Below are 60948 nucleotides of genomic sequence, written 5' to 3'. Positions count from 1 at the left end.
CCACCACAATGGCAAGTGCCACAATGCCAAAGGCATGCCTGGCCTGGGAGGGTCCTGCAGCTGCTCTGAGATCCTGGCCAGGACTACAAGCAGAGGATCCTCTCAAGGGTGGCTTTTTTTTCTTGCACAGAATAATCAGGTTGGAATTTAGGCCACAACTTGGTACAATCCCATGGATTTTTTTTTTTCTTGTGCCAGGGATGAATTTGGCTTTGTGCTGTTGTGAAGGAAGGAGCAAAAGTCATATGGTGAACAAAAAAGGAAAGAAGATTGTTTTTTCAGATAAAAGAGAGTTGCAGAAAGGCCTTTCACATGTGATGCCACAAAGCTGTATAACCACTCTTAAAGCCAGAGGCACTCCAGAGATAAGGAGGGATGAAGGACCAAAAACCGTGTGGGTGCCTCCTTCTCCATTACCTTCCAGGGCCATCATCTCCTGCTGGGGAGAAGCAGGTGGAGAGCTGGGCTGAAGGCTAAGCCGGGAGCAGGAGACGTATGGGATGAGCAGCACAAACCATTTCTCAGTGCTTCCCCACTCTGCATCCCACTCCCTTCCTTTTGCCCCTCTCCCTGTGCCACAAGGACCCAGTTCATCACATCCAGAAGGTGGTCTCTTCAGGCAACCTGGTGTCTCATGCATCCTCCAGCAGCTGCAAGCACATGTGCTTCCAAGTAACAGCTCCTCCTTGAGCTTCTTGGGAAAACTTCTTACCATGGGCAAATTGAGCCTGGCCCTTTGGGCTGTTACGTGTTTCTTTGAAGACAGTACATGTCATCCCGGGGAACAGTCTTTGTTACGGTGGTGACTAATGGCTGCTTAGCAAGAGCGTGCTGGTGGATTCAGCCTTGAGATCACTAAGAGAAAGAGAGACTGGGGGCTTCCACTAGTGCTTCAGAGGGCTCAAGGCTCATTCATTTAAAGGGCTCTCAAGATGAAAGCATGTACATCGCTTTCTTGAGTTCTAATGGGCATTGCGAGAGGAAGGTGACAATCCCTGTGTGCAAATGACATGCTTGTGGAAACAAAAGCTGCCAGCTTTTTTGGCCTTGCTCCTCCTAATGAATCCCTGATGATTAGTTCTATGATTGCCTCTTATCTACTAAATGAGCTTCTGCTCATAGCACAGTTCCTCCAGTTATTGTTTTTTCCACAAGTTTGGAAAAAGGTGTTGTAAAGTCATGAGCTCACTCACTGAGGAAATGATCCCCAGGATTTTATGCCTTGCTCGGGATGCCACAGTTTTATTATTCTGATTTTCTTTAATTTCAGTTGTCGTATTTGCCGTGATGAACATCAGCAGAAAGCACTCTGACATGTGCATGTGAAAGTGAGAGAAGCTCCTGGGTCTTGTTCTTGCTGCTGGCACTGTGGGCTCCTTGTTGTATGTTGGCATCTGAATGTAAACCAGTCCCTGAGACTGGTTATGGCCCCACAGTCCCTCAAACCGCTGCAGCCCTGGAGACCCTCAACATCAGTGTCACCAATGCACTCTGTCTCCCATGCCTGTGTGGTCACACAACACTGCTGAAGGGGACTCCCCATCACAGAGCAGGACCAGCCATGCTGGCACATCCCTCCAGGTATCTGCCTGGCCTGCTGCTAAAGACCACTGAGGTATGGACACCAGAGTGTCCTCAGTGCTTTGGCCCCCTCAGCACTAGCAGCAGTTCTGCTGCATCTAACTTGCATCTACCTGCTGTAGCAGAAGCTTGTTTTTCTGTGTCCGACCCCCGCAGAAGATGGAGAGGAGCTTATTCCTTGGCCCTTGTGCAGCAATTTTTTAACTGACTGCAAGATGATTATCGTGTCTGTGCTTTGTGCCCTCCCTGGAAGTATTTTTTTAGTGCATAGACAGCTAAGAGTTGAAGGCCACTGCTCTGCACTGACAAATGCTAATGAAGCAAACCTCTTCCTCTGTGGATGCAATTTGCAAGATCATTCCTGTTTTATGGGCTTCTGATTATCAGCATCTTTCTCCCAGCTGCAGTTTGCCAGCCGCTTTCCTGGGGCTGAGTATAACTAGGGATGACTTGATAAGCTGTACGACCACCCCTTGCATTCTGGCTTGGTTTTTCTTTTTCCTGTACTTGCATAACACTGTTCACAAAACAGCAGCTCTGTCTCTCCTGATGCCAGCCCCCCCTGAGTTCTGGGAACCAAGGCATAATCCTGCCTCCCATAACAAAGCCCATGGCAGCTCCCCAGCACTGTGCTCATTACAGAGCTCAGGCTATGGACCTGCTGGTACTGCCAGGCACAATTTCATGCATGGCCAAACATGAACTATGCCTGGTCAGACATCTTGGGGCTTAGGTGCTCATCTTGGATCTGCCATTCAATTTTTCTGCCTCATTTAGCAAGAGCTGTAATCTCTGTGCAGCTAACAGCGAAGGCCTTACACAAGCATTTTGAGACCCTTGCTTAGGTAGCATCAAGATGGCAAAAATACTACAACAGAGTTTTCCTAGGGATTTCTGTGCTTTACCCTTTGCTCATTTTCTGGGATAATACATTTGAATGACTTGACACGAATTTCCAAATGTAAATGGAGAGTGCTACATTGGAAGAGTATTACAGACTATTTGCAGCGCTTTGTGTGACAGGGATGAATACAGGGAGGTGAGTTCATGTTGGCTCAGTGTCCTCAGACAAATAGTTTTGTGGCCACTAGAAGAAGTTCTTGTAGTTCTTTAAAAGTTAATATTAATCCACTTTTGCCACACATTAATTTACATCAGTCAACCTTTTCCCAGTACTGTCCTATTATGGTAATAGTAAATAGTTAAAATATTCTATGTCCAATAAACATTCCAGCAATCTGACTGGTCTCTTTCATGGGTGTTATGGTGGGTGAATCCCAGTGCTAATGTTATGTCATCATGAGCAGTATTACACAAAAATGTCCTTAAGGAATGGAAGTGCACAGTGATGTTGAGCAGCACTCCTGTATCTGCCTGATGTCTGGAGAACTGAAATTACTGGCCAACCATGACGAGATTTCATGGACAAATATGCAAAATACAGGTGATAAATGCTTACTAAACACTGCCACTTTGGGGAACTGTGATATATTGTTGCCAAAGTAGTTATGCCTAAAATGAATGCAGCTTTACTTTTCAGCCACATCTGGGATAATAAGGTTCTGGCACTTCTTTTCTTCCCAGTCGTGTTCACTGGTGGTGTCAGGCCTTGTTGCCCAGGTTGCAAAGTGGTTGTAATGTTGCAATTCACTTATCACTGAACACCCTAATATTTTAATCCAATTGAGAGCTCTTTGCTGAAAGATACCACACAACAGGGAGCTAAACATTATAGTGCTGCTGGACTAAAAGGCTTTTTCGGGAATATTTTGACTGATGGATTAGGGTCTTTAGTTCAAGGACAGCCTTCTGTGTTTTCACTGTAATGCCTTGGATTTGTTCTTTTCTTGCTTGGAGTGAGACTGTTTTCCATATTTTCCTTCCAGGAAAGGACAATTTCACTGAGTGAAATTGCTGAAATGATGAGCCCCAAAGGCCAATCTCAGATGGCAACCCCTGGGTCAGCCTGACTGCAGGCACTGTTCTCTTGGATAAGGAGTACTGGAGACACTGCTTTTCACCCCAAATCAGAAACAAATGGTATTGTGAAACTGCAAAGACCTCTGAAACAGAAAAAAAATGTTCACCTCCCACACAGTGCTGTGAGCTGTGCCAGATCCCTCCCTAAAATGCAGCATTTGTCCCTGAGAAGCTAAATCTGGAGAGAGTTTAGCTCTTCCATTTAGTTGGATACTTTCTCAAAAGCCTTATCCACCAGAGGATGTATCTGCACTTATGTGGTAGCTTGTGCCCTCCAGGGTAAAAGTGAGCTGTGTCTCCTGCTGGGGAATGTAACTGTGTGCTGGTGCAGGAATAGGGCTGGTTGTGGAAACCACAAGGAAACAACAAACTGAGGGAGTTAACAGGGTAATAAGTGAGCTCCTTGACACTTCCCTATGAGTGCAACATATTCCACAATAAAAGCCCTGGGAAGCCTTCTTTTTTATTGGCATGTCAAATATGGTCCTAATGAATACGAGGCGTTTCACAGAAGATGGCTGGACAGCAGCACCTCTTTTTGGAGAGGACAGCCCCTTCTCCTTGCTCACTGTCTTTGGGATCTGCTGTTGCAGCCCAGACTGAGCATCCTCCTGCCTGGGGAGGATCCCTGCTCCCTACCCACCCTGCAGCTTCCTCTTTGCTTGAACGGCAGCTGGGGCAGGGACTGAATTGTAGTCTTACCCTAACAGGGTTAACCCAAAACTGGTTTGCTCAAGCACAGGAGAGCAGCAGCTCCCACAGGAAACAGGCTGTGCTCCTGCCACTGGCTCACAGGATGCCAGGCTGCAGGATTCAAGTGTCCCAGGAGAGGCTGTGACAAAAGGCAGGTCATTGTGCCCAGCTTTCCTCCATGACTTCAGGGTAGCAACTTGCTTTTATTAGAAAACGGAAGGCCAGAGCCTTATCTAATCCCAGGGCCAGACAGCTGGAGCCTGAGGAAAAGCAGCTGCTTTGCATGGACACTGCCAGTTAAATAAGATTGAAAACCCAGTACAGAATCATAGAATCATGGAATGGTTTGTGTTGGAAGGGACCTTTAAAGGTCACCTAGTCCAATATCCCTGCAGTGAGCATATAATGCACTAGGGAAAATCTCTGTGCTGCAGATGCCGTGCGTGAGCTGCTGGGATCAGGGATGCACACAGGGCAGAGGGAAATTTCTGATGCACAAAAGTTCTCACTGAAGCTCAAATCCTCAAATCCTGCGCTTCTCTGAAAATCGATTCTTAGATGTCTCAGACTGAAGATGCAAATGTTGAAGTCCCCTTTTTATCTCTCCCAGTTAGTCAGTGCTTTTGGCATTAAATGTAAATGTAAAATAGGTGGAGGGTGTAGCTCACACACCCAAAGGGGGTGTAATCCAGTGGTCCCTGCTTGCACCTTGTCCCCAGAACAGAGAAGGGGAGCTCCAAAGTGTTCCTGAGCTCTGCACACCTAATGGGAGATGTAGAAGGTATTTTACTTCTTCTCCATAGCAAATACAGAGAGTCACTAAGCTGAATGTTTGCAGGAATTGTCATGAGCTGTAGAGAAGAAAGATGCAAGGCAGAAGATTCCTCCCAGAATTTCCTGCCTCAAGCTTTCAATTTATAGCTGATATTTCAAAGCCATGTTTAGAAAAGCACCTCATCTTGACTGTGAAGGTAGCAAGTCTACCTTAGACAAATGTTCTCATGATGAATGTGGATTAAAGATGCCCTCTGTATTTCTTATCCATCACATCCCTTGGCCTCTCACCAGTGCGTGCTGCTCACTGGGGCTGAAATTTATACTGGTGCAAACTGGAGCAAAGGAAATGAAAGGGTCTCACTACTGATGCTCTAGGCTCTTGTTGCAGTTTGGACAGTTGCTCCATCACCGAACCCCACCCGGGGGTGGGGGACTGGGAAAAGGAAAGGAGACCCATGGTTTGAAATGAAACCAGATTTAACAGAATAATAACAATGAACTAACATTAACCCCACTGCTAACCTAAAATACAAAGATTCAGCTCCAGACAGTACTTGTGAGCTGTGTCCTTCTAGCAGTGCAGGATGAATGTTCAACAGTGCCAGCATGACAGCTTGGTGAGAATGTGGTGGTCACAGCAAGTAGAGGAGGAGGCCTCTGGTGTGGGATAAGTTACAAGACAGACAGGACCCTCTCTGGAAGCAGCCATGCCAGAAGCCCCAAACATCTCTGCAAACTTCCCATTTTATAGTGAGGGTGATATTAATGGTATGGAATACTTGGGTTGGCCAGCTCAGGTCAGCTGCCCAGGGCTTCACCCCTCCTGGCCCACTGCACCTGCATAGTTCAGAACTACCCTCAAGCTTGGTCCCTGTGGAAACCAGCGTCCCAGAGCATTGTACCCATTTTGTTCTCACAGAATTGGACTCTGCAGTCTCTCAAAACTACAGTTTCTCTAAACAGGAAAAATTATTTTAGAATTCTGTCCCAGCAAAACCAGGACAGCTCTGCAGCAGGCAAATTAGTGTTCAAGGTTATTCCATGTCCACATTTATCACATTAATTGATAGATCATAAACATGGCTCTTTACACAGTCCTGGATTAATTCCTGCAGAGGGAAATTGAAAGGCTAAATTGGATTAAGTAAAATCAGACTTGTATGGCTGTAGGCTGCTGGATGTCTCTTTTAGTCTTCCATGCAGATGCTGGATGTAACAGTCTGGACCCCTCATGGAGTTAATCCAGTGATGCTCCATGCCCATGACTAGAGAGATGCTGGTGTACACCAGATGAGGATCCAATCTGTAGCACAACGCCTGTCCACCTCACATTAGGTTTCATACTGCAGACATCGGATTGTACCAGATCTGTTAAAATACATCTGAACGTACAAGAATATGGACTGGAAGCATGGTGGCCCCTTTCTCTGGGGCAAGTAGGACTTGGAGCTTCCCTCCACATTGCATGGCTGATCCAGAAAGGTCTGCCCACAGAGAGAGGCTGTGATGGCACGAATCGGTCTCTGGTCCAACACGAGTTTTGCAAGGCAGCCCAAAAATGAGGAAAATCTGCTGAAACCCCGGAATGGCCATGAGGACTATCCTGGAGTGCAGAGTCATTCATGCACTCTGTGTCCCCCAGTTGTGGGGTTTGATTGTCCTCCAAGGTTTTCCTCCTCAGGCAGGTAGTGGTTTGTGGCATTGGGTCACAACGTCACCAGCCTTGTGTCACGCCAGCTTGGCCAGCTGGCTCATGGGGAAGGAAATGATACTTTGGTGCTACCACATCCCTGAGCAAGCTTTGCCCCTCAGTTGCTCAGGGACACCAATTATGAAGGAGGCTCTTGCTCTGTTGCTGTATAATTATGGAACACACAGTCCAAGCCTCAATATAGTTCTAAGTGAACTCCTTTTGGCTTCCTCCTACTCTCTGAAAAAAGACTCAGTCCTGGACCGATCAAACAAGCAGCCTCCTGGCAAGAAAATCTGAATTGAACGCAGGGTGGGCACAGTGCCTGGCCTGGAGTTGCTGCCCAGGAGCTCTCACACTAGGTCAGTTGTCTTGGCACGTCTGTTGCCTTTGGTTTCTCAACTTGGAGTAGCAAGTTCAGAAAACTGTTCCTTTCCTCATGGCAGTCAAAAAGTTGTGTTTGCAGAGGAGCAAGGCAGGGTAGCAGGTTTTGGGTCACGCTGCAGAGGCAGTGTAGGAAGAGGGAGGGTGCTGACTGCTGTTTTGGTTCTGTTTTAGAAGCAGCTGATGATCATTGGGGCATCAATTTCAGCGAAGAGTGTCCTGCCCTCCCCACCATCAGGGCTCTCCAGTACCAGACAGGCTTGCCTAAAAATTGCTGCTCTCCTGCTGCGCCTCAGCCCCCGGAGTGCGAGGACAGCCAGGACATGCTCCTTCCTGCAGAAACCAAACAAGATCTCACTCAGCCCTGGGGAGAAAAAACAGCTCAGAGGTCACCAATGAAAAATCATGCTGGAGATGGAGCAAAGCCACGGCAAAGCTCCAGAGAAGGTCCCCTCACTGTGCTGGGGAGCCACCAGCACGGGGGTCTGCAGCCTCTGGGGGAACGGAGGCAGTGAGCATCAGCTCCTACCACCCTGCACTGATGGGACACCCTCCTGCTGCTGCTGCTTCGGGGAATTTTCTCCTCTATTTCTACACACGTGATGTCTTTGCAAGTTTTCCTGAGAGGCTTCAGACTTTTTTTTAATTATTATTTTGAGTTGCGTAATGGAAAAGCTAGTATTTTGGAAGATGACAGGCACTAATTAGATTAGAGCTGGGAAAGCCAACTTGGAAACATACCCTGTTCCAGTAATGCCTGTATATACAAAGGCAACACCATCTCCAAGAGCTCAGGGGAAGAATTAACAGAGACCTGAACAGGAAGCCATACAGGTCCAGCAGGTTTCACCTTGTTTTCCAAACTTAATTGTTAAAAATAGTATTACTCAATAATGGAAAGCCAGGAAATAGATCAATAAAGAGGATGAGCCTTAAAACCTGACTTGGGTCTCAGGCTAGTGATGAAAAAGTACCACAAATCACAGCCTTGTAAATGTATTTTCTGCCTGGAAAACTGCCTGACTCGCCCTCACTGACTTCCCCATCCTTCCCAGAACAGGCACTGCCTCCTTCACCTCCTCAGTCTTGCTACTACAATTAAGGCTTTTTTGTGTGTGTGTGTGCAGGATAGGTGTGTTCACCTAGGAAATTACTCAGGAGCAATTATTCTTTTTCAAGTCCATATCTTGAATTTCCACACACAGATAAACCTGAAGCATATTTGACCCACTGAAGTTAAATATACTTACAAAAAACGTTGAGCCTCAGTTTGGGGGAGAGGAAAATAGATTGTCTCTTCTTTTTTTTTTTTTTTTCCTTTTGAATATTTGAGGATCCACTTCAGTGTCCTGAGCTATTTGTTAGATTTATAGTTTATTTTGTGTGTATAAATGTTATCCAGTAGGAACTGTGTAACCCAGTGCAAAAGCCTTTGGTCTTTTTTGAAATGACTCTGATGAAAGGGAATTTTTTGCAACCTGTGCCATTGATAGTCCTTTTCAATGGTTGGTAGAAGAGCTGTAGAAGACGAGGTAACTTCTGATTGGCAGCTGCTTAGCTATGCACAGAGCTAGTAACTTTGTTTACTTTTCCAGTAGCCTTATATTTTGCAGATGCTGCTTTGGAACAGCAAATGGAAAGTGCAAAAGAAAGAATTTGTTATTTATTCCAAAATGTACTGGTTGTGTTGAGGCCCTTTCAGAAACTGCAGCTGAACTGTGTCAATGTTTGCTGCACTTTGAGATCTGAGCCTGGGAACTCAAGACAAACTATTTGCTCCAAAACTGGACCTTGCAAGTTGACAAGCTGTTGGTGCCCTGGAAAACAACCTGGAGCTTTACAGTGAAACAAGGTTTGTTTGGAGCAGTAAAATGGTACCCAGTGATAGGACACAGGAATGGAATAAAGCTATATCAAGGGAGCTTTAGAATTGACATGAGGAAGCATTTCTGTATTGAGAGGGTGGACAAACACTGAAGCAGGCTTCCTGGAGAGGTGAATAGTACCCCAAGTCTGTCAGTGCTTAAGAGGCATTTGGACAATGCCTTTAATAACATACTTGGACTTTTGGTTAGCCCTGAAGTGGTCAGGCCATTGAACTAGATCATCATTGTAGGCCTATTCCAATGGAAATTATTCTATTCTATTCTATTCTATTCTATTCTATTCTATTCTATTCTATTCTATTCTATTCTATTCTATTCTATTATGTTCTGTTCTGTTCTGTCCTATCCCATCCCAGCCTGTCCTGTCCTATAATGAAAAATTTTTGAAGTCGCTTGTGTGCATTATAAGATCTAGCAGACAGGGGCAAGAAGAGAAAGGATACAACCATAAAGAAAGAAAAATAAAGTTAGATTCCCCTTGTTGCTGGCACCTGGAACTCTATCTAACGTGTGGCTACCAGCAGAGAAGAGCCTGGCCAAGGCACAGGGCGAGCTTGTGCTGGTTGGGATGGAGGGCAGCAGATCTGGTATCTGCCATTTAATGTACCTGATATCTGGATAATCCTGGCACAGGTCTGTGACATAGTCCTTGATCTTGTCTTTTTTTGTCTCCCCAATGATACTGGTAATGTGCTGTATGGCAGGAAGGAGCCAGTAGGAGTCAGAGCCCTGCAAATGAGGAGACACATGGGGACATCAGGGGGAAGCACATAACCTGCAAAATGCCCTTTCCCCTGCACTGCAGGGCACAGCCATGGGTTGCTTTTATTGGTGCAAGGTTCACGGGCTGCTCTGGGTGGGCAGGGTGCTGCTGGGGGGTAACAGGGTGCTGGCTGACACAGTACTGAGGGCAAAGGCAAAGCACCCCCAGGAGCTCTACTGGGGCTTGACTGCACTCCCTGGTGCTCCATGGTGAGCCAGACCTTGAGCAGGGTGCTGTGGTCATGGCCCAGCATGGCAGCAGGTGCCAGGGACTTCACCTCCTAATAGTTTTGAGAGCCTCATCTCTGAGAGTGATCTGCCTCTGTGGGATTTAATGCCCCAGACAACAATCTTCTGTGAAAACCAATTAATTCAACTTCAGCTTCCTTGAAAATCCCAGACTGATGTTGTCTAGTCACAAAACATGCAAATAGCCACAATTTACTCCCTATCATCCTCCTGCTTGCAGTGTGAGCCTGGATGGACCTTCTTGGCAGACTCATCTCCATGAGCTGCTCCCAGGGCACACATGCTTCAGAGGCAAGGTGCATCCTGTCGCCCGAGGCAACAGGAACAGAAAGAAGTTGCCACAGGATGAGTGTGATCCTACAGCACATGAACCACCCTACATGAAGTGCCCATGCCCTGGGACTCTGTTAGAGCACCAGGTGCTGCAATGGGAGCATCAGGTGAGCAGGCACGAGCCACTGCTGCACCAGTAGCCGACAGGATGGAAGTCCACACAATGAACCAGAGGAATCACCTCCCTTTTAAGCTCTCTTTTAAGCACTTTCAGATTTCTTGCGGCTCGCCCTCCTCAAGGGCCTGCCTCCTCCATCCCTGGAAAGCCAAGCAGGGACATTGCAACTCCAGGAATGGGGCAGCCAGGGGATGGCAGGAGGGAATGCACATACCTGATCAATGAGCCTGTTATTAAGGATTTTGGCTTCCTGCTTCATCTTTTCACTCACTTGTTCCCGTGTCTCCCTGTTCAATTTCCGTCTGGGTCTGATGACCTGTGTGATGTATTCCCTCACCACATACTTATGAACATCACGTAGAAGCTCCTGGTTAAAAAAAAGCACAAATCTCCTGGGTTTTCTGTGGTTACCATGCAAGGCCACGGCAGTGAGAGAAGGCAGGGGAAGCCCTCATGTCTTTAGCAGTAGCTGAGGGTGTAGAGCAGATGATTCCCAAGGGCAGCACATGCTGCCCAGGCCAGCCCTACTGAAGGAGCTGGCAGCTCAGAGTGATCGCAGTGCCCAAGGGAATCCCATGGAAATACTCCTCACCCTGAAATAGCTCATTATTTTGTGTTAGTAGTTTAGATTCCTCAAAAGCAAAGGAGGGTGATTTAGGATTGTTTCAAAAGTAGGTTTTGATGCTGGCTGCAGATTTTAAATATAGAGCTGTTGTCACCTACCAATGTATTTTACTACTGCAATGGATGTGAAAGGAGAGTATAGGCCAGCAACTAATGGAATTATGATGTTCACCAAAGCTTTTTGTTCCCCTTTAAGAAATCAGTTCTTGTATTCAAACTACAGAAAGGAGAGATACTGCTTATTCTTATGTAGAAGTACAGTTAATAGCTGAACTTCCCCCATGAGCAGCCCCTATGGCTATGAACAGCACCCACTGCTGGAGAGGAGTCTGCAGGTCAGACCACACCCTGCAAAATGACTGTGACAACCCCCCAGCATCACTACACCCAGGCATGGGACCATCTGGTTACCTGCCCCATGGGGTCCCTCATGTGCTGCAGGTGCTCAGAGAACTGTGAGACTGCTGACGCCAGTGAGTCCGGCCTTTCCGTCTCAAAAATCCAGTCCTTGGTCAGGATTTTCTTAAAGAGTGGCTGAAAAAAAAGACCAATATACTGATGGCACCAGTGGTGTTCAGATAAGCTGATGTGCTAGTTGAAGGCACCCAGCTGGATGCCTACTCAGGGATCTCAAACCAAAAAGCACAGAGCACTGATGTTGCACCCACTGTGTGGAGGCACACCAGGAGTTAGGCACCAGGAGCACAGAGCAGGCTGGGTTTCTCTCTCCACCTGTGGAATTCAGACTCATGTCTCCCTTTTCTGGGTAGGCACCCCAATGCAGACAGGAGAAGCATCACTCCCCTAGCAGATGTTTTAGCATTAAAGACTTATTTGGGACACCTCATTTTCTTGCTTTGTGCCTTTTAATTGAACAGCTATTTCCATAGATAAATATGTTTGTATCCCTACTGTATGGATGAAGAATGAGGAGTGAATGTTAATCAGAGGAAACTCAAGCATGGTTAGAACAGACTGTGGTGTATAACCAAGTACACCAGCATTACATGGGTTTGTACCAGCTAGGGACATGACACATCACTTGGTAGTGAATCTGCTGGAAATCAGCCTGGTAATCCATCACCCCTCCAGCCTCCTCCACAAGAAAGTGACACTTGTCTTGCTTACAGCACTTGCAGGGGCCTGTCTGTACTGCCTGCAGACCTGTGCCTGCACAAAGCGTCACTGGGATTTTCCTTCTGCTTATTGCTCTGATGCAGTGTGAGGAGAATAGCATCTGGGAGCATCCCCAATTTGATGCCTCATGGTCGGTGATGACATGGGAGCGATGGCACCATTTCCAATCTGCCTTTGGTGCAAGGTGCTCTGACTATGTGTCTCCAGTGGGCTGTTTCCTTGGCCTGGCAATATATTCTAAAGGCTTCTGGTGGCACCTGGAAAATACTCCTTTAAGGGCCAAATTCAAAATATCCCTTCTCTGGCACATCCCCTTTGTACTTTTCTCCACACTAAGGATCTCTGTCTTTGGACTCCTGGCAATGTCCTTCCCAGCTATTTCCCCCACTCCTGCCCTCCTGCTGTGCTCCCAGCCAGCTGGAAGGCTGTTTAGAAATGCCTTGCCTCAGTCACTCTGAGTTCTCACAGCATTTCAACTCTCTTGCTCAATGCCTTGGCTTGACTCCCTCTTTGCCTGCCCCTTAGGCTCTGTGACAAGCTCTGCAGTTACTGGAAAGTCCCCTCCAGTTCCAGTCAGGCTTGGAACTGGAGCAGTTGTGTGACCATCTTGGTTTCTGAAAATTATGCCTGGTGATTTAGAAAGTGAATTAGGATGAGTGAAAAGGAGTGTGACCAAAAGCTTGTTTTCTCCAATCTCACATGTTAGACCAGCTAGGGTTAGTGAACCTCAAGCTGGCTGAGAGCAGAAAGTCCCATCTATAGCACCTGGGGACCACAAACTTCAAAATGCTTTTAAGTGTCTCAACACAAGTTAGGCTGATATTGGAGCTTTATCAGCTGATATCAGAGCTTTAGCATCCTCACACTGAAAGAATCATTCTTTCTTCACCATGGAAACTGTCTGGAAAAGCCACTTCTATCAGAATGAATTCTGTGCTGTCTGAAGAGGTTGATAACAGGCTGCGATGGCAGATCAAGTAAGAATAAATTGAAGTCCTTAAAAATCAAAATGTTTTGACACAAGAAAAAAATGTCTCATTGGGAGTGTCCAGTTGGCTTTCCCAGTGCTTCACTACAGGCAAGGTTTTCCTCCACTGTTTTGCCTGAGATGCTAGAAGCCACTATACACCCTTTTGTTTTGGTTGCTGTTGTACTAAAGTAAATGGCTTGACAAATGTCCCATTGCTCGTAGTGAAAAGCTCCCAGGATGTGTCACTTTGGATTAAGGAGGATTCCTATGAATGTTAGACATGATGCATTCTGGAGGGACGATAACATTATGGACTGGAAAATGAGATCTGTTGGTGAGACCAGGGAAGGGCAATGGCCCTCAGCTGCTGCAGTGGTCCTGCATATAGCCCTTATATTAAGGAAATAATGTGGCAAATAATCCTCTTACCTGTGTTTTTGTTCTTAATTTATTTAAATAAATATTCGTGAAGTTCCTTGTCAGAGCTGCCAGAATCTTCTGCAGTTCCTCAGTGTTGACTTTAAACACTGTTTCCAACCCTGACCTAGAGAGAGAGAGAGACATGACTCACGGGTTAATGTTTAAATGTAAACTATTACACTGCCCTAAGCATTTTATCCAGATTGCCATCTTGGGTATGGTTTTTAAATAAATTTTTGTATCTAGTACTTCCTCTTGGAAACACTTAATGGGTCAAAGTAATGATTCTTTTGCACAAGCCTATACACTGAAAATTAATCACAACTGAGTAACTGTGCTTAAAAAACCACCTATTTCCTCATCAGGTGGGACAGTTCAACCATGCAGAGCAGTTGCGTAGGCTGGTTACTTTTTCACTTGAGCAACACTTCTGCTAAATGATCTCCAGGTACCTGAGAGAGCATCGATGGACTTACGGGATAAAAGAGAAGTAAATCATACAGCCAGAGATGGGAAAGCTGCTGACCCTGCATCCCCCAGAGCCAGCTGACTCACTCCACCCAGCATCTATCAGCAGGGGCCAGGACAGTGGAAACCTGTGGAACTTCCCAGGGACAGTGAGTACTTCTGCAAGGTGTCACACTAACGAGGAAGAAAACACAACTTCCAAGAGGTTAATGAAATTCCCAGCTCTCCAGGTGGGCTCTGGGGACATTGCAAGCTCCTGGCCTGCTTCTCACTTCCCATCCCTGCCCTGCTGTAACACACCCCAGGGGAACTAAGGCAGCACCATCAAAATGCCAGTGGTCCCCAAGCTTCCCTGGATGTGGCATGTCCACTGCTGTGACCACAGAGCAAGGCGGGTTCCTGCCACTCCCAGTAGTTAATTTATATGTCTGAGGCTGCCCAGACTGGACTACAAAACACCTAATAGCAACCCTCTTGTCCCAGGCTGGGGGCTCAGGTCCATAACTCCTGATGAACACTTGAAGTCTGGGTCCAACATCTGTAAAATCTTGCTGTTAGGTCACCTACCTCTGCCCAGCAAGTCATCACCCCAGGCTGATGAATTATGGATTGGTTTGGTTTGGAGGGACCCTGAAACATCATCTAGTTTCAACCCCCCAGCATGGGCAGGGACACCTTCCACTAGACCAGGTTGCTCAAAGCCCCATCCAACCCAGCCTTACATAGGACCCACAATTTCTTTGAGCAACCTGTTCCAGTGTCTCACCACCCTTTCCGTGAAGATTTGCTTCCCAACGTCATATTTAACTCGACTCAGAAATAACCCCACTGGAGCCAGTCCACCACCCAAACACCTGCCAGCTCCCTGCCCGGGGCTGGCTTCTCCCTTCACCACCGCTCCAGTTCCCAGCAGGAAAGGGGAGCACAATCCTCCCCAGGGACGGGAGGAGAGCGGAGGAAGCCGGCTCCTCGGCGAGGTTAGCATTGCTGGGGAGACCGTGCCATCTACAGACTTCCCGAGGGTAGTGCTCACCGCGGAGGAGCCGCCGGCTCCTGGGAAATAGCGCCACGACAAATCCTCTGCATCCCCCGAGCAATGTTTGACAGACAGTGAAGAATACTTGGCAGACGGGATCCCTGCCGGAGCCGTGCAGCGCTGCAGCAGCGCGGGCTGGGGGTACCGGCCCAAGCTCCCTGCTGCCCAGACCCCAGGCATTAGCCCTGTGTCAGTGCACGGCGGGGATGGCCCCAGATGATGAAGAGTACCCGGGCCTGGGTGGGCCGTGTCCCCGCCTGGCTGCAGAACGTCCCCCGGGGGCAGGTGCTGCTTGAGCAGCCCTGGTTCCCCCGGGAACCAGCACCAGAGGGCTGCAGCAGCTCTGTGGGCAGCTGTGGGGCGGGAAGAGAAGGGACACCATGTGCCACATCACTGGGCTGACTGACCAGACCCTGGGACACACACTGACTGGCACTGCCCTACTTCCTCTCCTGGAAGCACTCTTTGATAGCCAGAGCTGGTGAGCAACCTGTTCATCAGAGGTCTTTTCAATGCATGGCTTTAAATAACTAATCCTTAACTCGTGCAAAGTCCTAGAAGTTCCTCTTGGCAGCAGGGGTTTATTTTCAGGTTATTTCAGTTTCCTCCAGCCCCGTGCCAAAAGCAGCCATCAGCCTGTGTTGTCGGGTTTATACTGCTAACCTCCAGAATAAAAAGTGAGAAAAACCCTCCTCCGAGGCGGAAAAAGATGGGCTGAAAATGAGTTTAAGGCCTTCACACGAACACCGAATCCATCCCTGCTTCTGTCTCTTCACCCTGTGACTTTTACCTGCACCTCTTGGGGATCATCGCCCTGTGAGGTGGGAAAGTGCTGGAGGCTGAGCAGCCCAAGGGGTACCCCAAGGAGATCTTGGTCTTCCTTTTTGGGACACTGCCACCCTCCCAGCCCCCAGCAATGCAGCAGCTTGGCTCAGGGGGAGCAGACTTACGTCAGGTCACAGAAGCTGTTGATGTAGGCAACGAAATAGGGCACAAAGATGGGGCTGTCCTGGGCAGTGCTCCACGCTATGAACTCCTCCCCAAACCTGCAGGAGAAGACACACAGGTAATGCTAATGGTGAAGGGACTGAGAACAGCTCATTTCTGTGTACACAGCAAAGTCAGGAGACACGGTGGCTGGCCAAACATGTCCCCTCTGTATGCAGACACTTTTTCCAGCTGTTGTAACATGTGTGTGCACTGGAGGGGAATAGATGGCAGATAATTATTGGTTAGGGTGCTCTCGCCTGAATGGGTAAGCAGCACTTTTGGAGAGATGCCAGGGATCTCAGCATGCCAAATCTCTGACTTTTCCTCACACTGATGTATTAATTGTGGCACTGGTACTCAGGCTCGTAACTCTAGACCTTAATTTCTCTGACTTTTGGGGAAATACGTATATGTGCCCTCTTAAGCACACAAGGCTTGATTTACCTCAAGGCTGATTTGACAACAGAAAGTGAACAGAATAGGTCAGCACACCTACATTTCCCCCCCATAACCTCAGCGTGGTGTGTTCAGTAGCTGTTTTCTGAGGAGCACAGCTTTTATGTCAGGTTTGGGCAGCTGTTTTACAGCCAGGTCTGCACTGCAGGCAGGAGGCTGTGTGCTCAAGAAGGCTTTGCCTGGTGGTCCCGTTCCTTGTCAGGGTAAAGGAACCTGCTTGGGCTGGCCTCAGCCACTTGCATCTCAGGTTTGTTTAAGAAAAAACCTAAGTTTCAGTGACCCTTTGATCTGGGAGCCCTTGCTGGCCAGGCTTGCGTTTTACATCAATTTTGTTTAAAAAAAAAGAAAACAAGGGCGGGGAAGGGGGGGAATTATAAGTAATTTTAGAAAGAACAGAAGGAAAAAATAAGAAAAATGGGGAAAATAGGGGGTAAAAAAAAAAAAAGAATGAAACATCAGCACTGTGTTTCTCTTGAAAAGCCCAGGCAGGTTTCAAAGCCAAATAGCTGGTTTGAACTACCCTGCTTGCTCAGAGTATGGGAGACAAGTGTAGATTGCTGGGCTACTAGAGAAGAAGGTTTAGAAGGGAAAGTGTTGCCTTTAGTACACTTTGGACCCCTGCCATGCCCTGGGTTCACCATCTGAGAAAGCTGCACCTGGGCTCCCCACCCTCACTCCTGCAAAACGCCTCTTAGCAAACGCCACTCAGCGCCTGCTGGAGGTAGGAAACTTCAAAGGTTAATGAAAAACTATTTTTAGTCTTGCTCAGAGTTGATTCATGCTGAACAGCCTTCCTTCCTCTGCAGATCACTGCTCCAGCAAGTGGCTGCAAACCTCTGGAAAGACAGCCCCCCAGAAGGGTGGGACAGTGTGTTGCTGTGCTGGGGCCCTCTGAGAGCCAAAAAACCTTCCCTGCAGCATCCCCAAAGCACAATGCAAGGGAGAAGGTCTGAGGCCATAACTCAGGGACTGCCAAGGACAAACACATTTCAGCCAAAGTGCAGGATGGTGTGTCCCTTGGACACTGGGTAAATTTTAAAAAGATTCTGAAGGCAGCCCCCCTATATGTTTTGCCTGGGTGTAATAGAGAGGGTCCTATCAGCCATTTCTATGCCCATAGCCACAGGATGCAGGAGAAAACCCTCTTGGCAGGTCTGAATCACCCAGATGATGCTTTGGGAAAGCATGCTTGGGGGCTAGGGCTCTATAAATCCTGCTTCCTTGTGGCTGCAGCTGAAAGAGACCAGCATCCAATGCCACAAAGGTCTTGGATGGATGGGACCACAGTAGTCCCATCCCTCGTCAGCCAGCAGCTCCTTCCTGGAGCTCTGACTTCAGAGTCTGGGACTCACAAGAGTTCCAGCTGGGTCTGTCTATGACTCCCTCCAAGTTGTTTTGCAGCTTTCTCATTACTGGGCTTATTGTGATCTCCAATTCTCCCAGGAGCAGGCCCGTGCCTGCTTGGTGCCAGTGTCTGGCCCAGTGCATGGACCTTTTCCCTGCTTTTTTACCAATCTGGGACTCATTTGGAAGGAATGTGCTGCCCGGAGTGGTGATGACCTTGGTATGAATTCATGCAGCTCTGCTAGACACAGCTCAAGCATTTTCATTTCCAGGCTTCTGCTGATCACTCCAGAAATCTTCATGTGCTCCCCAATGATCTAGAAAAGGGCATGAAAAATCTCCAATGAATGGGACAAGCATGGGGGAAATATCCTTCACAAAGATCTCATGCAGCTGTGGTTAATAAAAATTGTTCACTTAACAAAGGGGGAAGCAAGTTGTTGCCAGGTGGTTCTCATTATTCTCTGGGAGTTTTAAAAATAATAATCCAGAACGGTCCAAGAAGCACAGAATTATCTGTGGCACAATCATTCATCCATAATGGCCCCATGTCCTTCTCCTGTGTCAGATAGTCATAGTGGTGACTAGAGCCCTGAGCTGCCCTGGTGCTGTCCTCCTCTTTTGCGGGAATTTGCGGGGTGGATCAATTCCTAACCCAGTCCCCGGGTCCCCATGCTGAGGGTGGCTATAAGCACCATTGCTGGGGACTGTCTCTCCAGAAGAGGCAGCCTGCAGTCCCACTCCAGCGCTTCCCGAGGCATCCTACCCATTTGCAAATCCAATTCACACCTGCTTTCCCAGTGACCACACAACATGTAATATTCCTCTGTGGAAAATTAGTCACGGCAGCAGGCAAAACTCTTTGATTTTATTTCTTTCTCTCTCTCTCTCTTTTTTTTTTAATTCTTATTTAATTGAAATGACTCAACCCTTTGAGTAAGGAGAATGAATCCAAACCCCTCCTGGATTTATTACCCTGTAGTCCCTAAAGCTAGTAGGAGCTTTTGGGTTTTTTTGTTCAGTTTAGATTGGAGTGGCTGTCACTGCCTTTGGCCTTTCCATATCTGCCACAGCCCCAGGACAAAGTCACTCTCTCAGCCAAGGGGTTTTTCTAACAAACCTTTTCGCTGTATTTTCCTTTCTCTTTCTATTTTCTAATCAAAGAGATTTAAGGACTTTAAAATCAGTTGCTTATTATGTTGCTGACACAATTGACAGCAGGTTTAATTTGCAGCTAGAAGGCAAGCGGGAGAGCAAAAGTTGTAATAAACGGCATTTTCTGCTCTAATGTATTCTGCCAGTGCGTGACTAACACATTATCACAGGAGGTGGTACCTCACCCCAGAAGGTAACAATCTAGTTTCCCTGGAGCCACAGAACCCCCCACATTTTGCCCCAGCTAATTAAATACCGTTTGAATATCAAAGGAGAGTGAGGAATGGTAGAGGTTTTCCTTCACTTCTGGATGAACTTCCTTCTCCCACTTCTCCGTGACCTCCAGTCTCAGGATGTTTCCAAAATAGCTTTTGATTTTCTCCTAAATGTTAAATGTAGGAAGGAAAGATGCAGCTCAGGATAACAAAGAAAGCACGAGGAAAATGGCTTGCAGCATTTAGCTCCATTGGCACATGAGTGGCACAAAAAGGTAAAGCAGAGTCAGAGCTCTTGCTCCAGAGCCTGTCAGTCTACATGGGATCGCAGGAAAAACCAGGAGCTGTGCTGAGTGGGGGCAAGGTACTCCCAAATCGAGGGAAAATCATTCTCCTGGCAGGGAAATATTGTGTCAGCTGTTTGACTGCATGATTGCAAAGTCTTCCAGGATGTGTAATGCACAAGGACAGGTTTAAAGATCAAACTGGTCCTTTTTGGTGGTACAGAAACTCAAGTTAGTGACAGCAATCTTCAGTCCTGGCTGATAAATCAGTCTTGTTGCAGGTGAAACAAAATGAGTCTCTGCCAGCACTATGGAGCAATACAGATTTTATTCAGCTGGGTCCCTTGAGCTCACCTTCAGCAATGCTCCATTTCAGAAATGGTTTGTGAGAAAATGAGCCCAGGAAAGAGCCAGGAAAGCATGTAGTCTTATACAGATTCCCAGCCAGGGACAGAAGATAGACAACTGCAGAAGGGGCTTCCTAGGAGCAGCTGAACCATGGAGTGGTCCTCTGTTGGGGACAAGCCCCGAGTTGTTTGACTATATCAAAACTCTAATGTGAAAGTACATCATGAAAGTAGCAGTTTAAAAGCCTTCACATCTAGCTTTGCAGTCCATTCTATCTGATGAAGCCCAGCTATGATCTTTCAGTATGCCTCTGCCATACTGTATGGGCCTGGTACAGTCCCTTTGGCTCTGTGATCATCCAGGCTCAAGCTCATGGCCTGCTTCGGTCTCAGAATTGATGTTCAGGATTTTTTGCTTTTGATTAAAAGCCATTCTGCATGGTGCTGGCAGGACTTAGCACCTGGGGGGGCTAGGAACTATGGTGCAGCCATCCAAGAAATTGTGCTGGTAGGCTAGGGCTCCCTGGGGGCTATATGGAGGCAAGGTTAAAGCTCTCACCTTTGCAGTAGTGATGTAGTCATTCTTCAGTTTATCCCAATCACCTGGTGTTAACAGCAGGGACAGGTTTTCTGTCTTAACTTCTGGTTTGAGATCAGGGTGGCCCAGAAGGAGTTCACTGGAAAGATTCAAAGGAACAAATTACGTTGCCTCAGAGCATGAGTAAACTGATGGAATATTCATGTGGCATAAGCTACATAATTATTAAGCCGTGAGAAATATACTTAAAGCTCAAATTGCGATGCTTGTTTTCAAGCTTTAACAAGAAAATCTTTCCTTACTATTCAAAATCCTAATTATTCAAAATCAAAATGATCTAAGGTTCCAGCCCACCTTAGAAATCATGAGACTTCAGAGTTGTTTGGACATGAAAAGTGCTATGAGAATTTACTTTTTAAAATAAACAACCTGAGGCTGATTCATCTGACTACAAGCCTGTGAAATGCCTTTCAGAGTCATTCCTGTAGCAGCGTGCTGCTTTGGAGGGAGCTGACCTCCCTGGCTCCTTGCTGGTGTCACATCACAGCTTATGTCAGCCTGTTATTTTTCTCTGTGCTTTATCCCTAGCAAGGGGAGGTGGCAGAGCAGGTCCTGCTCTGAGCAAGGCAGCCTCTGGAAAGCACTCCCCTGCCTGGGACACAGGCCATGGCCGCACAGCCTTTCCTCCGCAGGTGGAGGCGGTGGGTGGACGTGCAGCTTCAGAGCCTGGCTCCAAAGTGTGCTCAGCTGACACGTGACTTTACCACTCACTTTCCTCTGGATTGCCATGTAATCAGGCCAGCTGATTAGTGGAGAGGCAGGGAAAGGGAGGGAGCTCTTGTGTTTCTCCCTCTGGAGTGAAAAAACCCATTATCAGCCTGTACAATTGAATGCATGACCCCTGCAATCTGCCATGGACTGTGGAGGCATTGCACCGTTCAGGGTGTTGAAGGTGGAGAGGAGAAAGAAGAAAAAATATTTATGCACTTGAATAAGCTCCAAGCAGTCACCTGGTTAGCAAGGAAAGCAGCTGCAATGTCCTACACACAGCCTGCTCAACCACTGAAAAGGGATCCCATCACCAAACCAGTGCTGTGACCACGGCTGGGTTTGAATTCAAATGAGGATTGTACTGGAAAAGGTGAGGCTGGTGCAGAGTGACTGCTCAGCAGAAAAAAAAAAAAGCTTAGCTTGCTGATAATGTCCTGGAGTCAGTATTCCTGCAGTGATGGTTCAGATTCCTCAGTGGGGTACATCTGCACATGTGGAGTATTACATGGCCCAGTCTGCTGCTCATTTAAAAGGACATCACAGATTTAAATACAAACTCTCCACCATGACTTGAAAGATTGGCTCAAATGTATATACTCTAAGAGCTTATTCCCCTGCCTTTTTTTCCTTTTCTTTTTTTTTTCCCCTATTTTTTTAAATTGTAACATTCTTTTTTTCGGGGATGCGTCCCAAGAGGGCATGAAATTCTTTTAGAATGGGAATATCAAATGGAAACAGCCCAGCCCAGCAAGGTGATTGCAAGCAGTGGCCACAGCAGCTGCAAGTTCTCAATAAGCTCTTTCATGGCATGTTAGAGAAATACGATGGGGGCACTTTGCTTGGTGCAGAACCTGGCTGCTGAAACTCAATTATTCCTCCCTTTCCTGCAAGATGAAGTGCAGTGCAGTTCCCAGGGGCTGGGGACATGCACAAATTTCCATCCAGATGAGACTGGCAAGGACTCGTGAGGAAGAGGAGCAATGGGTGGGAGTGTCATTCCCATAGTAGTCCTGCCCTAATGCTAGTCGGCCTATGCTGTGGTGGTGAGGGGGTTACAACCATGTAATCACAGCCACCAAACCCTAAGTGGGGTTTTAGGAGCAACTGGGCAAGTTCACAAAATTAATCTGTTGAGGGCTATAGCCCCCAAAACAAAGCCCATCTACAGTGCCAATGTCTCTGAATCAAAAGCTACACCATGGTAACAGCGCTCTGAGTAAGTGTCACTGCTGCCTGCCCTCCTCCATCCCTGCCCTGCTCCACCACTGTTTGATTTGGTGTTCATACTGCCTTCATCTCATGCTTTTGCTTGTTTGAGGGGTACCAACTGGTTTGCACTTGTCCCATCCCTGGGCATCTGGTTCAAACCATTCCTGGAGACTAACTACTGGGACAGACATGATTTTGCTTTGACATGGTTGTTTTACATGCTCATTAGCAGACCATCTTCTGTGGATGCTGCCTCTCTCCTCCTTCCCACCCCACTGTGTATTTGTGTTGGATTTTAGTATGGGACCTCTTTGGGGCTGGCATGATGGGCTGTGGTCTAGGCCAGTGAACACCTGAGGACACTGACACTCAATGCTGGCACCTTCTAGAGGTGCCTATCTTAGATGTCTCCTTTTGGTGTAAAAGAAGGCAATGTCCAGCAGTACCGATTTCACTCCTGTTGCAAAGAATTCCTGTCTTCACTCCCACATGCCCTGAAGTTGATGTCTGATGTGTCTATGCAGCTCTTAGAACATTTTAGTCATGCCTGAATTGCCAGGAGCTTTAAGAGGTCCTGAAAACCATGGATCTCCCAGTGGACACATCTAAGCCAGAGTTTTGGATTTAATGTGGCTAATTCCAGTAGGTGATGTCTTGGTGTATCCTCAAGACAACTTTGACCTCTGAGCACGGAGGGTAACACAGCCTGTTTCCAAATGCATTGCAGTTTTAATTAAACAGGAAAAAGGCAGGGCTCCTCCACAGATCCCTCCCTGTGCCTGGAAAAGTCACCAAGAAGCTGCTGGACCATGCAAAATATTTGCAGAGAGGGAGCAGGTTTATCAGAGCTGCAAGGAGGAGCTTCCTGGCACGTGAGAACATCAAGTGGGAGAGGGAGGGGGAAATGGGGTAATTTAGATCTGTGAAAAGCAGCAAGTGCTGCTTCATTCAGAAACCTTTGTCCCCACCTATTAATAGATTAGCTCTCTGCTCTACTGCACAGAAGTGACTGTGTCTCTCTTTCTTGCTGAGAAAGCTGACCACAGCCAGGTGCTTTCGCAGCTCCCCACAGCCCTGCTGCTCTCTGGAGGAGGCTGAGGCCGCGTGGCCAGCACAGCAGCTTACCCGTGGTAGGTGTTGGCCACCCAGTTGAGCAAGGTGTAGAGCTCATTGAATTCCAGTGGTCTCCGGGAGAGATGTTGCAAGTGTGAGGCAATGGCCTCGTGAAAAGCCTCCACATACATGTCACACACCTGGTACTCCTCTGGATAGCACTTTTTTACTGATATCTTGATTTTCAGTAAGTCTTCACTCAGACGTTTCTGGAGGAAACTTAAGTGGTGATCAAGCCAAGAACTTTCTTCTTCCTTAGATGCCAGGGGTACCCCCAGGACTCTTTTTCTAGCACTTTCCTTGACAGCTTCCCTCCACTCCTCCCTCCACTTTCTGGGTGTGCCGAGCAAGTCCGATCCAGGACCAGCAGTGTGGCCTGTATTAGGATGAGCTGCTTCTTCACGGGCAATTAAAGTCACCAGGCAGGTCAGCATGGTGTCCTCTACAGTGGGATGCTCCAGTGTTCCCACCACAATGGACTGGATTGTGTTCATGATAGAGTTATAAAGCAAATCCACATCCTTGGATTTCCGTACAAATTCCTGGGGGTTATCTTTGTATCTCTCAGCATCCCGTTCAGTGATAGTCTCATCTTCCAAGTACTTGATGCTTGCAAATGCTTCCAAAAGTTGCCTTTTCTGAATAAGTTCATTGATTTCCATTACTGCCAAAAGAAGAGGGGAAAGGATTGGGACAAAGCAGGAGTTAGGTGACTGACAGGTTGGTAACAGGACAAGGTTCCCCACAGGGAGGCTTGCAGGGCTGCTCTGAGTAGCCAGGTCCCATCAGTACCCTGGAGATTAACCTCCTCAATCTCTCCACTCCTGTTTGACACCGAAGAGGAAAGCAGTGGAAATTGAGCCACATCTCTAAACTGTGGGTTTCAGAGCTCAGAAATATCTAAAAAAACCCCTGATTATAGCCCTGCAGGAAAACCTCAAGCACTGGCTAATGAGGCTGTACAGAGGGACACTGGGGTCTCAGGCTGCACAAAACCACCCCTGGCTCTGCCCTTTGTCAGTGTGGAGCTGAAGTGGGACTGGCAGCAGGGACAGTTTGGGATATACTCTCCCAGAAGGATTTCCTTAAGCAGGGATGTCCTTGCTTCCCAACATGGCAGCATACTCAGCACAGCTCTGCTGCTGAATTGGCCACAACATCTCTGGCTGAAAGGATGTGTCAACATGTTGCCTGAGAATGGATGGAGAATGCCCAGGAGTCCAGCTGGAGGAGTGGAAGGGGTCACAGCAGGACAGACCACTTCATGTCTTTTGAGCTTCTGGGTCAGACATCACACTAGATGGTCATGTCTGCTCCCAGCCTACCCACCAGCATGTCCTCCACAGATACCAAAGCCCTGGGGGAACGGGATACTGTACTGGGGATGCTCCTGATAAATTTCTGGGAAAATTCTCTGTTCAGATGTAACCCTGCGCAAAACCTGCATTTCCCTCCTGTCTTGGTTTTGTGTATTATCAAGTTTTCCTGAGATACATCCCCAACTAATGTTTTAGATAAACTGGCTCTTGCATAAGGGAGAACTGAGCAAAACGGTAATGCAAGCTGCAGAGGTTGTCACTGGTGATTTGCACTATGAGGACTACTTGAGATGTAGGGACAAAGGTAGCAAGCCAGGAACTGGCCCATTTGTAACTTGCCACCCTTTCCAGCCTGTGCCTACCACAACAAATGGCCTCTGAAAGACACATCTTATCTGTTCCAGACATTTAGATTTTTTGTGAATGCCTGTGGTCCCCAGCCTCCTCTCAACTAAAAGGTTTTGGGGAGTTCTGGAGGACCAGAAACCACAGTTTCTCAGCACTGTGGTTATTGCAATCTGCAATAATCCTTTGGCTGGGGAGTGAGGAGTGTCTCTGGGATGGTGGTCCTGGGGTACCAGCAGGAGGAAATGGAGACACACCCAAGTATGCCAGGTATGTGAAGTCCACTCACCTGGGGTGGTTCATGGTGGGATGACCTGACTATAAACCTGCAGTCAGATGCCAAGTACTGCCTCTCACCAGAGATGTTTGTTTTCCACATGGTGAGCAGTGCTGCTTCTGGCTGGTGTGGGGTGAGGATACAAACCTGTGGGTTTTTTCCTGGTGCTCAGTTCTCATGTGGGTTTTCCCCACTGCTTTTGCATTTGATGGTGCAAGAACCACTGCCTATTTGCCAGCAATAGAAGAGGTATTTGCCACATGTTGTGGAGATCCAAGAACACTGTTAGCTTTTGTGAGGCCCTGGGAAGCTCTCATCATCTCCAGCATCATAATAGATGCTCTGGACAGGAGATCCCACTGGGACACTGGGCATAGGTCAAATGTTAAAAAAGGAGAAGGGAAAGAGTATTATTTAGGCATGTGTGGTCACTGCTTCTGAGACATACATGTTTAAAATGACATGGAAAAATTGGAGAGCACTCAAAGAAGATATGAAGGACTGGTACACAGCCCATAATTTGTGCCCTTGGGCTTGTCTGCACATAGATTTTATACCATATGCACGAAATACACTGTGCAGCATTGGACTATGTGCATGTAGACAGAAAGATAGAAAATAACCCAACTATTGATACAGCATATGAGGCACAGATCTTTGAGTGCCTATGTGGAGCCACGGTGGCTTCTGCACTCAGAGGGGAGTGTGCCAATTAACTTAGTCTCTTCTAGATAAATTAATATAAAACCTGTGTTTGCACAAGTCCTGGCAGTGAGAGACTAAAGGAATACATTCTGTTCTGTTTAGCAAAGTGGGAAAACACCATTTAATCACCATCTAGGATAATTATTCAGGGAGGTGATATTGGGTGCTAAATGGATCTTTAATTTAGCAATACAAGATCAGCCAGCTGCTAGTTGAAGGAAGACAATTGAAAGGCAATTAACCATTATGCAGCTTAATGGTGCACATGATGGAGTCTCCATCACTTGCTGTATTTATCTCAGGATGGGCTGTGTTTCTGACAGAGCTGTTCTAGTCTGGGCCAATCACGAGTTATTTGGCACAGGATGGGCCTTATTCATGCAATTCCTCAGCTTGTTTATTGCAAGAGATGAAAAGGGCTTATGATAACATTTTCTGTGGCTCCTCATCCATGACCCTTTGAGAACAAATTAGCAAAGTTTATGAAATGGGCTCAGATCCAGTTTATCAACCTCACGATACATCAGTGCAAATCAGTGAATAACTTCATGGCATGGTAGAACACATTACAGCAGTGAGACTATCTCAGCCCTTCTATCTGATCCCCATGACATCCTATGCAGTAGACCAAGGATTTCTCTCTAGAAATTTAGGCTGAGGAAAGGTCAAGCCATGTTGACTCTCCTCAGTCTATCTCCTGGTGGATGCATTGTAGTACCTCTGCCTTGAGAAGGTGCAGGAGAACGGTGTTCAAGTGAAGATCAAAGTCATTAAGTCTGCCCACACAGGGGGAAAGGTGAGAGCTATACTGAAGGCAATTATAATTTGACTAAGACCTATCTATGTAATGCTGACAAAATACATGAGATTAACCAGCCTGAAGAAAGCAAACTGAACAAACACTTGCAGCACCTCTGTTGTGAAAAGAATAGATGGAAAGTATGTAAGAGAGCAAAGCAGCAGTGGAGGTCCCTTTGCAAGGCCATCTCTAATATTAGGAGTCAAGGTGAAGGTCCTGAAGCAGATCACATTCAAATAATTTCTTTTCCTCATCAAGGCCTTATAGCAACCTACAGAGTGAGAGCTGAAGAGCAGAGATTGTCCAGAAGTGCAACGCAGGCAATAGCAACAGCCCACATTGCACTTCTAGATACTGTCAGACCAGCAGTTTCCAAACTGTGCTCAGCAGATTGGTAACTGATATATATGATGGATGAGTTTGTGCAAGGGGTGACAGTTGTCCCTGCCTGGTAATGGGATGCCTGGTTCTTTAGCGTCTCTGTTGGGCCCAAGACTTGCAAAATGTCAATTACTTGAAGGTTACATATATCCTGCCAAGCAAGTTACACTGGTAGTTTTGCTTTTTACCTGAAAGAGGTTTTCCTTGAATAGTCTCTGCTTCTACCTTCTCACCAATCCCCTCCATGCCATTACAGATTGCAGCTGTGCTCTCCTCATAGTTCTTGGGGAATAGCAACGATAGTCGTTTTCGTTTCCAAGCGCCAGTATCTGTCGTTCCTTTTTCTTTGTTCAGACTTCGTGTTGATTTCCTGATGCTTAACACTTTTTTAATACCTCTTTCCAAAAACCCACTGTCACTGCTATGGAAGGTTGGGCTGCTCAGTTCAGAAGCAACCTCTATCTTTTCCTCCTCTGCACTGTTTGTCAGAGAGGCTGGTTCTGAGGTCATGCTCCTTGAATCCAACTCTGTATCTCTATTCATCTTGTTCTTCAATAAGGAGTTTTCCAAACAGGTTGATGATAATCACTGAAACGCACAAAACAGTAGGATTAGATGAGGGGTTCATAACAGGGTACTACTGTGTCTCCGAAGTCAGTCCTGGACGGCAAATCTGGCCCATACCTTTCCTGTGCCTGATACAAGGTCAGAGCAAGTTGTTCTAGCCTGCAGTTACTGAAACAAGCTCTTTACTTACAGGCACCAGGTGCTGGCCAGCATTTAGCTCTGGAAAGCTCAACCTAAGTCCATAAGTCAGGCAAGTGGCAGCTATTTCTCCAGTGCCAAAGGATCCCTAAAGGTCAGAGATGTTGAAATCTGTGTACGTGTACCATTTAGGTTGGTAACAAGGTATATTTTTGCTTTCTGTCTTTCTAGATGGATTTCCATCCAGGTAGGAACATCAACCCTTCCTGGGTCTTGCTGAGGTGTTGCCACTTTCTGACGTGCATGCAGCAACTTTGAGTCGTGCTGCTGCTTCTGCCCTTCTCTAGCCTTGACCTGCCTCTGCTGGAGTGAGTGGTCAGTGGTGGGTGGCTGAGCTCTGCCTCAGCCCCTGCCATCAAACCCACGGCAATCTCAGTACTCCAAATCGTCATGGTTACCGGCTGTACAATGTGGTAAAGTTGCTCATCACTCATCCTGCCTCGAGCACTGCAGCCTGGCATGCTGAGAATGACTGTCTTGAGCACTGAGCAAGCCCCTGTCTCAGGGGATGCTGCAGGAGATAGCAGATTTCAACTGAAGACCTTCCATCAGTGCTCCTGGGCTGCAGTCACATCCCCTGCACTTGCCCAGCTCCTGCCCTGGTGCAGACAGTTTGACTCCCCTCTGCCCACTCTGAGGTCTGGCCTGGCTGGCTGGGAAGGGGGCAGAGGGGGAGGTTTTGCCTTCCTTTCCCTCCGTTGCACAAGGCTGTCACCAGGTCACCAGTTAACAGGGCCTGCTCATGGGGATATTGTGTGCTGCAGAGCCCTGAGAATGGAAAATGCTGCGTTTCACTGGGGCAGGCTCCAGGCAGCTCAGAGATCAGTTTAAATCATTAGAAATATCTCTTGCTTGAGGTCACCAGGAACTGCGTGACTCTGGTCTGTCCAGCTCACAGTAACCGGACGTTGAAATACGGTTATAGTGAACAAATATGTTGGAACTCTGGAAATACATCTCAGCCTTCCTCAATCCGAGTATTTAATCCTTCATTGCCTTTCTCAGGAGCTTGCCCCATCACAGCCCATACAGACGGTGGGAGGGAGAGGAGGGCACCCCATTTTCCAGGGATTTCAGAGGGAAGAAAGATGGGAAGGAAAGGTAGGAAGGGGTCTGGGTGCCTAGCTCAAACCCTGCATGGAGGGGTCTGTGGCTGGAGTGGAGTAGCAGGAGCGACTGAAGGGGTGAGAGACAGGGCAGGAGGACCCTAAACTCATGGTCAAGGGAAGAGAAGGGATACACACCTTGGTACCGACAGAACTGATCCTCTCTGCAGCAAGCTGGGATAAAGCAGGTGTGATCCTCAGAAACCGAGCACAGCGCCGTGCTGCCAGAAATCCTGCGGAGATGTGGTGGTGGGTGGGCAGCTCTGCAGGGCAGGTCCAGGTGAGCTCACCCACCTCAGCTGGCTGGAGCACCAACTCCCATGGCTGCTCTGTCTGAGGGGCTCCCTCCAGGTGTGGCGCCGCTCTACATTCTCCTTCACCTTCTGGAAAAGGGTGGTTGGAAGTGGGACAAAAAGGCCTGTCCCCACCTGCCTGAGACCTCCAGCACCTTCGCCTGTTTGCTTCCCTGGTGAGACTCCAGCACTCTTTCACTTTCATTATACTGGGCGTTTAAAAGAAAGAGAGGGGGTGAGGATAAATGCTGAACAAGTGCCAACAAGGTTAATTATTTACACTGAGACCAGAGGCTTGACAACAGGGTAAGCTACTGGGCTGAGCTGATCTGGAGCAGCGGGGGAAGAAGGATTTTGGCACCTGGTCCTGCCCTGGCAGGGTAGAGCCCCATCACATCTGGATGGGGGGGTTCAGAAGCAGCCCCAGAGCTGCTGGCTGGGAATGGCTGCATTTCCCTCCCTTCTGCCTAATTCCTGGAGGTCATGGGTGCCTTTTTCCCAGCAATGACTGCCAGGTGTGGGTGAGGAACAAGGAATGCTATGTTCCGCACTTACACATTCATATATTCACCTTCTCACTCCCCGTTTTGCCCCTGAGGGCATCTATTTCCATGGGGATGTTGACCCTGGATACTTCCAGCCCCAGAGCATTTGGACACCTGAGGAAACTCAAAGCAAACAAGCAAAAAAGGGGTCTGGAAAGTTTAAGTTACATTAAACACAATCACTTGCCTTGTCACTGAATGGTATAAGTGATTTAAGCCTGGGGAGCCTGTGGTGCCTGGACAGAGACAATCCAGGCTGTCTGGCTGGGCACACCAACCAGTCAGTCCCAGGCAGCTGAACCCCTGGTGTAAAGCAAGAGGTGTAAATCAGGAGGTGCCATTGTGCCATGGGCAACATGAGCTTCTTTTCTTCAGGAGCCTGCCAGCATATCACTTCTCAGCATGATGGAGAGATAAGAGGGTTAAGTAGGGGTTGGTGCAATGAAATACAGTCCTGTGACATTTGGACTTTGTGCCATGCAGAGGACAACAGAGAGGTTCATAACTTCCCTATGTCTGGGACAGGCTGTGTGCCCAGGCGATGGGAAGTGTGTGGGGTGGGAATAATTATGATCAACTCAACAGGGAAGAGCGACAGGACAGACTGGCTGCAGCAGCACAGAAAGAAGGCCTGATAGTGAGATGTGACTGGACAGAGTATCATTTGGGGCTACCCCATGATGCAGCAGGAGTCCCGCCTCAAGCTTTCCCCAGCCTGGTGGCCCAGAGCTGAGCTTTTAATCCACAGGCTCTTCAAAGGCACATTTAAGCCAGAGACCGCCCTGCTGTGCTGGGGAAAACCATGATGGGTAATGATTCTGCCACTCTGGCAGGGTGACAACAGGGAAAAAGGGAGGGAGCTATTTACTCAAGCACATGCCAAGGTGTAGAAAGCCCCTTTGGACACAAAGTCCAACTAAACCTCTTTCCCTTCTGGTCAGTAATTGACTCCTCTGCCATGCACTTATGGACAGCATGTCTGTACAGACAGGCTTGCTATGGCTGAGGTACAGCCAGAGCAGGCAGCAGGACAACATGGATGGAGACTGATCTGAACCTCCCTTGGAGCTATCAGCTACCCCAAAACAGAGAGGGCACCAGGACTGCTTAGATGCTAATCCACACAACCCTGGGGAAGCTCCACACTCTGCAGTTTAGGTCATCCCTCTCCCTGCAACTCTTTCCAGCACTCTCTCCCAGCACCAGCTCTCAAGGAGCACACCTGCTCCTGGAAATGCAATCAGGGCAATGTTGATTCCCCAGGAGTCATGAGAATTTTAAAATTTACTATGTTGTGCAGTTCTTCAACATTTTGCTTCAATTTTGCTAGAAGGTCATAACACTCAAGATACCTGTGAGGGTTAATTTTCTTCAAAAAGAAACCTAAGGGTGTCCTTACTGCAAAGAATAAAAAAACCCCAGAAAACCCAAACAATTATTATGGAAAAGTTAAATAAAATGGTGAAGTTGGGTGATGCTGTAATACATCTGTCCCTTCCTACTCTCTGTAGCCCCTGGAGAGAAAAGTCTTCCAGAAATCCTTGTCTCTCACATGTCCCCATTAACAGACCTGCAGTATCAGGTGCAAGTTTTCTCAGCAGTACCACAGTGAGTGTTGAGTGAACTTTGCACTAAAAAGCTGATGGTCCTTAGTGCTGTGGGCACCACATGAACACCACCCTGTCCCCAGTGAGCTGTGGGGCACCATTGCCAGGAATCACAACTCTGTGATGTTTCTCCATTCCTTCCAGCCATCAGGAAGGCACAGTCCTCTGATGATAAACTTGCAACCATGCTCTTAATTTGAAGCAGATTAGTGAACTGGAGAGAAAAGACAGTTCTTGCAGTAGGTGGCCTCCAACTGTTTGTCCCCAGCAGTGCTTTGGATTGTCTCCTGCTCAGCCTTTGCTGATCCACCCACAGATGCAGCAACAGCCACGAAGCATCCTGGCTGTGCCGTATGGTTGTTCACATGGAGCTCTGTGAGGTTGTTCAGCCCCACAGGAAATGGGAACACATGTTCCTGAAAAGATCTGGCCATCTGGAGGAAGCATCGTGCAATTACCTTCCACCCAGCAGCACCAGCTTAATTACCTTTTGGGTGTTCAGGCACAGTCGTGAGAACAGATTAGTCATCATCTAGGGCATTAAACATCAATGCTCCCAGGCTGAGCTAGCAGAAGGCTGGTGGACCAGGCTAAGTTTGGACCTTCCCACCAGGAGAACTCAACCAGGAGGAAGAAAAGAGAAAAGAAGGAAAAAATGGATTGAGAAATCACAGGAGAGAACCTAGCAAATCCAGGTGAAAGCACTGGTTCTTCAGAGCTGTGGTCAGGGATCTCCTGACAAGTGGCTGCTTCAAGGCAATAGCCAATTTTTGCAAGCTCCATTCATTGAGAAATTTGCATCCCAGATTTAACGGAAAACCAGGCTTGTTCTTAGCTGTTTGGTTGTGTGACCTCAGCTCCTTTTTCTTACTCTACTTCATCGTGCAGGAGTGCCAAAGTGTTTTCACTCTATCTTTTTAGGCTTAGCCTAATTACTGATAGATGCTAATGGAGAGGAGTTGCTGCTGTCTGGATGCTAGTCTGATGGGGATGCAGAGGTGCAAGGTCCTGTGAGAGATCCAGGCATGTAGTAAGGATTAGAGGATTATTTACAAGCTCCATGCTCCTGAATACCTGGATATTTCTGGAAATGTTGACAGGTTTGATCAGGTCCCTTTTCACTGGGCAGCTTTCCAGCCACTCTTCCTCAAGCCTGTAGAGTTGCCTGGGGTTGTTGTGACCCAAATACAGGACCCAACACTTGGCCTTGTTGAACCTCATAAAATTGGCCTTGGTCCTTCAAACTAGCCTGTCTGGGTCTCTCTGCAGAGCCTTCCTTCCCTCAGGCAGACCAACACTGCAACCCAACTTGACGTCATCTGCAAACTTAATGAGGGTGCACTTGATTCCCTCATCCAGATCACTGATGAAGATGTTAAAGAGAACTGGCTCCAACACTGAGCCCTGGGGAATGCCACTTGTGACAGGCCACCAACTGGATTTAACTCTATTCACCACAACTCTGTGGGCCTGGCCATCCAGACAGTTTTTTTCCCAGTGAAGTTTATACCAGTCTAAGCCATGAGCAGCCAGTTTCTCCAAAAGAAAGCTGGTCTTTGGCATATTCTTCCTGGCTGAATCCCAGGCTTGGTTTGATGGAGGAGGAAAAGGTGCAGTCTGGTTCTTATCTGTATAACACTATGAGTTCATGGCTTTCTTCCAGTGCTGGTGGGTGCATGTATCTCACCTTTGTATTGCCCACATCAGTGTGAACTCTGCTGTCCACAGCAATGCCCCAAGGAAGGGGGAAGTGAATTTTACTGAACATCTCCCCAGATGCAGCCTGAATCTCCAGCCTCTGGAAAGCTGAGTTTTCCGTAAGGAAAATGGTGGTGGCTGGGAAAAAACTGAGAACTAGTGCTTCATTTAAATATACATTTCTGTATTTTTTTTTAAATAAGTGTTTTTGAAGTTTCATTGAAGATGTTGTCACTGGAATCATTAGATTTCTATAGAGATTATAATGATGCATTTTGAAGAGCTAGTTTCAATCAGTCAGTGCTTAATTCACATATCAATGACTCCATAAACCCTAAATCCATAAATCTGCTGAAAATGCTCTAATCTATTGTGCCACGAATGCCTGCAGGGGCTCATTGGAGTGGAGATAATTTGCTTAATGAGCCACTGCGGAGAGGGTGGGTGGTGGGTGATGGCAGAGGGGCCTCACCCATGTGAGGCAGCCCAAGCTTTGGTAACTGAGCCAGTGTCAGAGCCCGGTCACTCTCTTTGGTTGATTTGCCCCAAACTATTTCACGTGCAATCCATCAGTCTGACCCTCAAAGTCTTTCCTGTTATTTGCAGTGAGTTGTACATCGTTTCCGCACGGTGGTGGTGGGGTGGTCAGGCCTTTCTGGCGTGTCTGCATCTGGCCACTATGGAAATCACCATGTCGCTTTGTTCAGAGCAAATTGGTTAAGCTTTGGCTGATTATTAAGCTGCTGAAGGCAGCTTCTCCTACCCAGTTATTGGAGCATTTCCAAACCCTTGCTGCTGCTGCAAAACACCGGCCACTTCTTCTGGTTGAATAGAGCCCGTTTAATGACACTATTGTAAACCAGTCCTAGGATTTTGTCCTTTATTTTATTAAATGCGTTATCCCTGTGGAAAAGTGGACACCAATAGAAAATGGTGCCAGAACCTCCCTCCAAGCAGCAGGAGCACAGGAAGCTCCTGAGGAGGTCACTCTTGCTTACACCCCAGCTGAACGTCACCCACGCAGTCGAGCAGCTCAGGTGTGTAATTTAAGTGTCCCCAAAGCAGTCAGCCCCAGGAGCTGTCAGTCTTGTTTGTCTGCAGCCCTTCCCAAACTGGTAATTTTTTTCTTTGTCAGTCCAGGGGGATTTCTATAGCTGTGTTTTGAAACCTTTTAGTGTGGGGGGCTATAATGGAGCCCTAATTGCAGTAGCATAACAGGTGCTGCTCTAAAAATGTTGTTTTCTTTTTTGTAGAGCTTAATTTGATTTAAAGCAGTGACAGGGACACAATGAATTGCTCACATGCTCTGGCAGATTTTGCCCCTCCTCCCTGTGGCTCTTGCAGAAATGGGTGCAAAAACAGCGTATGGCAGCACATGTGCCAGCCAGCCACTGTGGCCCCACCAAGCCCCAACTGCAGGGGCACCAGCAAATCACAGAATCACAGAATCTTAGGGGTTGGAAGGGACCTCGAAAGATCATCTAGTCCAACCCGCCAGCCAGAGGAGGGTCACCCAGAGCACATCACACAGGAACATATCCAGGTGGGTTTTGAATGTCTCCAGAGAAGGAGACTCCACAGCCTCTCTGGGCAGCCTGTTCCAGTGCTCTGTCACTCTCACAGTAAAGAAGTTTTTTCTGATATTTACATGGAACCTCCTATGCTCCAGTTTGCACCCATTGCCCCTTGTCTGAAGACCATTCCTGTAACAGCCATCCTTGGGGGACTGAAATTCAGAGGCCATGAGCCACTCTGCTGCAAAAGACGGGCCAGCTGCTCAACGTGAGCCGGCGTCGTGTGCTTGCAGCCCAGGAAACCAACCTTATCCTGGGCTGCATCAAAGGAAGCGTGGCCAGAACGTCAAGAGAGGTGATTCTCTCTCTCTGCTCCATTTTTGTGAGACCCTACCTGTAGTACTGTGTCCAGTTCTGGGGCCATCAACACAAGAAGGACACGGAGATCTTGGAGTGAGTCTAGAGGAGGGCCACAAAGAGTATCAGAGGGCTGGAGCACCTCTCCTATGAAGATAGGCTGAGAGTTGGGGTTGTTCAACCCAGAGAAGAGAAGGTTCCAGGGAGACCTTACAGTACCTGAAAGCCGGGGAGGGACTTTTTGCAGGGGCATGTAGTGATAGGACAAGGGGGAACAGTTTTAAGCTGAAAGAGGCTGATTTAGGTTAGACATTAGGAAGAAATTCTTTCCTGTGAAAGTGGTGAGACACTGGACCTGGTTGCCAGAGAAGTTATGGCTGCCCCATCCCTGGACATGTTCAAGGCCAGGTTGGATAGGGCTTGGAGCAACCTGGTCTAGTGGAAGGTGTCCCTGCCCATGCAGAGGTGTCAAAACTAGATGATCTTTAATGTTCCCTTCAACCCAAACCATTCTATACTTCTATAATATGATTCTATGCTTGAGAGGAGCACAGCGGCTTGAACTGCCCTCCTTGCCCCCCCCTCCATGGCCACCCTTTCCCCACGGGCTCCCACACATCTCCTCCCACGGGGCGGCAGCAGCCCGGCTCCTCCGGCATCTCTCTGTTGACAATCCCTGCGAACCTCTCAGGTGTCCCTGCCCCCCGCAGCAAGCCCGGGCTGTCACCGGCACAGGGAGCTGCCGCAGCCCCAGCAGCCTCCCTGCCGACGCACCCCGGGGGGGTTGTGGGGCGGTCTCACAAAATCCGCCCCCGGGGCGCACACCCCGACGGGTGATACTTGCATGTGCTACGCGGCCCTTTGAGAAAGCCTATGGATCACATTTCCCCAGGGGCAGAAAAAAAAAAAAATAATAATACCGAAACAACTACAAAAACACCACCGAACAACAAAACAAAGAACAAAAAGGAGGCGAGTGGAGCAGATGTAAGTCTGCAGTGCCAGGGCTGGCTCTGTGTTAGCGGGAAGCTGTGATCCGTCCGGGGTGAAGCCAGGAGAGGCTGCCCGGTGCTGCGGGTTTGTGCCCCGGGGGAACAGAGCTGCCGTGGGGGTGCGTGGGTGTCCCGGGCTCCCGGGGTGCTCTTACAAAAGCCTTTCTGCCCCGGAGCCAAAACCAGACCATAAAAGATCTGCTTAATTGCTTCTACCTGCTCCAGCATCAAAAAGCTGCTCCAGCTTTGGACCTGGGGAGACAACACTGACTTTCTTCCAACTTTGAAATAAAGGCTTCAGATTTGCTCAGTGTTTACTTTCCTCCATGTGCCACTACATCACCCCAAAGTACGCTGTAATTTTAAGCTGTCTGCATGGGCTTGCATAGACGTGCACATATGTAGGTGACACTGAAGCACCACAGACCATCACATGTTTCTTCCTGTTAACTCTTGTAATGCACATTTCACCCTCCTGTAGTGTTTCTCTCTGCTTCCTTCCTTCTGCAATGTTCTAGCACTGGCAGGGTGAGGAGGATTAAAGCACAAAATTATTTTTATTTCACATTGGTGAGAAATCTTTTACTTCTAGGTTGGAAAGTCAGCCAGTCAGTCTGCCTTTGTCCAGCACATCTTGCAGGAATGGAAGTAAATAATGGCATCAGACTTAAGACCCAGCTTTTCTTTCTGTCCTGCTTGAGGAGGGTGAAATCCAGTACTTGCCAGGGCAGGAGAGGGCAGGGGGGAGATCTCAGAGATCCCTCAGGGTCCCTGTGTCCTGCCAGCCCAGACCCTACTGCTGTCCTGCCAAGAGCAAAGCCCAGCAGCCTGGCTTGGACCACTTTGTCCCCTTCACTGCCAAGATGTGCCAAGTGTCACAACAACATGGCTGCAACTCTATCCCTGAGCCCCCAGAAAACTCCTCTGAGCCATGTCTGTGTGGGCTGTGCAGCAGCAAACACACCGCTGCATTGAGCAAGCCCTGTCAGTGTGCGTCCCCTCCTAGCTGGGCAAACCTTACCAACCTTCCTTCTGTTTTACCAGCAGATGTGGTTTAATTTGACCTAACACTATCAAGATGGTTTTCAGGGCATGACATGCCCTACAAGCCACAGCACAGCCTTGGTATGCAGAAAACTCCAATTCACACCCCTCCTAGGACTGAGCCAGACTCATCTCTGTAGAGCTGAGGATGTGCTGGCATTAGTTGGAAAGCTGGAAGATGGATGAAGCTCTCCATGCCACGGATACATAGCCCTCTTTGTGCCACTGCAGAGTTGAGCTCTCCAGGGAGCATGCTCCCTCTTCCCGGGATTCATGACCTGCAGCCAGCTCCTGGATTTGCAGCAGCACCCGTGTCCCTGCCAAGCGCTTTGCCGTGGGCACAGCACCCACATCAGCTGCAGGGACAGGGTCCTCGCCTGGGAGCCCAGGACTCTCACCACTTCTTGATGCCACTGATGCCAGATGGGCTTCCCACTGACACTGAAGGAAAGAAATAGTTTTGAAAAGCAGTTTTGAAGACAGCAGATGGGAGTGAGCTGAGCTGAGCTTTCTGCTTGTTTCTATGGAGCCCCAGGAAAGGCACTGGTTCCCGGTGGCTGCCAGCACTGTCCCTTCCCAGAGGGACACTTTTCCCCTGCTCCTTGCAGGGAAGCAGCAGCCCACTGCTCTGCCCCTGGGCATTTCAAACCCAGATCCCACGCACGAAGCAGCACTGCAGAGCTCTGGCACAGCCACGTGGATGGAGAGTTGGGCAGTCCTGGAGGGAGACACAGCACCGACAGCAGGTTGGTGCCACACCATGGGGCATCTCTCTTGCCTTCTTTCCCAGGCTAGCAGCCACATCAAGCAATTTGCAGAGAGAGTAAGCCATTTGTGATCCCCCCCAAAATATGAACATTTTCAGGGCTTTGGGGCTTTTGTTGGGGTTTGTTTGGGTTTTTTTTTAAAGTTTTACATGAAATGTTCCCTGATCTTTTCTTGCGTTCTCCCCGTTTTGCTTTCAGCTGTCTGTTGGTGGAAGCAGATGGCAAGAGGTGGCAAGTGATGTTTGGTGTCCTCTTTGGTGTTCCCTGTCATGCAAACATACCTTGGTAAGACAAACCCTACCCTAGGTACACACAAAGTTGCCCAGCCAGAGATGGCTGACCAGCCCTGCTCCAGGGACTGTTCTGTCACTGGTGTGATGCAAAGCAGGCTCTGAAAGGGATACTGGCACCTTGCTCATGGCACAGTGCCCAAAAGGTAGGAGCTCAGCCCTACTAGGGGCTTTTGGGCTCCACAGTCTGTCTGATCACCCCCAACTACCATCCCAAATCTCTCCCAATGCACTGGCAATTTCACCAAACCCAGTCCTAAAGTGCTACTGGTTTTCTCCAGCTGAAGTTATTTGGAGAACTCAGCTCCAGCCTGTGAAGAACTGCTGGGTGTGTGTTGAGGATCACCTTGCTGCAGGTTGCTTCCCTGTGAAAATAGCCCATGTGCACCTGCACAGACAGAGATGACATTCCCGCTCAGAATTCCTAGTTTTACCCTTCTGCAGCATTTAGGTGTTTGTAGGAGCCCACTGGTGCTGGAACCACACAGCTCCGGTCTGAATCAGGCTTCAGCCCTCTTTTATGCAGGAGTTTGGATTTTAGGCCATTTCTAGAAATTCCTCTGAAGATCCAGCAGAGATGTGTTTGAATTAACAAAATAAGGGCATTTCTACATTTTTCCACATTCTTTGATTTCTAATTAGCCATTTGAGACACCTGGTTTTGGAAGTGAAGAATGTGGATGAGAGAAGATGGGCACACTGAGGGGAAAAAGTGTATTAATCCATCCTCTCTATGATTGCAAAATAGCAATGGGACTGATAAATCCCATTTTAAATCCAAAAAACAGTGTCTTCCCCAGCCTGCTAAAAAAACAAAGGATAAACAACGAAGCCAAATTTGTATTGCATCTGTGGCTATTGCACATTTTCTCTCCTGCATTTTAATTTTCTCTCTGGCTTCATCTGCTAAAGTGACATTGAAAAATATTTGGCCTCGTGGTGATTATCTTCATGCCACATCGCAGAGGAATGTCAGTAATCTCCTCTTATTTAACCTATTAAGCACTTCTTTCTGATATATTATTGACTTTTATCAGATGTAAAGAATATACTTAACCAGCCTTTTCAGTTTTCCCTGTTAGACTGTGCTTTTGCTGGCTTTTTCAGCATCCTGTTCTGCAACACAATTCACCCTCTGCTCAAGCTGCGATTGTGGGCTCTGAGTTATTCTGTGCAAGTGTGGTTCAATTTCAGGTTTACTGCATGTTGAATCACATTGTACAAACCACCATGCTACGACAGTGCTCTGAGATGAAAATAGCCCCCCCCAAGGCATGATTCAGGTCATTATGTGCAAACCAGTAACTGCACTGATGTAGTTTCTCAAATCACAGCCTCCAATCTGTCCATCCCTTCAGCAGCACTGACAAGTGGGGATAGTCCTCATTCCTGTGAGCAATCTCTCCAAAGTCTAAGGATTGCTTCTGCTTGAGCTTGATATTTCTAAAATATTTCTGATATCTGGGGGGCAGCAGGTGGTGTGAAGTCGGTGTGGATTGATCTCACACCCAGCAGCCTAAGAGGAGCAGAGCACTTTAGAAAAGTCCTGTTATTGATCACTGAGTCAGGCTTTCACGTGTTGCAGGTTCCAGTGGTAACGGGAAAAGTCAAATAGATGTGTGAAACCTGAGCACAAAAAAGCCAAGCATCAGCATACATTGCATAATATGAGAACTGTAGTCATTATACTTATTTACCTGCTGCACTGCTGGGGAAAACCAAGGACTGCCTCTGGATGGCCTGTCTTCACTGTTCTTGGCTGTGGTTGAATACAGTGGTCAATAGCCAAGATAAAAAGCAGGACTTGGCCTTGGATGTTGGCCAGGATAAATTAAAGTATCCTGTTTGGTGCTGGCCACAGCCAGCTGCTGAGTCATGACCCATATCACATCCTTGAACTTCACTGGCCAGGGCTGTGAACAGATAAGCACAGTAAAGTAATGCAAGACAAGTAATGAAAGATCCTTTACTTGGCACAAAGGTCTGTGCAAATTTTTTTTGTTTGTTTCACATAGAAGTCTTAAAGAAATCAGGGTGTGAAAGTAGTGCATGTATCTGTGCTTCTCCTCCGTCAAAGGCTGAGCTGGCTCTTAGGCAGGGCAGGTAAACCCTGGATTCAAATTTCTTCACACAACAAAGGATGTAAGATGTGGATCAAGATGTGAAACTGGTGGCTGGTATACCCCTGCCCATGTCTGCTGTAGGAATGGCGAGTGTCCAGACCCCCTGGCCCCACCATGGCAAGCAGCTCAGGGACATCTGTCCTCCTCGCACTCTGCAGCCGTGCAGCCTCTGCCAGGCATCCTCCCCCTGGAGCTGCTGCCTGTCTCCCAAACAAACGGCAATGTTGACACAACCAGCCATCAATGTATGGGCACAAATGGCTCCTGCACAGATCCAGCTGAGCTGTGTGCCAAGGACTCCCAGCTGTGCCAGGAGACAGTGCCAGGAGTGGCTGCCTGTAACTGAAAGCACCTTTTTTTCCCTAAACTCTCAAGACTCTTGTTGTTCCTCACAAACAACCCCCATGCGTGTTCCCAAAGAGGTGTAGGAAGCTGGTGGTTGTATTCTGCCCCCAATCTCTCCCCAGCAGCCCCTCTCCTCTCATACATTCTGCATCCCTGGATTTCCCCCAGGAGTGGCTGCAGCACCCACATTTCTTGAAGCTGGGTGGCTTCTGGTCCAAGGCAAGTGCACTAAATTTAGTCAGACTTTTGGCTCTGCCTCCAGCAAGGTTAGACACAGCAACTCTGGCAACAAAAGGCTTTCTCATGTTTGTGCCGAACTGGTGCCTATCTGAAATTGTTAACTGGTACAGACAGCTAATTCCCTGCCTCCCAGCATTACAGTGGTGTCACCCACATCTGCTCCCCTGGGAGTCCATGCTCTGCAACAATGCCTTAGAGGTGATAGAAAACAGAAGGGCAGCACCAAGTCGGGGAAGAGACAGGAATATGTTTTATGAAGGAAAATAAGTAGACAACAGATTAAAAAAAATGAAGAAGCTGGCAGAAATAAAAATCTTTCCAGCAGAGGAAGAGAAGACAGATGGGAAGACAGGAGAGAAACATAGGACAAAGAAGTGCAGAGAAGTCAAAGAGAGGTTGGGGGAAGGCTGTGCAATCATTTGGTACCGGCTCCTTGCATTAGTTCCCTGAGAACTGTGCAAAGCGGGGGCAGATAGCTGCGGATTACTGAAGTGAAGCACCACAATATCGTGGGCTGGCCACTAAATTACCATTCAGAGAGACTCTTGGCTTAGCCTCGCTGCTGCCATGAGAAGGAGAGGGATGTATGCCGAAAAACAGATCTATGGGGAAGTGGGTTGAGACTAGAAATTCCATTATATTCTTGGCACTTTGACATTTTTTTCTCCCCTTTTGTGAAATCTCAAGGGAGCGCTGCCTACTCTTGCAATAATACTAATAAAAAAAAAGGTAGCATATGAGTTGGCATGGTAACTTCATCTACCAAGTAACTAACACGTAGGATTTGCTTCTTGGTCTAGAATAATAATGTCAACAGCCCCCAGGAAGATGCTTTCTTGTGATTGACTGCCCATTGCTGACTGGATTTCATGCTTCACTCATGCTTGGCAGCCTTGGTGAGACTCACCACAGTGCAGGGACAGACCTGGACTTCTCTGAACCTAGGGTACTAATTTGCTGGTTTCTCTGCTACACCCCGTCAGCCCAGCATTACTTAATCATGTCCAAGCACTGGTTTGCATTTAATTACTGTTATTCTTTGTGTTTTCTGAAAGTTCTTTAGAACTGAGAAGGTCTGAGAACTGAGCAAACAGGTTTCAATGTGCCCACGTTGGGACCATAGTGCTGCTGCTCAGCATGGTCAGTAGCTCGAGTGACTCCTGCTTCACAGACCTTCCCTGCCCACAGGATTTGGCCAGAGGTTCCACTGCTCCTGCTGAGCCTCCCTGGGCAGTACAGACCACCTCAGAGCAATGCTGGCCACGCAATGCTCCCTTTTGTGCCTCTGAATGGGATATGTGCCCTGCCACCTCTGAGTGCTCAGGTAGGGAGAGCTCGGTGTTTAGGGAGCAGGGGAAAACAGAGGACAGAAGTGGAAAGTACTTCTTGTTACCATTTCCAAAATACGGAGAGGAAAAAAAGAGAAAGCAACCTGATACTTTATTTTGCCCTTGTCTATGGCTGAGGATTAGCAGTACACCTGGACTCTGTGCACCTGTATACCCTTTCCTCCTCCACTGGGGCTGGTACTCCAAGAGAAAAAAGTACAAACTGCCCTGTGCCAACAAACAAGGCTGTATTTCAGGAGGAGCAATGTTGGGCCCAAGCCCAAAAATGAATTGCTCCTTTCTTATCTGCATTTTGATGTCCCTGCAGGTAGGTCTCCTTCTGGAGCTGATGAGGGGATTGTGATCATCTTGGTCCAGGAGTTGGCAAGCTGCAGCTGTCCTCATCAGGGTCCAGGGAGGAAAGGAAAAGGCCAGGGGATCATCCAGAGAAAACTTTGCTTTCTGTGGCATGGCTGCTCCTGGGATCTGGCTTCTCATCTCAGTTCTTGTTTTAGATTCCTGCATCCCTCAGCCCTTCCTTTACATGGGTCCCACATAGTTTATTTTGGTCCCAATGAACAGACACTGTCACACTGGTGTAAAAACAGTTTGGATCAGCATGGCTTGTTTTAAAAAAGCACAAATCTGGAAATACTGAAGGTGGCTATGGGTTCATCTAGCCCAACACCCTGTCTCTGAAAACCATCATCGTGGTTTGGGCCCAAAATGACAACAAAGAACCAGCCATGTGGCTGCTGACTCAACTCCCCCCATCCCCCCTCCCCACACACTGTAGGATGGGGAAGACAAAGGCCAACTAGAATCTCACGTGTCCAGGGAAAGAACAAGGAGGGCCCTTCACCAATTACAGTCACAAGCAAAACAGACTCAACCTGGGGAAAAATAACAATTTAATTTCACACTAATCAAATGCACACAGGACACAGATAACACACAGCAGGGCTTACACACATTACCCCCACCCCTCCCTTCGTCCAGGGCCCAAATTATTTTGTTCCTGGTCTCTCTCCCTCCTTCCCCCCAGCAGCACAGGGGGACAGGGGATGGGGTTTAGAGTCAGTTCACAGGCTGGTGGTTCCTGCCGCTCCTCACAGTCCTCCCCTGCTTCCCCACGGGGTCCCTCCCATGGGAGAGAGTCCTCCAGGAACCTCTCCTTTGTGATTCCTTCCCACGAAGTCCAGAGCTGCTCCAGCGTGGGCTTCTCACAGAGTCACAGGCTGCTTCAAGAACAGTCACCTCCTTGGCACAGGGGCTTCCACAGCTGCATAATCCAAGTCCACTGGCAGCAAATCCAAGTTCACCCCTCGTGGCACCTTCAGGGAATGTTCTACCACGGTCCTCCATGAGTGTAGGGAGACAGCTGCCATCTCGCCATGCGTTGCAGGGAAACTTCTGCTTGGGCACTTTCTTCCCCTTCTTCCTCCTGCTCTGCCTCTCCAGCTCAGCTCTTTTTCTAACTGCTCAATCTGTTTAGGTCTGCATCAGTTCTTTTGTATGTTAATCACAGAGGTTCATCTATTTTCTCTCTAATGGCTCCTTGGCTGGTTTTTGGTGCAGGGGGACTTCCTCAGCTTCCTTACATGGGGCCCCTCCCACACTACCAAAAAACTCACCAAACCAGCACAGTCACAAATGGGTGCACAGAGAAAAGTAAGAAGAAAGATACACCAGGTACTCCTCCAGCCTCAAACTATTTTTAACTCGGGGTTCCTGGGCTAAAAATGGCTTTCAGCATGCATGTAGCAACACTCAGGAGGTTCCTCTTCCAGGAGCTTCTCCAGTTTCCTCTTGAATACACTTCCTTTTGCTTGTTTTGAAGCTTGGCTTCACTTCCTGCCCTTAATCCCTTTACGGGAAGAGGCACAAAATATTTCCTTCAATGTACAGGAGAAATATTTTTCAAAAGCCATCTTGTAATTACTTCATGGCCTAAAAAGTGAGTTACACTGCTTCAGAAACACTGATGTTAATTCAGTGCAGCTAAGCAGTACTGAACAGATTGCCTACCAGCCCTTTGTGGACTCCACAGCCTCTGCAGGCTCCATCTTTGCTCGATAATCAACACAACTACAAAAAAACACAAGTTATAAGGTAACCAAACCTGTTCAGGGCCAGAGTTTGTCCAGTTCTTGTGACATACCAGCTACTAAAATAAAAGATCTATCTTCCTGCACTCCTTGCTTCTCTTACAGCCTTAGACTGCCACTACCTTAGCACAGCTGCACCTTGCTAACAGTGTGATGGCTTTGCCATCCCAAGGAGAGCACGGCGAGTGCAGAGATACCCCAGCGAGTTTTAAATTAGCCAATTTTATTCCTGTTAGTAGTGGCCAAAGCTAATCCCACCCAGCTGCAGTAGCCTTGAGCCACCGCATTTCTGCCTGCCCCTTGGGCCCAGGGCAGACTGGGACAGCATCCCCCCAGCTGTGGGGGATCCTACAGGTGACCAGGCTGTGCTCTGCCCGTCTGGAGCTGGGCCCAGCTCTAGTGGGTCATGGTCCACATGCCAGCACCAGGGGTCTGCTGGGGGGCAATTCAGCCTCAGCCTTTTGTTGGGAAGTGGGCCTTCATCCATGAGGGCACGCGGTGCATTTCCAAACATGGGCCCTCACCTCCCTGCAGGCATCTTTTAAATGCAAGGGGAGTCTGGTTCTAAGGGCTTTCATATCACACAAAACTATTTAAAACGGCTGAGTGGTAACCTCCTCAAAGGAAGATTTATAAATGTTTGCATCCAGTTCCCAGTGGCACAATAAAAATATATTGTACTTAGGTAACTGCTTTGCCTGGGGGAGTCCCAATAAAATCAATGATCCATTTTTTTTTTTCTTTTAAATGAGCAAGAAGCTCTAAGGCCTTTTATTTCCTTCACTTGATCAGTGACTCAGAAATATTCTTCCGTGCAAATCTCTTCCCCATAGAGCTCCCTTTATCCTTTCTGTCTGTGTTGGAGAAACAGGCTATCAAAAGGCAAAAGCAGCTACTGCACAAACCTTTTTCTTACCTTATCTGGTCTCTAAAGAAAGTGTGATGCAAACAGGGTTTTTTGAGAGTTGCTTAAGGTTTTCCAGATGAGCTTTGCAGCTGGAGGGGGATCCCCCAGGGATCAGTACTGCACCCAGTCCTATTCAACATCTTTATTGACGACCTGGATGTGGGGATTGGGTCCACCCTCAGTGAATACACAGATGACACCAAGATGGGGGGCAGTGTTGATCTGCTGGAGGGTAGGAAGAAGATGCAGGAGGACCTGGACAGGCTGGGTCGATGGGCTGAGGCCAATGGCATGAAATTAAACAAGACCAAGTGCAGGGTCCTGCACTTTGGCCACAATAACCCCAGGCAGCACTACAGGCTGGGGGAAGAGTGGCGGGAGAGCTGCCCAGGAGAGAAGGACCTGGGAGCACTGGTTGACAACTGGTTAAACATAAGCCAGCAGTGTGCCCAGGTGGCCCAGAAGGCCAATGGCATCCGGGCTTGTAACAGGAATAGTGTGGCCAGATGGAGTAGGGATGTGATTCTCCCCCTGTACTCAGCAGTGGTGGGGCCTCATCTCGAGTCCTGTGTCCAGTTCTGGACCCCTCACTGCAAGAAGGACATTGAGGTTTTGGAGCAGGTCCAGAGGAGAGCAACAAGGCTGGTGAAAGGACTAGAGGGAAAGACTTACAGGGAGATGCTGAGGGAGCTGGGGTTGTTTAGCCTGGAGAAGAGGAGACTCGGGGACCTTATCACTCTCTTCAACTACCTGAAGGGAGGCTGTAGTCAGGTGGGGGCTGGGCTCTTTTTCCAGGCAACTGGTGACAGGATGAGAGGAGATGGCCTGAAGCTGCTCCAGGGGAGGTTTAGGTTGGATATTAGGAAGCACTTCCTCACAGAAAGGGTGATTAGACATTGGAATGGACTTCCTAGGGAAATGGTGGAGGCACCATTCCTGAATGTGTTCAAGGAAAGGCTGGATGTGGCACTTAGTGCCATGGTCTAGCCAATGTGATGGTGTTAGGTCATAGGCTGGACTTGATGATTGTAAAGGTCTTTTCCAGCCTTGGTAATTCTGTGACTCTGTGATGAGTTTCCATTTGCAGCCTTATATGGATTTCAGACCCTGCAGCACTGGACTTGTCACCGGAGATGTCTGTGAGGTGCTCCTGTCTCGTGGTGCCCTGCCATTGCCCTGCTGAGGAGCAGTTACACCCATGGAGCAGGAGTGAGAGTGTGACAGCATTAGTGTGGGAAGCAGCGAGCAGAAGTGGGGAGCAGCCTGTGGGCACTGCCTGTGGACAGGATGATGGTGTGGGTTTGGTTTCCTTAAGAAAAACGTGGGCTTGAAAAGGAGAGCTGGAGAGTGTGCTTTTTTCTTTTGTGAGGATCACATAGTAATGCAGGGAAAAACATTGTGACTCGTGTATGTCGTGGTGCCTCCTCCTGCCACTCTTGAGCACTCCTTGGTGCTCCCAGCTCTGGTGCTGGGCTCAGTGTGTCACTGCAGGACTTGGAGGCACCATCCCACTCTGCCTGGTGACTCAAAGTTATGACGGGGGAGGCAAACAAAATGAAGCTTGACTCTCTATACATTGATTATTTTATTTTTTTTCCATCACACAGGGCAAGGAAGAGGCCACGGGCAACCCAGCATTGTCCAAAGCCTCATCACTGCTGAGGGATGGGGTGAAGGAGGTGTCACACCTTGGGGATGGAGACAGGCTGCTGGTGGGATGTGCTGCTGATGTGATGCACAGCAGGGGCTTCTGCTGTGCAGCTAACCTACGGAACAGACCTGCCAAGGGATTTTATACCTCATTTCATCCCAGCAAGAAATCATTCTTCTCTTTGCATGGGGCATCTGTAAAATACTGCAGTGTAACTGACAGTAAGCAGCAAACGGCCCCACTGGAGAGGAGTCATTAAAGCCACGTTATTTTTTGAAGGTGAGAAGTGATACAGAGCAGATGAAATGCCTTCACAACTTCTTTTCTGTCACAGAGAGCTCCTTAGGGTTATTTTAATTGATGTTAATGATGAGTAAATATTGCTGATCAGCTGATGATTTACAGCTGAAGGATGTGAGATAACAAAACTCCTTAAATATGGGCAGTGCTGGGACTACTCCACAGCTGCATGCTGTAGTGCTAAAACAAATAAACCAAGAGACACCTCAGAGGCATTTAAGTTGTGTTTTGGCATAATGTTCAGGTGAAGTGATGCTGCCCCCTTTGGAGGGGTAGAGGAAGCCAGAGGGAAGGAGAACTGAAGCAGAGTGTGGGCATGTGTGAATCCACAAAACTACCAAAAAGCTCTTGTGTGAGAGGGCAGTTGGAGCAGAGGGCCTTGGGGTAAGAAAATTACTTTAGCTTGAGCTGGGAGTGAGTCTGCATGTTGTGCTGGTGCAGAGCTCCAGCAAAACCCTCTCTGGCATGGGAAACATCTTCCTTGTGGTAATCTGAAGCTGTTAGGCCAGACCACTGGCAGCCTGCTTTTACTGTTTAATCTGCTGATTTTCAGAGAGCTTACCTTGGGGTTGGCACTGCCAGAACTGCAGTGCCTGAAGCACTGAAGTGCTTTGAAGCTGGTGAGGCCTCAGCTGCATCCCCAGATTGGCAGGTTGCTGCTGATGCACTTGTGTGGAGAGGTGGCTGCTGTGAGGAGTCCCTGTGCTGCCTCTCTTACGGGTCTACTGGGTCCTTCATGTCACACCATGTAAGGAGGCCCCAGGCTTCCAAGACTGGGCTCTGAGGGCTGACTTCAAGCAGCTTTTGCATTAGAATCTCTGGCAATTATATCCATTTCTACTAAGTACCTGTGACAACAGGTAGTGGCAGCAGAGATTTGACTGTAGGAGGTTTCTGACTCTGAGCTGCTCCTATGAGGAAGTCCAAAATTAAGTGCTTTATGCGCTTATTTTAAAGGAAGATCTTATCCTTCAGGGGAAAAAAACACAAAACAAAACAAAAATCCAAACAAAAAACCCCAAGTCCAAACAACAACACTTTTTTTTTTGTGCTGAAACCACTTTGATTTATGTGCTGTTCAGGCCACAGCAGTAAACCAGCAGCACTGACTGTTCCCTGATCAACTCTGGGACCATTTGCAGAGAAGCAAGACCATCTATTTTGCATTATGTCAGGGGCACAAGCATGCTGAAATGTCATCTTACGGACATTTGGTGCCTGTGCTCCCCCATGAAAATGAAATTACCCTGGAATTTTGCTTACTGCTATCTATACACTTCTCAGTTAATTTCAGAGTAACTTCTTCCTCTCTTGCTCAAGCCAATGTTTTGCCAGAGATGCTCAAAATGTTCTGTGAATGAGCCCAAGGAACAATTTTCCTGGCTGAGGGAAACTGGCAAGGCTCCTCCAAAGTCAGGCAATATTAGAAGACAATAACTTTGGACTGCTATTAAAAAGCTTACAAGTCTGTAAACTATTACATGAAGTTGTCTAGCAATGTTATCTTGTGAAGTTATATAAGCCTGCAATAGAAAATATTCTAGAACTTGTCTCCCTTTGCTTTCCCAAGGGTGATATTACACCACGAGACCAAGGTCAAAGCAAAATCGATGTACTAATTCAAGATCACATTTAATGCATTTTTAGTAAGAAAACTGGGCTTTTTGGTCAGCTGCATGAACACCTGAGACTCTTCTTATTACAGTATCACTAACAATGAGTGTCATGAGATGGGACACAGGCCTAGGCACCTCAAGCCCAAAAGGTGTAAAAGGAGGTTACAGCAAGCCAGCAAGATCAAGCAGTGTGTAAAGGCCTTATTCATACTGCAGTGATCATGATACTTAAGAACATTTTGGTTCTGATGCTCCTGGGTAGCTCCAGTCCAACCTCTGGTCATGATGATGCATCTCACCTGTCAGGTGCATGAGATTGGGCTTGTCCCTGCTAGGTAGCCAGGAACTAGACAAATGCTTTTGATTTTCTCAAACAGTTCCCATATAAAATACTGCTATAGTTGTTTTTACATTGCAAGGATCACACTAGGCTGGTTTTCATTTGCAGTTTGCCTATAACAGAGTTTATTTAAAGACTCTTGCTCAGCCTTTGTAGGACACACCCAAGAAGACTCTTCTCTGTTGTTTGTACAGCAGTTGGTGGACTTATGCACTATAAGATCTCAGCAGATTTCATTATGTCTGGCCCTTCTATACTGAACATCTGCTGCAGGCATTCGTGATAAAAGCTATTTAACTGCTGTTGGCAGGACTTGTATCTCTTCTGAGACTCTGACCTATGCTTAATGCACCAGTGCTGAAGAACTGTAGCTTGGTGCTGAGTCTGCTGGAATTCCACTGCTGATCCTGCAAAACAAAATGCTATCTACTGTGGATGAAGCCACCAAATTTAGGAAAGCTGCTGCCTAGGTAAGTAAACGCATCAGAAAATTCTCAGGGCTCCTATTTCTAGGAGATGGTTTGAGAACACTGGCTTTTTTCTCTCTGATTATAAGTTTCATTTGCTGCTAGTTCAAACTAGACTGTCTGTATACTGCTGCATCCTCTTTCTCACTCAGGAGACAAATGTTTTTAGATTAACTGACCATACTGCTCAGACCTGGAATTAGTTGCCATGAAAAAGGCCATATCCTTTGGATAAGTGAGTATTGGTTCAAGCTCAGGGAAGGAGAAACGTGATTCTGTTACTCAGTGGTAGCACTGAGCATTTCTTAATTCATGAATGGAGATCACATTTGGTGTCTGCATGATTCCTCTAAATTTAGGTAACTCAAAATTTCTAGCAGACCACAAATCTTCAGCCTGAAAGAGAGAAATGGGAGGAATATAGGAGAGGTTTATGAAATCATCAGAGGCAACGGAAGAGTTGAATGTGGGCTGATCATACCCTTTTTCTGTCAGTACAAGAATTGAAGATCATCAAGTGTAATTAGCAGGAGGTTGGCTCAAAATGTAAAAAAGGGTAATTTTTACCACAACACACAGCTCAGCTGTGAATTGCGTTGCCAGGGGATGTTGTAGTTGACAGAATTTACGAGGATTCACAAAGTGAGTAGGTAGTCCAGGAAAATGAAAATCCACTGAAGGCAATTAAATACAACGATGGTCTCCTGGCTCAATAAGACCATAAATCACAGACTTTGGGGGATGGGGAATGAGGGAAGTACACCTGGGGTGGAGGCAGAAATCACTGTATGCATGTTCCATACCTGTGTTCTTTCCCTAAACATCTCTGTTTGCTGCTGTTGGAGCCAGCATGTAGGGATAGATGGACCTTCAATGTGACCCAGTGTGTCTGCTCTGGTATTGGAGAATATCTGCCATGGAGAGTCTCTGCCTGCCCTGTCAAAGACTTTCTGAAAGCCAATATAATATGAACACATGATGGCTGCTATTCTTCCATTTGTTTGAATGATGTGGAAAATATGGTCAATGCAAGAATAGGACAAAACCCAAGTTGCACTGGAAGCCTGCTCTTGACAGTGTTGTGGGCTCTGCTTAGTGCTGTTATGCAAAAAGAATTGTCTTGGAACAGGCAACGGCATGTTTCCATCCTGATTGTTACAGTAGTTTACATCTGCTGAGGAAATTTTGAACATCTTTTTTTCCCATCCTTAGGGGTAGATTCCTTTCCCAGGCTCAGAAGATGTAGCTTTGTTTTGAAGCTTCCCTTACAGAGCTGCTGGCAGAAAATGGCAGGAATTTTATTGCGAGGTGTTACTCTGCGAACCTTTGTTGGTAATAACTTTGAAATCCTCTAAGGTGTTATTTGCTTGTGATTAATATAAAATTCTACCTTTATGCTGATAAAGATGTATTTGGTTTCAAGCACTATCTATTCAGCATAATGAATAGAAAGGCCTACTTAATGTTTTCTTTGTCTTTCACAGCTAGAGAGAATATTTCCGTGTAGATTTTGATTGAGACACTCTCGTTGCAACTGCTTCACTTGCAGGTCTCTGAGGTTTGGAAGGGCTCTCACATGCCCTTTTGTGCTTGTCACCTCATGCTCTTGGGCACCCCTGTCAATAATGTTTAGCTCTTTTCTCTCGCTGACCATTTGCAGGATCAGTCTGGAACATATTGTTCTTCAATCTTTTTTTCATATCTATGAATAGTGAGGACACTCAGAGCAGCCTGTGTGTTTTCACAAGGATGTCTGCTATGGTATTTTGACACAATTTTTACCTTTTACCTCCTCCCTGGAGGAAATCACCAAACTCTGCCATATTCACATGTATGGCTGGCAAACATTATCAAGAGCTGGATTCCATGTGGACAAGTTGTTTGAGGGCTGAAGTTCAAGTTCTCTTGTCTGTCTTAGAAATGTTATTTGTTTGCTTTTTATAAAATTACTTGGGAAGGAGGAAAGCATTTGGGTTCCTGGCAGTATTGTCCAGAGCTGCCTTGAATGCTCACATAAGCTCTGTATAATTATGAGAAAATTTACATTGGCAATACATTATTCACTTTTCGTATTTCTTGGGAAGAAAAGTTAGAAGTTGCCAGTGATTTGTTGGCAAAGTTCCTGTATTTATTTCTAATATATTAAATAGTTCCCTGTGGCCCACTGATATTATTTATTTCATTCTTCTCTATCCTTACTTGCACAGTCATCTTGTACGTGAAAGGTATAACCTTGATGCAACAAAGTCTTTGATGACATGATAGCACTTGTCTCTATCTTCTTCACTGCACTCTTCTTGTTTAGGGGTAGTGCAGGATGATTTTCGACAGCATAACCCATGTCAAGGGTTTTGCACCTGTTGCTGGTCTCTTTTTTGCACAGTGTTGCTCAGAGGCAGGGCAGTGTCCCTGCTTCCTCCAGCCAGGGTGCCTCAGGGGTTCATCACTTTCTAGTTCTTCAGTTTGATGCAACCTACTCCTGGCTATCTGCATTCACTCATGCAGAGCAAATCACTGCTCTCTCCATCTTGCCTGTGACTCCAGCTGATTTTCCAGCTTATGTCTCTGTAGGTACATTCTGGAAACTTATCTGTAATATGTCTGTTGCTCCAGGCTTGCTCTTTTAGGTCCTGACTTTGGGCCAAGACAGTTTGGTTAGGACCAGTCAGTAGAGGACCACGAACTGGTCCAAGGATCATAAATACCCATCAGCGTGCTCTTTCCTTCACCTGAGAAATATATTCCATCAGGCTGAGTTAGAATCATAGATCAATAGTATTTAAAATGTAGTGGGTTGGAAGGGACCTATAAAGGTCATCTAGTCCAACCCCTTTACAATAGGCAGGGACTTCTCCAACTAGACCAGATTGCTCAGAGCCCCATCAAGCCTGACCTTGAATGTCTCCAGGAATTTTGAGTTGTCAACCTTGTCCTCCATCTAGAGGCTCAAATCCTCATCTCCAGTTCCAGACATGAGAAACTAGTTTTCCCTAACCAGTTTGCACATGCAAGACCTCTGTCACTGTGAAGGTCAGAAATCCCCTTGGTCCTGTGCACTAGGAGTACAAGAAGGGTGAGGCCTCTTGCACTGCTGTTAAGTGAAGTGTGAGTCCCATGTGCTCCTTTCTCTTACACTTACAGTAAGTGGAAGAAGTGGCAAAGAATGTGCAAAGCTAAGGAGAAATGAGCACACAGTCAGCTTCTTTGTTGTGTGAGGATAGTACAACGATTGTTTTGTTTCTTGTTTTTACATTAGCAATTCAGGTCTTGTCTACCCTGTTTGTTTTTTCTTCACTGGAGAACTAATAGTATTATGACAGTGCAAGTAAAAGCTGACGAATTTCGAGTAGAATTGGTTTTCCTACAAAATGTTTTAAGCAGTCTGTATTTAGCTAACATTTATCTAACTCCACTCCTAACCAACAGTTGGAAGAGAAAATCTTTGCAGTTCAACACCTCCTCCTCTCTCCCTTTCACTAGAAGCTGCAAAACCTCCCACTCCACTTCTCTAGATCTTCTGAGGAGACCTCTGCCAAAACACTGCTTGATGTTTGATTTTTATTTTTTTTTTAAGTAAGAAAAAGCAGAAAACAAAACACTTCCAGTTTCTCATACACAAAAAATCAGTACAGGGCATGAATCCAATTTGTTTCCCTTCCCATATTTCCTGAGCATGTACTCTCACAGGGGCCACCAAGGAGCTCTGCTATGTGCTCTACCCACTGCTCTCTAGCAGGAGCAGTATCAAGGCTATCTCCAGTGTGACCCTGTTCTTCAGGGTGGGTGCCAAAGCTTCCCAAGCTTCTGAGTGTTTGGCAGAAAATGAGATCCTGTCTTTGACAGCTTGGGACAAACTCTTCAGAGATGCCACCAGCCCACAGTGAAGACTCTGTGTTTCCCTTGTAGTCATTGTTTCTGTAGCCATTTACTGTTCCTCGTGCAATTTGTGGGTGTGGAGGCTTTTTTCCAAGCAGACCATGGCCAAGCTTGCCAAGGGTTTGCCCAGGAGGCAGCAGGCAGAGAGCATCTGCCCCACAGTCATCTGCCAGTGTTGGGCAGAGGCTGTACTGGGGTGAGCTGGGCTGTGCCCAGGCCCTGGGAACTGGCCTCCCTGCTCCAGCAGGGGAAAAGTCAGCATGAAGGAAATGGAAGAGGCTCCCAGCCTGGGCTCCCGGCCACCCCATAGATGAGATCTCAGTTGGGACAAATGAACGAGCCCTGTGCAGTTAGATCTTGGCTGGTGTGGGGTGATGCCTGTGCCAGGGCCACCAAGCAGTCTGCAGGGCAGCAGCCTGCACATGCCAGGCCAGACCTGGTGGCAGGAAGCTGGAATACTACTTTGTTTTAAGAGCCTATTTTGCTGCTTTTCCTGTCTAGAAAATCGTTTCCTTAAAATAGTTGGGAAACTTCACTGCAGGCTCCTAACCACTAACAGCAGCCAGGTTTGCTTCCTTCCTACCATGAGTGAAGAGTTAAATCTTGTTCCCATTGACGTGTAGGCAATATCAGCTCCAAGATAGCAGAGAACATCTCCAAAAGCCCCTTTTTTTTTCACAAAGGTCTTTACCTATAAGATCACAGCTTCCAGGAGGGCTGTTACCTCTTTCCAAACTACCAGTCATAGATGAGCAGCAGCTCTGGCATCTCAGTCACGCCACACAGCTGGCCCCTGCTCAGCTGAAGTTGCAGGGACAGTCTTGGACAACTCAGAGGTGATTTGCCTGGGAGGTGGGCTTATCTCTCCCTTGTTCTCTGTCTCTAGACATCCTGAAGGATGTCATGGGAGGCTTTCTTCTTGCATGAGAAATCTCTGATGCACACCTATGGATTGGCTTTGCAATCTCCTTGTCTTGCTCCTGTTCCTTTACTGGGCCACTGCAACCATAATTTTACTGGTGGTCAAGAAATGCCAATGCTTCCAGTTAACTCTTAGCAAAGTGGCATGAACCCATCAAACTTCTATGAGAGACATTCATCAGGTGCTGTAAAGTAAAATGAAAGCTTCAGCCTGTGCCAGCATCTCACCACCCTCACACTAAACACTTTCTTCCTAATATTTAACCTAAATGTCTCCTTTTCCAGTTTTAATCCATTCCCCCTTGTCCTCTCACTACAAGCCCCTGCTAAAAGTCCCTCCCCAGCTTTCCTGTAGGCCCCCTTCAGGTACTGGAAGGCCGCTATGAGGTCTCCCCAGAGCCTTCACTTCTTCAGGCTGAACAACGCCAGCTCTCTCAGCCTGTCTTCACTGGAGAGGTGCTCCAGTCTTCTGATCATCTTCATGGCCCTCCTCTGGACCCACTCCAATAGGTCCATACCCTTGTGCTGGGGACTCCAGAACTGGACACAGTACTCTAGGTGGGATCCCACAGAAGTGGAGTAGAGGGAACCAACCATCACACTGCACATACACCTTCACTGGGAACAGGCTGCTTTGGGGAGGAGGTGGCAGATGAATGCGTGGCTGCATCCATCCACTCACCATTGGGCTGCCCATGATCTACTCTGAATTGAATTGCCATTAACCTCTGCACTGTTAACTGCCACTCATCTGTCCTAATTACAAGCAGAAGAGATGATGGTGCTATTTAGGGGGAGTGAAACAATGCACGTAGCAGTTACTGAGCAAGGAGCTGATGTGCACTGGATCTAGCCTGAAACCAGAAAGAAAATTATTCCCTTCTGCAAGAAAATCAAGCCCTTTAAAGAGAGAGGGGACTGAAAAGCTCTGAGGGAAGCTGGCTCAGGGCAGGAATACTCTGGCTACGGTGGGGATTTTCCATGCCCACAGGAGGACAGTGGCTTAAATGTGGGTTTGTCATGGAGATGTCTGGCTTTGATGGGAGATTCTTCCCTGGGTTGGAGGAGAAAGTGCATCAAGAACTTCACTTGCCACAGCCAGCAGTACAGCATTTGCTGGAAAGATGGTGTCTCATGAGCCCATTAAGTATCTTGTCAGATTTTGTTTTTTAATTATCTTTTTTACATGGGTAACTCAGATTCTCCCCTCTCCCACTTGGAGGGTGATGTACTACAAAGACTGCATGATATGGAGGTAGATGGAAGGAGGGAAACTTCTGTATGACCATGTGGTTCTTCACCTGTTGAGTCTCTTTTCAAGAAAAAAAAAATCAGTTTCAAATGAGAAATGCCATTTAAACACTTTTTGTCAGAAATGCTGATATAAAACTTGGTGAGTTGTTTTTAAGTACTTTTTTTTCAGCTGGACAGGAACTGTCAACTTGGACCCAGCGTATTTTTGTTTGGAGCAGCACAACATGTCAAACTTGCAATTCACTAAATAATGTTTTTCTGACCCACTCTGACTAGAGTCTCCACCCCAGAGGCCAGGGAGGCTGGCAAGCAGCTCTGCCCCTGGGATGGCCCGGATGAGGGTGCAGCAGAGCATGGCACATCATGGGTCAAGCAGCTGGTGCTCGAGGTTGTGGGGGTGAGAGCAGCTGTTGCACAAGCTCATCTTCATCACCTTGATGAGTGACCTCCAAGGGAGCATGAAGATGGCACTGGCAAAGTTCTGCATCTAGGTTAGCAAGGGACCAAGTAACAGTCAGATGAAATTCAGTGTTGACAGAGGCTAACTGATGGCTGCTCGGCAGGCTAATTTGAAGTGCTTATACTTTATTGGGTTTCCCAATTTACTGTGACAGCCCAAGGACAGAACCAACCAGTGTGTTGCTGCGGATTGCTGGCTCTGGCTCCCTGAGCAACAGTGAGGCAGGAGCAGGGTGTTGGGCTACTGAGGAGACATGGAAAATGAGGCTGAAAAAGTACTGCACGGCAGGACATACAAGGGCTGTGATCAAATGGGTCTTTGATCTTTATCCAAGGGCTGGGAGAGATGACAGGTGTGCTGTGTGCTCTTTCCCTTCTGAGAGCCTGGCACTGCCACTCTGTGGCCAGCACAACCAGCAAGCCTTGCAAGTCAAGCCCAGGCCAGTGGGAACCTCGTCCAGGGCAGCACTGAGTGGCAGGGCTTTTCTTTGGGATTGTAACCACAAGGTCAGAAGGATTAATTAGTTGCAGCCTCATGCAGTTCAGAAAGAAAGCAGAAGAAATTTTTGCTGTCCATCAGGGATAGAGAGTGTTGGAAACTCAGACCTGCTAAGGATGTAAAGCTTCCAACAGCTGAAGCTGATACTCCTGTGGCATTTTGGCACCCATCCTGGCATTCTTTCCACCTCCTTCCCAATCCCTTTGGCAGTCTGATTAGATCCTACATATCCTAGACAAGGGAGGCAGCCCCACACAGCCAGGGAACAAGGGTGGGGGGAGGCAGGATGGCAGCAGCCTCCATTTAAATACCTCTTAGCTGCCTTGGAAAATGGTACCTTTGGCATGTGGGATCAAGAAAATGGCTCTTTCTGTTGCTGTTATTTTCTTTTTTTATTCTTTTACATTTGACGTATCTAGACTTTGCACTCAGTTGTCATAAATAAACAGAGTTGACCTGGGACACATATTACTTAATTGGATTCTAAATTTTTCTAATGGGAAACAACCTTATGAAGTCCTGACTATTAGCTAATAGTTCACTCCAAGAGAGTAAGTCTATAATAATGCTATTAAATAACTTGCTTTCAGCGTTTACCTACAACTGCTCATGCAGATCCATGACTGTTCTTCCTGCAGGAGCACCTCAGCCAGGCTCCTGAAGGTCAATGGGCTGGTTGCAGGCTTTGTTTCAGGCAAGGTTTCCCTCCAGGTCTGGGCACCTGTGAGCACCAATGAAGGCAGATGGTGTCTCCAGAGGTGATGAAGGTCCATGCTGGGAGACTATGTTGTGTCCCTGTCTCAGAAGGCAAGTGTGAAAAGGGGCCAGGACTGCAAAACATCAAGGCAGGCAATAGTTGTGTAATGCCAACCTGCACAGAGAAAGAGAGTCAGAAATAATTAACCTTATCTAATGAGGCTGAAAGGCAATACACATAAAACTTCTGCAGGGATTTCCCCGATAGGTTGGCTGTTATTAGCTCAGTGCTGTGGTGACAAGTCCAAGAGCAGAGCAGGCAGTTACTGCCCCTCATCCCTGTTGCAGGGGTCAGCGTCAGGCTCGAGGATGTTAGTGTCCATTTGAAAGCATTTTCTGTATGGGGAATGATCCATAACCAACCCTGAATGCTAGAGGTTTCCATGCAAGTCACTCTCACTGATGCACAACTTTTCAGATTCAATTGCAGTTGTAGGAAGGTGGTTTCTTGGGATTTGTTGGTAAGGTTAGGTCAGGAGGGATATTTGAATACCAGACCTAAGAGGTGGCAACATGTGGCCGATCTTGGACGAGCTGGATGACCTCACCTCCAGCACTTGTTACACCCCTGGGTGCTGGGCTGTGGTGGTGAGCTGCTAGCCTGGAGGGGGTTCAGGGTGATGCTCCCTTCCATGCTGATGTTTCAACTTGGTGCAAATGGCCCGAAGTTGCCCTCTGTTCAGTGGGGAAGGTCATGTCTGGGCACTGTTTCAGGCTCTCTGCAGTTCCCAGCTACTTTAACAAAGGTCACAGATCAGGGCTGGTGTTTTCATTGCATCTTGGGCTGTTGAAGCAGCTGTCCCCTGTCCCCCAGTGGAGGCAAAACTGCGGGCTGGGGATTAATCCACAGTGTTTGAGGTGTTTGTATTCTATTTTATATTTCATTTTTTATATTTTAAACTATATGTTATGGTTTTTTTACTGCAGTCTCCTGACACTGTGCACCCACTTTTACATGGATTGTGACAGGGCTTTTAAAATATGCATGGCAGACATGGAATGGAGCTTTATGACTGGGTACAGCTTGTGTGCAGGCAAAGCTGGTTCAAAACACACCAGAGGTAAATCAAGCATGTGAAATTTGAGACTCTCTAAAAAAATTTGGCTGAGTTTGCAAACAGTATAGCTAGCTTTAAAAAGACTTGAGGGTTTTTTGGTTTTCAAAATAGCTCAGCCAGATGGCAATGGGCTATTTTTGAGCTTCAGTTACATAATTTTGCTAAATATTTTTCTTTCCTCTGCAATTCAAAATTATCTGTAATTCAGACTGTGCTGGTGCTGCGTAGTCTCCTGATATAAAGGCACTCATACCATGCTCTCTGTGTCAGGGAGGCTGCCTGCCAGGGGAGTGGAGAGGGGAGATGAGATGACCTCAGGTGGGATGTGCCCTCTCCAGCAGCACGGGCAGAGCGGGGCTGGTCATGGGGTCCATCAACAGCCCCAAACACAGCAAGTGATGAACCAGGTCTGGGCAGGGTGTGGGTCCCAGGTGACACAAGCTGGGGTCAGGAAGGAGTTTTTGTGCACAGGGAGAAGGTTCATGTTGTCCAAAGGGAACAGCAATGCTGTCTGAAGGTGGAAGAAGAGGTCATGGAACTGCAATTAAAAAGGGCCCCAAGGAGTCCATAAATGGACCAGTGCAAAGGGTCCATAAATGCTGCTTTAGGGAAAGATACGAAGCTGTTTGTGCTCTCCATACCATTCTCCTGCACTAGAATATTTTGGGAAGAAAAAACATTTTATTCCCCTAATTTTAAGCATCCGTTGCCATCACTTGAATGGTGAGAAGGGAAGAAACTGTCCCTTTTCCATTCTTAAGTGACAGGTCTGCAAAGCTCCAACTGGAGCAAGCCTTGCCTGAGAGCATAAGGGCCTGCTGACAAGTTAGAAATCACACTTCTCTGAAAACAATGTAAATAGCCTTTATAGAGATTCTTTTTTCCTCTTTGAGAGACCTTAAAGATCTTTATGAAAGATGACAATGTTTATTTGTCTTTCAGCCTTCAGCATAAATAGAACTGTGGAGTCATTTCAGATGAAGAGGGTTTTCCTATTTTTCAGTCTGGTTTTTGCATGTAGCTGCAGAGGGTTTCTTCACTGCTTTCTTGGGGCAGTTTTTCACCAGGTTGGTTTTTCCCATGGTGGACATATTTGCAGACCTTCCAAGAAAATGAAAACTCAATTATGTTTTAACAGAGTAGCTTAAATGAAATTTTAGTAAAAGACAGTTAAGGGAGGATTTCTGAAAGACTGAATTTTGTTTTAATACTGTAAAAAAACAATTCAGATTGCCAGCGTCCTATTACTCTATAGAAATAACCACAACTTAAGATAATACAAAGAAAAATTGTACCCTATTTACCATCTTGGTAGTATTATTTTCCTGTTGACTAGGTCACAGGGCACGCATTTGTCGTGGGTTCCTGGTGTCCATTTTTCATGCAAACCAGCCAAAACTCCTAACACTAAGCCAAGCTGAAAAAATACCAGTAGGTGATTTCCAAGCAGAAGAACTTTTCTTTCTTTTCTTTTTTTCAGGAATGCCTTTTTTAATGACAAAACTTTGATAATCTAACTGATAGTACTGGAATGGAATTGCTGAGGATGGAGAATGGTACAGAAAAGCTTTGCTCTTAAATTTTTTATATATATCAAAATGAATGCCCTAACAATCTTTCCTAAGTATTTGACTCAATTTCATAATTGAAATGAAGTTTATGCTTGAGATTTTGTAAGTCAAGTATTTGCTCAAACCAGTCTATTAGCCCAAAAGAATAAATTATTTTTTTTTTCAGGTTGCTCTGATTCTAATTCTTTAAAATATTTTTATTTGGGATTAAAGCCAAAAAACCTCAGCTATTTGCACAGCATTAATCTGAGCTCTCTGGAGTTGGATGTTGCCTCTATCTACTGGAGAGAGACACGATTCATCAAGCCACAGAAGTCTCGTTGCTCAAATCTCCCCATAATGTTTCTCTGCTGTCACCCATGGTGTAACATCACCCCTGCCATACATCTTATGTGGATCTGCCAAATCACTCAAGATCTTTTGCCTTCTCCGTGTTTGTAAGACTACTGACTCTGTACAGGTTGGGCTGTGTTTATGTTTGCAGCTTGAGCCCTGATTAGGGCTGAGGGCATGGTAGAGTGACTGTGCAGCTGTGAAAATCTTGTCTGGATTTCTAGGTCTCTCCTCTCTCTTAATCTCTTCCCATCTTCTTTCATAGTTCTATCACCCAGCTCAGACCACAGTGCTGGTGGCTGTGCAAACTGCTGGCACTTACCTCCTGGGAGCAAAAACATGGACCTGCTGGAGCTGACTTGGCTCAAAAAGGCTCACCCAAAACTGGTGGCAGCCACATGTGTATGTGTCTCTCCCAGAAAGGAGATGGTTAGTCCTTTGCCCACTGCTGGTGCACACCAC

The 60948-nt window shown here is 47.3% G+C and overlaps 1 protein-coding gene across 1 annotated transcript; it reads right to left on the bottom strand.

Annotated features, from left to right (window-relative positions):
- Window positions 1–246: 246 nt before the first annotated feature.
- EXOC3L4 (exocyst complex component 3 like 4) lies at window positions 247–29681 on the bottom strand. The gene is made up of 12 exons (XM_051622212.1): window positions 29366–29681; window positions 27545–27944; window positions 23543–24194; window positions 20459–20576; window positions 19310–19435; window positions 18115–18215; window positions 16059–16154; window positions 13614–13728; window positions 11489–11611; window positions 10668–10820; window positions 9599–9720; window positions 247–7438 (listed from the first exon to the last, which is right to left on the bottom strand). The coding sequence occupies exons 2-12, from the start codon at window positions 27897–27899 to the stop codon at window positions 7276–7278; spliced, it is 2124 nt and encodes a 707-aa protein (XP_051478172.1). The 5' UTR covers window positions 27900–27944; window positions 29366–29681; the 3' UTR covers window positions 247–7275.
- Window positions 29682–60948: the final 31267 nt, after the last annotated feature.

Source organism: Apus apus, chromosome 5 (genome assembly GCF_020740795.1).
Source record: "Apus apus isolate bApuApu2 chromosome 5, bApuApu2.pri.cur, whole genome shotgun sequence".
NCBI classification, from domain to species: Eukaryota; Metazoa; Chordata; class Aves; order Apodiformes; family Apodidae; genus Apus; species Apus apus.
This window is presented reverse-complemented; position numbering and strand designations above follow the sequence as displayed.

Excerpts from the sequence above, each read along its gene's own strand:
- EXOC3L4 (XM_051622212.1), bottom strand. The coding sequence starts at position 27,899 with ATGAATAGAGATACAGAGTTGGATTCAAGGAGCATGACCTCAGAACCA. Across the intron at positions 19,436-20,458 it reads ACTACATCACTACTGCAAAG|GAGAAAATCAAAAGCTATTT; the intron begins GTGAGAGCTTTA and ends TTTAACATTTAG. Across the intron at positions 16,155-18,114 it reads CTGCATGAATTCATACCAAG|GTTTGGGGAGGAGTTCATAG; the intron begins GTCATCACCACT and ends CTTCTCCTGCAG.